The 70,243-nt window shown below is 38.1% G+C and overlaps 1 protein-coding gene across 1 annotated transcript; it reads left to right on the top strand.

The window, feature by feature from the left end:
- The first annotated feature begins 18,874 nt into the window (after window positions 1–18,874).
- Window positions 18,875–46,110, top strand: LOC139115827 (alpha-2,8-sialyltransferase 8E-like). Its single transcript, XM_070678205.1, has 8 exons — window positions 18,875–19,065; window positions 33,252–33,385; window positions 39,267–39,814; window positions 42,752–42,896; window positions 43,278–43,390; window positions 43,550–43,639; window positions 44,006–44,247; window positions 44,867–46,110. The coding sequence occupies exons 2-8, from the start codon at window positions 33,335–33,337 to the stop codon at window positions 45,115–45,117; spliced, it is 1,440 nt and encodes a 479-aa protein (XP_070534306.1). The 5' UTR covers window positions 18,875–19,065; window positions 33,252–33,334; the 3' UTR covers window positions 45,118–46,110.
- The last annotated feature ends 24,133 nt before the right edge of the window (window positions 46,111–70,243 follow it).

Below are 70,243 nucleotides of genomic sequence, written 5' to 3'. Positions count from 1 at the left end.
TTTAAGTCTTTCACTTTCGAGGTGCATATCAATTTAAGCGCGGCAACACTAACGATTTTGACTTTGGCACAGTGAACGTCGTATTGGGTTAAACTGTTGCAAACTTTGTTATGTTCCACTTTTGTAATGAACGCAGGTGGAGTTATTTTTTATCACCAGAACGTTTTTCTGATCACCCAAGCACGTTGTAATTCCAAGCTATTTTGAAATTGACCGTAAATATTGCAAAACTTAATGGTGACTCCAAAAGCGTAGCTGGGACTGGCATGGCATTACATGGCAGCCGCGAAATAGGATATCCTCATACCATGGCAACGGTCTTTGCGTGAAGCACGTATCGGTTCTGACCCCCAAAACAAATACTTGTGTTTCATCGTGAGTTAATTTTTAAATAAAATAAAGCTACTTTATTATTGTGAATAATATTTCTCTTGATAAGATGACCGTCTTAAATCTCCTGAAAACAGATAAGGCTGGTACATTACGTGCTATAATGCATACATGTATACGCCGTCAAAGGTCACTTGTCGAGGCAGAGGCATGCCACTTGCCTTTGAAATGTTAGGTTCCTCCTATCATTCACTTCGTATACAAAAGGAAACTCCCAACTTCAATGTATCTTTTCTTGAATATATCTTTATTTTAACAAACGATATTGTTCTATTAGGGATAATGAAGACTTTGATGGCGAGATATATGACGAGAGATACAAAAAATTACATGTTAACTTACTGGTATGTTCTAAAACTACTAGTATCTGCCTGGGGATATTATAAGAATGTCACACTTTACATTTGTTAATAACATTGTAAGTGTGAAGCATCTGTCATCTGTATTCACTAAAGTCTAACAAGCTTCCAAGGAAAAACAAGACACGAACAAGGAAGACACACCATTCATGAAAAATATGGCTCCAATAATATTTATGCAAAAACATAAAATCACTTTGTACCTCAGAAACTATAGTTATGTCCTACTCGAATGGAAGTTGAAAGTATGCGCATCTTCCCATACGACACGTAGGCGACAGGTACGGGAGGATCATGTAAATACATCGCATCAAATTTTGAATTTTTTGTGGGACAACAGGTTTTTACAAACACACATGTATAATCAGACAGTGATATATCCAGATTTGATCATGAAGTTTAATCATTATATATTTACAAAATATGCCATTAAACTAGTCCAATAATTATTTTCATTCAAGGTAATACATTACCAGGTCCATTGGACATTTGAGATTTACAAATTTAAGTAGAACCATCCCGAACCACTGGTAGTTAGTGGTGGTACCAGGTGTCCGGAACGGGTAAGCGTACTCTGCTAGCATGCTACACCCGTCAGGATTGGTCACAAAATCGTCTAAATATTGTATGAGGGGATACAGTATAAGAATCACTGTTATAAGTCAAAGCCGGGAATGCTGTCGCTAATCATTTGAGTGACCGAGGTGTCATATTTAGCCACAATGTCATCATATCGACCGTAGAACTTTTTGAAAGTCCTCACGAGTCTTTTGGATGTATATCCCTGTCTCACTAGTTTTGATACTTGTAAGCTGTGCCTCATTTGAAAATCCGCGTAGGAATCACGAGCCCTACAATATCTGAGAAGTTGAGACACATACACACCATAAGCGGTTGCAAATGGAATATTACTTAATAAGTCGGGATAATTTATGATTTCAAAATCGAAATCATCCCTTTTGTCATACAGCTTAGTGTGTAGCCCATTAGTACCCACTTGTAGGAACACATCAAGATATGAAGCCGAGTTCTTACTCTCAGTTATTTCTTTGATTTCAAATTCATCAGGGTAGATATAATGTAAGTAATTTTATATGTCTAGATTTTCTAGACTAATCAGATCATCAATTTATCTGTGCGTGTTGTTAAAACGCCTTGCAAGTTTTTAAGACCCTGCTTTGTAGAGAGATTGTAGGAACTCTGCTTCATATGAATAGAGAAATAAGTCAGCAAGAAGTGGTGCGCAATTTGTACCCATTGTCATGCCGATAGATTGTTGAAATGTCCGATCGCCAAACCTAACAAATATGTTGTCGATTAAGAAATTAAGCATGTTGATAATTTCTTCATCTGTGTACATGTGCTTGGCATCCATGCTGTTACTTAAATAATCTGACGAATGTTTGATGGTAACGTATTGGTACCTTCTACTGCCATTTTCATGTAGGAAAGGTTGTTTAACAAGAGGTGACAGCCTTGTTTTAAGTTTATCGTTGGGAATTGTGGTGTTTAGTGTGGAAATTTACAAACTCCCTCCCTGTGATCTGAAAACTCACCAAAAAGGACAACTAGACCACTCCGTAATTCCTCAGTCGATGGAAATGTAAACCGTCTTGTACAACATAACAGAAATGTTGTGTTGAGTTTCCTGTTGCCCTTAATGTCAGTTAGTCGAGAAAACACTCACAAAAAGAACACAAGAGGTCGAATGAGATTTGATCATCAGTCAGTTGTAATATTAGGAAATACGGCTAGTTTTCAATCGGGTTCGAACCCACAAAATACGCATCAGTCGCCTAGTGGAGAGGCCACAGACAGAACCGCTCGGCTAAATCTCCACTCCCAAAAAGAGTGGTTCAATAGCCGGCTAAGTTGTTACATTTTTCTGACTGAGACCGCTCCACACGTTGTAGAGTTCGTGAAGCACTCACGCACGCATGCTCACTATTAGGAAATGTAAACTTTTGAGTTTCCAGTAATGGACCTTGTTGATTGAATAGAATATCAATTTTTTGTCAAGTTGAAAAGTTAGTGAAAAATTCCTTGGACGTCATACAACGTCTTTCTTTGATCATTGTTGTCAACGATTTTGGAGCTGTGTTGTGTAAAAAGCGTTGGTGTTCCCATATTAATATTCACTATCTGTATTTAAAACCGTGATGAGCTAACGTTGAACGTGTAAATTCAACACCGGCCATGAAATTGTAACCCCTATGCCAATTTTAAACTTTCCCTCTGGCCGTTCAGAAAACAGAAAACGGCACACCTACATGATACAAAGCCTGCATATTTATGCCGGAAATTATCATAAATATCAGTACTTAACTTTTCACGCAGCTACATGTATATTGTGAAATCACACTTTTGGGTTTGCTCTAAAAATGTCATTATGCGCCAAATTTTCAAGAACGGATATTTATGACAAATGTCATAAAACAGAGATATAAAATTTTCCTTTCATTCGCAGAAGCTATTCACTGATGACTTTCACATGAAAACCCCGAGCCATATTCTTCTTGGTTTTAGTTATTTAAACTTTTCCCCGCACAGAAAGCGGACAGAATGGATAAATGACATCTCCGTCCCACATATACCTATATCTGTTTTTCATGTCGTCTCGAAGTCTCCGCACCAGGTGTGAAACCAGATAAGAATCGGAGTGAGTCGCTTTTAATGAGCGGTCAGCTGTGTGTGAGAAACTCTACGACAGGTTTATTGCGATAATAAATAGATTGCCGAGCAGGCATTCTTCCAAAAGTCATCAATCTCTGTTGCTGTACAAATAAAGGGACTGTGGGATCACGGAGGTCTTCAATTCATCAGCGTAAACACAGTGCGATGCTTTGTGCGATTCTCGCAATGCACGTTTATTAAAGCCAAATAAGAATGACCATGCATGGTACCATTTTAGTGTGTAGTTTAAATTTTGCATCAGAAAAAGGGTAAAACAAACGAAACAAACAGACTCAAGAATACGAACCCTTCCTATCTCCATGGTTTCTAAAAAAGGGTCTGTTTTCTATAATAGGGTGTGGCAAACTCGTTCCAAGAGCGACATTAAGCGTTGCTTGTGTTCCTTTAGTGTAACACTGAAAAAATATTCCGGCGCCGCACGTTGAGGTCTAAGTGGGAAAGACCGACATCGTGTAGATATACTCGCTCTGATAAAATCAATATGTTACATCAGCGTTACCTTTAACAAGGAATATTCGAAGCCTCGGCTTTGGCAGTGTCTATGGTGTACATCGTCACCACATCGGTACACTAGCCAGCAGTCTGTATCGGTCATGCCAAGATTATTGTCGTTTAAAAAGGGAAAAAAAGAAATCGGCTGCAAAGCAATTTACTGAAGGCGTGAAACTTTGCAATACTTGTGACATGCCACGGTGGTATTGCTGATAAACTTGCCTATCGATTAAAAAAAAACTTAGACGTGTATTTGACCACTCCAATGCACTGTTGTTCGAACACACATTAAAGTTTTGTCACCGTGTTCATAATTCTATGACGATAAAATTTCCAAGTAGTATGCAGCCGTGTGGGTCGACCGGGCGTGTGCATTAGTCGGCACGTCTAAACCGAATCTCTGCAAATTGAAGTTGCACATACGCAACAAGAAATCCACTATACCATACATTCTCTCTACCAGTGTGATCTTATATTATATAACTCTTTTAGACGCAGCCTGAACGACAGATCTGTTTCTTTTAAAAGGGTGTGGCTAACTCGTTCCTAGAGCGATAGGAGTTGCTTTTGCCCCCCCCCCTTTAAGAGTAAACTGAAAACCATTCCGGAGCCGTAAGCTGAGATCTGACTGGGAAAGACTTACATCATGTAGAAATACTCGCTATGATAAAATTAACCTTTTACATCTAAACACAATTGTCAAAACCTAGGCTTAGGCAGTGTCTATAATGCACAATCGTCACCACATCTCTACGCTTCTGGGCTAGCCAGCGGTGGTCATAAATGAGTGTAGCCTTGACCATTTCACCATTTTGTCGTTAAAAGAAAATAACAGACGTTGGCTTTCTGAAAGGAGAAGTAATTAACGCGTGAATTTGGGTAATACTTTAAGCATATCACGGCACTTTTTGCTGGGAAACATGCAATCAAATTCTAAAAGAAAACCACGGTCGATAAAAATGGCTGTTCTACCGCCATAACGCACTGTTCCGTGAACACACATATTTTCTTGTCAAATGCGATTGTGAGTCGGGCGTGTGCGTGAGTGTTCTCTCTGCCTATCCATTAATATACGTGAATGGTCAGGGCGTCGCACCGGCCTTTATTTCTATATTAGCTGGCGAAGAGCTAATCAGGGGTGACTGAAAATAAGGCCTGCGTAATACAGTACTGTTACTTACATATGCAATAATGACTCCAACTTTAATTTCTTTGGAAAAAGAAATCGGCTTCCAAATGAACAGATCAAACATTGTAGATCAGAGACAGTAGCATCGAGCTATGCGTTTTTTGTTTTGTTTTTAGGCAAGTGTAGCAGGTGTACATGTAGTCTAATCATGATCAAGCTTCTCTAATCGGAAAAAAACGTCAAATAAATTACACGAAAGACAGAAAAATCCATCAAAAGAAACACAATACGAATGAAAAACAAATTAGTGTTGTAACTTCAGTTTATTTTGGAGGCTTTAACTAAAATCTGTAAATCGTTAAAATAGACCAAGCCCAAGCCGAACAAAGGATCAGCAGTCCAGTTCATGGATCGAGTAATTTTTGTGTAAAAGTGCATTTCGTGATTATGGTCACGGACGGAGTGCCCTTGATATTTGTGAAATCTGCCAGAGAGGTAATGAGTCATGTATCGATAGGTAGTTTTCAGACGGTTTAAACATACACTTGCCTTTCTCCGGCCCGAATTTGTTTCGCGGTCAAAAGCCCGACATGCAGCGTCAACGTGTCCATCTCACTGCGACAATTGGGGGATTACGTAAAAAGTATAGCATTTATTGCTGCATTGGCGTGGTGTCTAGCATAGATAGATAGTTTGGTATAATGATCAACATTTTACCTACCCTAATCGAGGGTAAGTTGCCTTTCTCTGGCCCAACTTTGTATCTGTGGTCGAAAGCCTGACATGCGGCATCGATGTATCGATCTCATTCGCTCCGAAAATTGGGGACCGACGTATAACCATGGTATTCAATGTTTACCTACAGATATAGGAATGTTCATTGCTTGACCAATGAATAGCAAGAATGTCCATTCTCACATTCCTGGCTGCTGGGAGTGCGGGATCGAGAGTGTGGGATAAATCGATCCCACACTCTCAGAAACCGTCCCACACTCTGCAGTAAATATTACACGACCTCTGATTGGATGATAAGCAGTCTGTTTTGTTCCACGCGCAAAATGTTATCCAATGGCACGACGAGTAACACACGGACGAGAACTACAAAGTAAGCAGGTCAAAGTACAGTGGCAGACGACAGAGTTGTCACGATTTTTGATAAAATTGTACGTGTCCAATATGAATTTAACGCATTTTGTGGTCATGTGAGAAAAAGAATCTCACACACCAAGGACCTGGGATCAGATTTCTCACACTCGTTGGGGATATTTTGTCTCACACTCGCCTGCGGCTCGTGTGAGACAAAATATCCCCAACTCGTGTGAGAAATCTGATCCCAGGTCCTTGGGGGTGTGAGATTCTATTATTCTCACCATTTGCTAGCGAAAATCTTTGGTCTAACAAACCGCTTTTGAAAATCCATTGCCACTTTGAATTCAATGGCTGACGATAACCGTTAGTCTCAGGACGGTCACCAGTGATCTGGTGAGCATTGTCTGTAAAGGGATCGTGTTCCTAATCAGTGACTAGTGAATAATTTCCATATCAATAACGAACAGTGTGAAATCAGTCTGATCGAGAAATAATGATAATTTCCAGTCTCATCGGTGATAACCACTCAATTAATTTTCATAGCAGCCGTTGTAAGTGTTTGGTGACAATATACATGTAATTTCTCTCTTTAAGGTTAAAAGATTGCACGTTCTCATCGTAGATCTTACACATTTCCGTCAGTAAGTAGTATTCATGATAAAAACAGTTTATGACTCCGACGAAACATAAACCTTTAGATATGTTAAAAATATACGGTTACATATATTGGGGTGCTATCAGAGACATTAAACAGCTGCTGCTAAAAATCATCACAAACTTCGAGCGTTTCTCGATATTTCTTGCCACAACAGTGGTATTCGAAAAGAACCTTGACCATACGACATGTAGAGACGTTGCCCGTCACTGTCATATTGCCTACAATCAGTGCATTGGTTTGCTTTGGAAAAGGCTATTGGTTTTTTACTGCCCGCTATTAAAAAAGAGTGAACAATAATTTTGTGCGCGCGCCCGGCAGAGTTACCTCAGTGACATATCCCGTGTCCATAAATTGTTAATGTCGCACAGTGCATTAGGGTCATGTTAAATTGAACGCATGCTGCATACACATATTCGGCATTCCACGTACATGTATTGGGCAATCTTTAAGAAATAGTTAAATGCTTGTATAGTATGCATACCCAATAAATGTAATTTGACTGCACATCATCAAAATATACCTTTAAACTAATTATTTTACTCTTGTCGCCCCAGAGTCTACCTGTCCAAGAACAACAGGATACGACTTGACTCTTATGTATTTAATAGCTTCACATCCTACGGAAAGGAAATCTTGGTGCTGTGAATTCTAAAATATGATCTAAGGCTTTCTTGATGTGCTGGACACAGTTTTAACATATATCCCGTGTGTACTAAAGTTACTACAAAAATGTTCTGAACTTGCCTCCCAGACGGCTGGAGTACTTTTAAATGTATTACACATTGCAAACTTAATGGCGACTCCAACAGCTGAGCTGAGATTGGCATGCATGGTTTTGCATGGCAGCCGCAAAGAGGATATTATTATGCCATACCAGCGGTCTTTGCGTGAAGCACGTATCGGTTCTGACCCCAACATCATGAGTTAATTTTTAAACAAAATAAAGCTCATTTATTATCGTGGTCAATATTTCCCTTGATAAGATAACCGTCCTTAATCTCCTGAAAACATATAAGGCCGGGAACATTACCTGCCATAATGCATACATGTACACACCGTCAAAGGCCACTTGTCGAGGCACATAGGCCTGCTATACTTGCCGTTTTAGTGTAACATCTGTGTAAAATAAACATGCTTTGTAGGCGAAATCATTCACTAGGAACAATGAAAGCATATCGTTCAGAAAAAAATGGCTCCAGCGACATTTATACAAATGCATAAAAATACTTGGTATCCCAGAAATTAACTTCATGTCCTATTTCAATGGAAGTTAAGAGTATGTGCATATTCCAATACGACATGTTGGCTTAAGGAACAGGAGGATCATATAAATTTATCGCATCAAAATTTTGAATTTCTTGGACGTGTATTTGACCCCCACTAATGCACTGTTGTTCGAACACATATTAAAGTTTTGTCATTGTGTCCTTACTTCTATGACGACAAAAGTCCCAAGTCTTATGCAACTTTGAGTAGGGCGTTTGCATTAGTCGGTACGTTTTAAACCTAATCTCTGCAAATTGAAGTTGCACATATGCGACATGTATACTAATATGATTTTATTAGCATCTCTATTAGACGCAGCCCGAACGACATATATGAGCGGGAAGAAGAATCATGATGATCGGTGCTTGTCTATAGCCTTTCATTATGATGTAAACCTATTTATCAAACAACGTTAAATTACGTTGGAGCACAAAATAGTATGGTCGTCAATTTTGATAAGTCGTTTTCTTCTGTAATGTTTCACATGTAGTGATAGCATTGCATCTTTGTTTCTGTCATTGACCAACTCTTAGCCAGGATAGAGCTGGTCTATGACACCATGATATATAGCCTCTCGGAGCTAGACATATTCATTTTATCTTTTTGTCCATCAAGTAGAAATTCCGATTTGTATATATTTGCACCGTATTTATAAAGCAACTTTACTAGACTTCCAGTACTAGTTTATGATCTCTAAAGCAAGGAAAAAATTCTATATATGTACACATAAATCATGCAATTATGATATGATGATTTTGAAGATTTGATTCAACTTTTAGAATGTCTTAAGAGACCACGTCCATTAATGTTCCAGAAGTGCAATTTTATTTAACGCGATTGGAACTAATTTGGGATAATTGGAAATTTATAACTTTTCAAATTTCTCAAAAATGTTAGGTGTCCTTCAGCTGGTTGTTGCAACATTACAAAATTACTCATAAGAACAAGTGTTTAACTGAAAAAGAAAAGCAGAGGAGCTTACATTTGCAGATCAAACAGACATTACTTCACCATCCAATTATCCCAAATTAGTTATAATCGTGTTATTTCAAGGAAACATTTAATTGACAATTGAATGGAGCCTTGTGTTTTCCAAGGTCTGCTTCAGTTTAACATGATTGGCACTGTGGCATATATTTTGAATAAATACAAGTCATAAAACATGATTACTTGGGAAATAATTAAAAGGGAAATGCTCTCAAGTTTCCTTTTTAAGTCGTTTTTTATGCAAAAACTGATTCGATGCTGTTTCGAAGCGTCCAAAGAACAATTAAACACGATTGGAACTAATTTGGGATAATTAAATTTTCATATTTTTCAAATTTCTCAAAAGTGTTAGGTGCCGTATAGCTGAATATTGCAATATTGCAAATTACTCATAAAAACAAGTGCGTAACGTAAAAAGAAAATCAGATGCGATTACATTTGTAGATGAAATCGACATTACTTAACCATCCAATTATCCCTAATTAGTTCCAATCGTATTATTATGAAAGCAGTCAAACAGCTGCCAATCACGAGGGACGCTGAAAAGTGAGACGATCAAACATTTGAAGTGTACATCGGATCGATTACGATATAAACAATGAATAAACGATTCTTACTACTGGGTAAAATACTTAACCAACGGTTACTGTACGTGGGTCTCAGATGATTTAGAGACTGCTTTATGGTTTCAAGCAGATTGCCTCTCGCTGTTTGTTTACGGTGTATCTGCCGGCCAATGATATGTGTTGACCTTCAGGCTTATATTTTACGGCAGTTTTCTTTTGGAAGTATGTTGTGGCCCTGAAAAGGGGCTGTTCTGTACTCGTTGAACACGCATACTTTTTGCCAGTCGTGTCCCAAAAAAAGCCGATTAGGAGGATTGTGGTACAGAGATCGTACCCTTACCAGGACGGAATCGGGAATTATTTCTCTCTCGGCAACTACGACCCCTGCTTGCATGATGCGATTTTTGCGCTCATAGTAGCTGGGATCACCCCAGATATGTCCATTACTTTTTAACTCTCCATTGGCAGCAAACGTATGTGATTGCAAAGTTGTTGGGAATTGTTCAGAAGAAAAAGCATTTTTTTATTTGTAGCCTGCAGCTCTCGATTTTGCAAAATGACCTGATATACATTTCCTACATACTTTAAAACGAAGATTACGGTAATCTTTCTTGTGTTGAACATTTTGTGAACGTCTTTGCACTATGTTCCCGCCATGAGTGTTCTTAAATGGTCCAGTGGCCGTGATAAAACAGACACAGATGCAAAATCATTGTGAGGGAGAAAGTAAGAAATTCGCATTGCAATACTTGCAGTGACAACGGACACATTTAATCTCGAAATAACGGATATTATCTCTTGGCGTTATAAATTTGCAATCGAAGGTAGAAGCTCAAATCAGCAGCTATGGTATACTGGAAATCGTGTTGATAACTGGATGTATAACTACTTTGCTGTCACAGTACGTTATGTACAGATATACTGCCCTTAAAGTTATAGAAGATGTGGTTAATCAGCTGTTGCATTTCCGGTAACAGGTTTGACGTAATCTTGTCTTATTCCGCCCTCTTATTCTTTTGTACTCTTCAGAAATTTCAGTGCCAAAAACTTCGAACCCTGACCTATAACAAAACGATCTTGCACACTGATGATCATTCCACTGTTTCTGTTTACCTTTAATTTTGTTGGTTATCCCCATGGCGCGGTGAGATATTTTCAATACGATTAACAGTTTGAATTTTTTCAAGGTAAGTTTGGTATACCCCAGTTTGTAAAAATCATCAGATAGTTTCATCATTTTATGAGTATTTTATTAATATTCTTTAATTAGATTCGTTCAATTTCATGCGGTCAAGGTTTTACAAATTTTCATTTTTGGGGTAGTTCAGTTTGACGTTATAGTTAATTTGTGATCTTTTTTACAATATTGCAATTTTTTCCCCTGTTGACACCGATTTTCCCAAATTTTGTTAGCTGTAGTTTAGTTTTAGTCTGTTATTTTTTTAAATTTTGTTAGCGATTTGTTGTGAGTTCATTAGAGCAATTTCGCTTTGCATTCGACGTCGACACAAAGAGCAATTTCTGGTAGACCTTCCGAAATATCCCAATCAATCCGTGAACGGAATCACATTCTCCCAGTTAACTATGATGGGTATTAATCATAAATGGTATAAAAAGTCAGATCTTCCGTCGGGTACAATTGTCAAGGCCGAAAGGTTGAGTTGACGCCGATAGAGTAGACGTAGGGCACAGTTGACTGAGATCGGGTTGGTTTGGTTTGCGGGTTTTTTTTGTCCAGAAACCTGCGAAGTCCTGAAGGATCACTATGCGGTATGTGGATGAATAACTCAAATTGGTTTGTTCAACGTAACTCAGTAAGAATATACATCAAGATTCCTTGTGTTGTTTTTGTCACCGTCATACGCGTATACGAACAGTATACGGACGAAATATACCTAGCTTGCATAAATCAACTGCCTGCAAGCCGTCCGGAAAAATAACATAATTGGCTATATACCACATGTTAAATAAGCTATTTCAATTATTTGATAGTCTTACATTACTTATTTGGCAGGGGGAATCATTTTTGAAATATAATGTATTTTGTAGGCTCTTCGTTAATTTTCATAATTCCAATATGGCGGCCAACATTCCTGTACTTCGTATTAAACAAGCTATTTCGGTGTTTAAATATTAACAGTATATTTCTTTTGCATTGACAGATGAATTGATCAGCGTACACATTTTGTTAATTTGCATAATCCAATGTGGCGTTCAACATTCCAACGAAAACATTTTTGGTCATTACCATGTTTTAAACAAGCTATTTCAGTGATTTTAAAGTTTGAATATATTTTTGGTTCATGAAGAAACACTTTTGGTGGTTCATTCTTTTAAAAGGGAGTTTTGAAAATTTACATAAATTAAATATGGCTGCAAAATTAATGCCCCCTTGTTTAATAGCCTCTAAAATTAATTAGGTTCTGGTATAGCTTTTAGCACTAGCAATCTATCAAGAACTGCCTGAACTGCCTTCTTATGGACGAGTACATCTCGAATTGAATCTGGAAAATGACACTTTGATGTATTGTGAGACTTAAAAGATTTTATATTAATTGTGCTTGCTAAGGTCGGTCGGATTGTGAGTTCTGGTGATTTCTAAGTGTATCGTTTTTGTCTCTAATTATTGTGTATGCCATAATCAGTTGCTTGGAAAGAGGTTCTTTAAACACCAGTTTTCAGTTAGGGCTTGTTTGGTTCTCTTAGTTCTGATGTATGGACTTCATTGTTGTGAAAAATATACTCTCTTCCTTTTTTGTTCGATACTTTTTGTTCCACTTGCCTTCTTGCTTTATATACTCTTCCCTGATGTGTTCTTTTCCCCGTTTTTCGTATCGTCGGACGGGTCTTGTCGGTTTTTCACTACAGTACGTCACTTTATATGTAAAATCATTTTTGTTTTTGCATATTCTACTCTTCCCTAACGTTTCACTTTTAATGCGGCTCTTGAATGTTGCCCTAGACATTCCAACTTTTCCCAACACAGAAATTGAACAGGTTTGACCGGACCAGTCACGCCTCTCTTAATCCTACTGTTCTCAATATTTTTCTCGCCAATATATCTATCGCACGCTTTTAGCACCTTTTCCCAGATTCTTGAACCTAATTGGTCAAAATTGGGTGTTCTGGCCATCTTGATCACCCCTTTGACATGGTTGGGTAGGTAACTTGGAAGGCAACATTGTAATTAAAAAAGTCTCATTAGCAGTTTAGCGAAACACAGTAAAGCATGACACATTGCAAGTAAAATATAGGAACGCAGCTGCACACATCTGCTATTAAATTATGTTGGGAGTCTTGTGGTTTAATGTTTTATGGTATGGTCTAATTATGTAATTGTTTAATGACTGGTGTAGTCTATTCATGCTGTGCACTGTGTTGTGTGTCGGCTTTAATTGGGTGTTAAAAATTAGCCATGGCAAAACGAAGCCAGGTCTGAGACACTGTGATCCTTTTGGCTCTTTCGTTTTAGAAGCCGAAGAAGTGCCTTTATCAGTCCCTTGAATTTATTATGTTTATGGGTGTTGTTCGGTTCTTGTTTGATTGCTTTATTCTACTAACAGTGTTGGTAATATATTAATATATATGTATTTTGATTGTCAAAGCTCTTTTTCATGACGCTGTTACCGCGTCATTTCTGGTCGCTTGTTTGTTCAGTCTAATTGCCTTCACTAACGTGGCTTATGTGTTTTTGTTTCATTTGTATACGATTATTATTTGTTTCGGAAAGATTAGTTTCAGCACAGAGGGACTGTGGTTTCAGCTTTTCATTTGACATCTTTGGCCGGATATCTTAGTATGATCTCCTCACTTACGTAGTTTTGTTGAGTGAGTGAGAGGGTGAGTGAGAATTCTCACGCCAGGGTCTATGCCTGATGTACTTCAGAAAAAGTTCAGATTAGGTTACTGTTGGGTTTTTTCAAGTAACCATGAGCTAATGTCAACATAGCTGATACACCATAGATACAATGCTGTGTTGACCTCTGTGTGCTTGATCCTTTCACTACGTTGCTTTCCACCACCATGGAGGGAAACATAATGAAAGAACACAAATCACTGTACACAGACTTAAGTGGCTGCAAATTTTGACAGGACCAAAGTCTACACATATTAAAATCAAAGGAGGACCTCGGTGGCTACACTAGCGTCTGCACGCACGCACGCTAATCCGCTCTGTGCAGTAGGGTTATAATACGGCTACGGCGTACTCATAGCCGATTACTCTTGACTCATACCGACCGTAGGTCTAATAGCTGACCATCTTGCATCGGTTGATACCGTGACAGATAATTGCTTTAAGTAAATACTAGTAGTAACCTCCGTGGTTTTATTACACGGCCACGCGTACGTTAGTCCATAGAGGTAAAACAGTACTCTTCTACCCCGATGGTTAGTGGCTAGCTACTATCATGAGCCAGGAGTGGTGCTAGTACCTTCATGCTATACGTTTCATGAAGGCGTGACATAGGCTTTTTCTTTATTATCGGATAATATCGTCTAAAATTGTCTAAGTTAGGAAGTTCCAGGAATATGAGACCAAACTGATCCAATAGGGTTAATATTATCGACATTATCCGATAAAACAGTGTTTTTAGCATTTTCCGTCCATCTGCTTCTAATATTAAACTCTAATTTAGATTTCGGATATTATCCGATAAAACAGCATGCCGGGCATCAGCCATACCTCACTCGTCTTATATTACACACTTACATTAAAGTTAGAGTCTAATATTAGACGAGTGGGGAAGAGGCAGATGCCCGGCATGCTGTTTTATCGGATAATATCCCATAAAATCGATAATATAGTCTAAAATCTCAGTTTGCGTCTAATATTAGACGAGTGAGGAAGAGGCAGATGCTCGGCAAGCAGTTTTATGGCATCTGCCTCTTACCCACTCGTCTTATACTAGACTCTAACTTAGATTTAAGACGATATTATCGATTTTATTGGACATATCCGATAAAACAGCATGTCGGGCATCTGACCCTTCGGGCATCTGCGCCTTCCCCACTCGTCTATAACTTATTTAAGACGATATTATCGATTTTATCGGATATTATCCGATAAAACAGCATGTCGGGCACCTGGCCCTTCCCCACTCGTCTAGTATTAGACTCTAACTTAGATTTTAGACCATATTATCGATTTATCGGATATTATCTGATAAAACAGCATGTCGGGCATCTGCCCCTTCCCCACTCGTCTAATATTAGACTCTTACTTAGATTTAAGACGATATTATCGATTTTATTGGATATTATCCGATAAAACAGCATGTCGGGCATCTGTCTCTCCCCTACTCGTCTAATATTAGCCTCTTACTTAGATTTTAGACGATATTATCGATTTTATCGGATATTATATGATAAAACAGCATGTCGGGCGTCTGCCTCATGACAGCTTTTTCCCATACAAATTTCTGCGAGAGCTTTTGCCAGCTTAATGATTTGGTGGGTGTGTGTGTGTGTCAATATGTACGCACTGATAACAATGAATTTTAAATTTAACGCCTAAACCAAGCATGCCAGTGATTGGACAGAACGCCGTTCCACTTATCACAAACACCCCCACCAAGTGTAACATTTTGTTTATCGGGTCCTGAATGCTATTTTAGTGCAACTTCAGACGTGAGCTGGGCAAAATCACCTAAGTTTTCCAGACAAAGCATAAAGAAATTTTCACTGGCGCTGACATGTCGCATGACTATGTTTTCTCAAAGAAGCAGGTCTTTAGTCAAGATTTCAAAACTTCAGTACTTGATGCTGACCGAATATGACTAGAAAGTCTATTCATCTGTGCAGTCGTAGCTCTCGTTTTCCCGGACGAATATGGATTGCAACGGGAAAATCCCAAGTCATGCAACGGAAAAAGAGTTTTTCGAAAGAACGATCATCATAATTTGAGTCTTGTTCGTTGAGTTTTACTAGTATGAGAAACTTCATCTCTTGAACGGAGAGATCTGAATTATTGTTTATGAAATCGAAAACTTTAGTGTATACACAGTCCATCATAACAGACTAGTTTGTGACAGTGTAATAGTGTCAGTAAATTGTCTCGGGTTTATTGGAAGAGAATGAAGAAAATTGAGACATGATTCTGAAGTTGACCGACAATGCTAGCAGTGAGTTGAGTTTTCTGTTTGTCTGTGATTTGATATAGTGAATAAGTCAGCATATCAAAATTAGACTACAATATATCGAAATTGGACCATATATATATCTCACATGGCTACACTAGGCTTACATTAGATAAAAGATAAAAACAGTTAACCGCCGGCTAAGTACAAAGCTGGGATCGAGGTACGGGCCCGGGTACGGGCGGAACGAATCCTTGTCCCGGGAACGCTAGCGCTTACAAAAGGCGAAGTTGGTCAGTTTTGTTTTAGTGTTATGTCCCCTTGGCCGAAATGTTCTGCACCTGTGAATGCCAGACCCTTGTCCATAACAGAGCAGAAAACATCAAAACAGTTTTTTTTATATAGTCATTCAAGTCACTTGAACTGGACCATTGGCCATACCGTCGTACCAATCTACACGATCGCAAGCGTAGCACTCTTCGCTGAAGTGTAATGCATACCATTCAATGTCAGCTTAGAGCGTACGGACATACGCGAGCGCGTTCATGTATGGCCGTGGTTTGAGGGACTGTGGGGCTTAAATACTCGAAATTATCGTGTGTCGCAACGCATTTCTTTTCATTTTCGACCAAAAATGGTGACTTTGGTATTTTACAACATAACATGCATTTTTAATAGTTTGCTAGTATCCGTTTCAACTCAATGGACAATGGACACATCGTTTGGTGTCGCCGTTCTCAACTATCGAAAAATCCAATCCTTGTGGACTGACCAGGTGGGAGTGCAGAGAAATACTTAGAAGAGCCAAGTGTAGAATTTGGGACTAAGAGGAGATAATTTGTTTGCGTTCCTGCCAGCCTTATCCGAAGCATTCTTTGTAGTTTTATCGCCCTCGTTCACGCTGAATATTCATAGACGTGGGCACTATCCGGTTCTCGGGGCCTGAACCAGATAGTGCCCACGTCAAAATTTGTATGGCCAAAAGCTGGAATGCTCTTCCCAACTCGTCTTATATTAGACTCTCACTTATATTTTAGACGATACTATCGATTTTATCGGATATTGTTCGATAAAACAGCATGTCTGGTATCTGCCTCTTCCCCATGCGTCTAATATTAGTCTCTTACTTAGATAACTTAGATAATATTATCCGATAATGACTATAGTGCCATGTCGCGGTATCCTTATACGTTTAGTATTGTGGAATATATTGTACATTGCATGCTTAATGTGTTTTCGAATGTCGTCAGTAACTGCTTTATTAGGTCTGCATAGTTTTGCTTGTCTGATGGAAACTATATTTATATTTGAAGGGAAATTTATGAAATTCATGTCAGCTATTTCCGGTGCAGCTGGAGATCCCATACTGCACCGTCCTACATATTCTTTGTCAGAATTCATTGTTAAATTCAAACCTGTTGTTTCTCGAATCTGGCATTGCTGGCATGTATTTTGTTTGTGGTTTTCCGATCATATATGTCCATGTATTCTACGTAAAATGTTACCAAAGTCGCACTATTTGCAATTTTGATTTTCTCAATTTTCCGTTTAAATCTGCTGTGTATGTCATGTATTTTTGTTGTTTTTCGACGATTAGTTTCGAAATGTGAAAAGCTGGAATTGAGCATCCACTTATTTGGCGTCAGTGGGCGTCGTATGAACTTTTGGCCAAGGAATCGAGTTTTTTGTATATTGTTAAGGTGGTATAAAAGTAATGTTTGTATTTACTGTTTAATGGACTAAGATATATTTTATGTTGTATCGCTGCTCTCACAGGCACTGCTGACATTTCCTCATGTTATCATCAGCATCTATAGACCTGCTGTTCCCCTATATTTATCAACTATTTAATTGCTATCTTCTTATTTTCACATAGACTTTTCAATGCCTTGCGTTCTGTAAATACCATGTGATTTTTCTGGTTTTCAAAGAGGATGTTCACAAGGGTCAGTTCCTTAGCTTTCGAATAGTTTTCTAAACGTTGTGTTTTCTATTGTTCTGTGAAGTCCAGTTTGATTTAATTATGAGTTTCATGGTTTGTTTTATAAGTCGCATAATATATCAAAGCGTCATGTTTTGAGATGCACATGTTTGTATCGTGTAATAGTTGGATTTTTTTGGGCTGATTAGGTGTTAGACGATACTAGATTTACTTGCATTATGTCTCAGCTACCAGGTCTGCAAAACCCTACGATAAATATCTCGGCCTGCGGCCTCGACATTTTATCGTTGGGTTGGACTTTATATACCAGAAGAGCCCTCGCACTCGGGCTTTATCCTATACATATTTTACATTATCAGGTTTATTCATGCACGAAATACATTTTTTTTACATTTAACGCATTTTTTTTCATTAAATGTCCACAACGTTCACTCATATTGACAGTACTCCGCAAGCTCCACTCAGTGACCAATCGTCTGCTTCGCCGATGACGTCAAGCACGATCCTTCATGAGCCCTTTCACGCCAATGAGATTCCGAGCTCATTCTCATAAATGTCGTCTACTTCAAAATCTCTTGTCGTCGCGTCGTAGTCGTCGGCGCGTACAAGAATGCTGCAAATTCGAGCTGTATTTATTCAAGGGTTATATCAGAAACGATACATGATGAAATTCGCTTGACTTAGATTTCCAATTAAGGTGTAGGGGTTATTTGATCACTGTGTCAAAACCGCGATATAACACCAACTCTTTACCCTCTCTCTTACCTATTTTGAGAAGGGTAGTGGAGGCGGCTTGATTTGAATGTGAGAATTTCGTTTTTGGATCTAAGAGACAGCCATATCTACTGTGCCGGCAATTTCATTTGTGTCTTTTTATCATGTAAGTACTTGGCCGACCTGATGAACCAATTAATGTAGCGTGTACAGCTAAGAAAACTATCAACACGACGCAAGTTACATACACCAAACTATCATCAAATTATTCGCAAGATTTACAAATTTTCCACATTCTGAAAATGAGCGCTGACACCATGGGCACAAACGATTAAATTACAAGACGTTAGGGTCAAGGAACCTCATGGGAAAGGTCCCTCGATGACATAACCTTTGTTGAATGTACCAATGCGATAAAATGGGCGGGTCTAAGCCTTTTACAGTGGTAACACCATCTTTCGTATGTAAATGAACGGCTCATTTTTTCTCCTCTGGATCGGGTAGTACCAGCAACAGTGTTAGGAATAGTGTTTACTCGACCTTAAGGAGACTACACATGCTCCACCGACCTAAGGGAGTCGAGCGGATCGGACGGTGTAGGGGGTACTTTGATGACGGGCACAAACACAACATTGCGTTCGCCATAGGAAAAGTGTCTTCGGAATGTTTGACCCGCCTCGTCGTCAAAAGAAATTATTAGTGGTAAGTGGTAGTTTGATTTGACAAGGTATGGGGTTCCGTTGGATTTATTTAGGACAGTAAACCTGTATGAAGGACAGGAACATCACCAGGATAGTGGAACAACGTCATACAGCACTGTGCTGATATTAGACAGAAACGTGAAATGTATCAACCATGAGTATTTGTTAATGATTGGTATTCTGCCCGAATTTCATTTACTGTTAGTCATCGGTAGCAGGCAAACGTTCCATGTAAGTAACATTTTAGAGAGACAGCAAGTGATAGTTTTACTTCTAATGTACTCGAATCGGGCTTCGATAACCATTGTCGTTTTCCACGCCCCTTGCATACTTTTCAGGTGAGATTTGTGTAAGGGTATATATGTGGGTCATGGTAGGAGAACTGTGCCTCATTTAGAGCGCAACGGAAATCGTTATATAGTTAGGAAACTTATAGGTTAATGTCCATCCGTCTCCACAAGTGCTGAAGGATACAAAGTATGACAAAATGTAATTGAGAAAACAGTCCCTCGCGGCTGTGCATCTTTTCCCGTCGCCATATACCCATGATTCTTTAGTTTTTGACAGCGTGTTTCGACTCTTTAACCAGGGAGATGATGCTCACGAATCGAATGCGACGTCCTTAGGTCAAATATCGCCAAACATTCTATACAATACTTATAATTCTTGACATGTTTCACCAAAGTTTTGTTAATAATATCAGACTACAATACTGAAATTCGGGTCAAGTTCAAGTAATGATCTAAATATATACTTTTAAGAATATACCCCTCGCACAACTTATATTAAGCAAAATGAAAAAGTATGTGTGTTTCCGTAAACCGTGAACCCGATCCATCCGCCGACCCTAGACATATCTTGCGCATTGTAAAAATGTTTTGTTACCTTATTTTTTGGGTCGCAGCCAACAAAAAATTAAAATATAACCCTAATTTTAAGAGGCATGCTATTGGAAACCAACGTTTTTTTATTTCGTCTTAGCAGTACTTGAGTGCCGTGAGCTGTGTTTTTGTACTTTTTTCGTTGTCCATCGCCTTGAGTTGCTCGGAATGACAACGTAACCTTGTATTAATTCAACGTCATGAACCTGCCTCTGGGAAATTAATCTTTTTTGCAGAAGTTGCGAAATAGTTAAAAATGCGGATATCACGAAATATCTATTAGGTAGATGACTCGGAGATAATTGAGGTGTTGCCACATCCTAACGTTGAGGAAAAACATAACGTATGTGGAATTTCACACTCTAAGTATGATCTGTACTTGTGACGAATCGTTAGAATTAAGGTAGGATGCCGCAGTTCCAATACCGTTTCTTTTTCTACTGCTGTTTCGTGCCCAAATGCCTGTTCAGTGTTCAGCTCATCAAGGCAGGCTCAACGTGTGTGATGTCAAATGTCATTGTCGAAGCTATTACAGTGTTCGTAACTGTGGATATTGATGTTTCAGCTCAGGAAATAACTGAACGAATATTTTTGTGGGTGATCGCGGAAAATAGTTATGAAGCCATATCATTCAGGACTATTTCCATTCAAGGTCAATTATTTTGAAATTTTTATCAATGTATAAATGATTTGATTTCTTCGCCGGACACAGTGTTTTCTTAGACGATAGATTGGAACAGATTCCAAATGAAAAAAAAAATCAGTTTACCAAAATTCATACATGTGAATGCTAATTTTACGTTTGATACACTTTTTATATTTTTTTATGGCGTATAAAAGCATGGATGTACTAGAATTGTTCAATTAACACACATGACAGTATCTAAGTTTGATGCCTGTACAAGTACCTTTAACTCATGACTTTATATAAAGCTTAGCCTGTCGCCAGCAGCCCGTGTCATGCCGGGTCAGCACAGTTACGTTCAGCCGTTTTGTTCGTGCCCAGAAGATAGTAGATAGTATTCTGCCTGTACAGTAACGTTTAGACCTTTAGTAACTTACATCAGTGACTACATTAAAAGAATACACAATTGTAAATGCAGTCTTGTACCGACAGCTTTGGTGTAGATCTGCGAATACAGCCCTGAAATACCACTAAAATAGCCCTGTGACAGAAGCGTTTACTTGTATTTACTTCGAGTCAATCCTGTAATTTACCTATTGTTTTCTGGCCTTGCATAGATTTGTCAGGCCAGAAGCTTTTGTATACTCTGGCCAAGACCAAGTAACGTCACAGCAGCATCGCCATGGCAACCCACCACTCCACCCACCATAAGACAACTATCCCTACATGTAGTTGTTGACTCATCTTGCGTCACGCCTCGCTGCGCTTATTTAAGAAAATGGGGACTGAGAGAGACCTGCCGGTATGTTTGTACAAACCTGAGCGTTTAAGTTTCATATCACCCAGTCGTGTCAGGTCCCTCTATTGGTTCTGTTTGCATTTTCTACTGTTTCACTGTTCTACCATGAAGATTTGATCACCAGAAATTATCTTCATGTCCTTTACTTTTCACTAGTGGCACTAGAACAAGCAAGCAAGCAAGCAAACAAATGAATCATATGAATGGAGAACTGCAGTCGCGGGGGTCACTTGAGGACAACACTCATAGGCACGTAGTACACGTATAGGTATCGCGTATAAAGAATGCGAGTGAAAGAAGTAGTCTTAACACGCTCAAAAGGAAACTGTCGGTCGCGAGACCTGTAAACAATTACCAAAGCTGTTTTCTTGTTGGCAGCACTGTTCCACACGATTTCATTAATTTCTTCGAGTCTACAAAAATTAATGAAAGCAAACAGTTGAACGCCCTTTGAGAAACTGTACTAAAACTGTTATGACATATTTGGCGATAAACCACACCCGACGATGGTACACCGTGCGTTTTTTACCAGCTTACGATATCGCTCGTGCACTATGTAGTGAACTAGTCAAAACCAGATATGAACTGAATATGCTCACGTGTTTTACAACAAGTCCATTAATAGTAGTGCGCTTCACAGAACAATGAGATATATGTTATCACTATATGTAGCAGGTTTTTTTCAACTTCGCACAGTACTCTCAGAGTTATCTAATTACAAAACTTTATTTAATATGCAAATGAGCTGTTAATTAACTTGACACTGCTCAATGCTTTATGGGACAATTAGATATCCATCAGATCAACATTTGTTGCACGTTTTATTTAATTTAATGCTGTAATTTTAGAGTAATGTCACTAATTACAAAGTTCATTAAATATGCAAATAAACCCTAAATTAACTTGACACTGTTCAATGATTCATAGCACAATTAAATATTTATCAAATCAATATCTGTAGCACGTTTCACAAAATTTTGGCGCCGTAATTTCAGAGTTATATACCTAATTACAAAGTTTATTAAATATGCAAATGAACCCTTAATTAACTTTACACTACTAAATGCTTTACAATACGGTTAGATATCTGTCGGATCAGTATGTGCAACAGTTTTTATCACATTTGATGCAGTTATTTCGGAGTTATATGACTAATTATAAGACTTCATGAAATATGTAAATGAGCTAATTATTAACTTGACACTGCTCAAAGCTTCTCAGTACAACTTGATATTTATGAGATCAAAATCTGTAGCAAGTTTCATCAAATTTAACGCTGTAATTTTGGAGTAATATCACTAATTACAAAGTTCATTAAATATTCAAATGAACCCTTAATTAAGTTCACACAACTAAATGCTCTACACCACAATTAGATATCTGTCGGATCAGTATCTGCAGCAGATTTCATCACATTTGGTGCAGTTATTTTGGAGTTATATCACTAATTACAAAACTTCATAAAATATGCAAATGACCTATTTGTTAACTTGACACTACCAAATGCTTCTCAGTAAAATTTGATATTTATCAAAACAATATCTGTACCCAATTTCACTGACTTGGATGCCGTAATTTCAGAGTTATATACCTAATTACAAAGTTCATTAAATATGCAAATGAACCCTTAATTAAGTTCACACAACTAAATGCTCTACACCACAATTAGATATCTGTCGGATCAGTATCTGCAGCAGATTTCATCACATTTGATGCAGTTATTTTGGAGTTATATCACTAATAACAAAACTTCATAAATATGCAAATGACCTATTTGTTAACTTGACACTGCCAAATGCTTCTCAGTACAATTTGATATTTATCAAAACAATATTTGTACCCAATTTCACTGACTTGGATGCCGTAATTTCAGAGTTAAATACCTAATTACAAAGTTCATTAAATATGCAAATGAACCCTTAATTAATTTCACACTACTAAATGGCACAAGATCACTAATTCACGAAGATAGTTCGGAAGAAAAATAGTGCAGACCTTGAAGTTTTTATATCTGCATGGATGCTTGTTTAGTTTGAACTTTAACGTCAAGAATTTTTGTAAAGATATTTTTCTGCCTGAATCAAAATGCAGACTGTTGTGAATAATGGCTGAAGCATTTGGTGGTAATATGAGGAGTTCTAGGGCTAATAGAAATCATAACAATAAGCCTGAAATTTGTCAAAAACACCACTGAGGGCGCTATTTTCATCGCTATCTCAAAATTTCCGTGGACTTGCTCACACGAAAAATTAATCAGTAGTCAAGCTGACATTGATCTAACACCTGTTAAGAGGATTCGTGCCGCTGAATGTTTTAAAATAGGAAAATCGAGCTCAACGCTACTGTGGTGGCCTATGGGAAATGAATTAGTGGTCTTGTGCCATATGCTTTACACTTCAATTAGATATCAGTCGGATCAGTATCTGCAGCAGATTTCATCACATTTGATGCAGTTATATCGGAGTTATATGACTAATTACAAACCTTCATAAAATATGCAAATGAGCTATTTATTAACTTGACACTGCCCAATGCTTCTAAGTATAATTAGATATATATCAGATCAATATTTGTTGCAAGTATAATCAAGTTTAGTGCAGGAATTTCAGAGTTATCTCACTAATAACAAAAGTTCATTAAATATGCAAATGAGAAGATAATTGACATGACACTCACAGTATCATCATAATGTTCTTAGATTGTCATCTGTGAAAAGTTTTATGAAATTTTGTGCAGTATTTCTTGATATATGTCTACGCTGTCATTACCGTCTCCATAGGGAAACCATTGTACGGAAAAAAACGATATTGCATAACTTCATTAATATGCAAGCCACACTAACCAAATCTAATCAGTTTTTGCAAGTAGCATATGGTACCTTTGTACCAAATCTGACTTGAATCCGTTCAGGCGTTTTTGAGTTATCATGTTAACAGACAGACAGAGACAGAGACACAGACAGACACACAGACACACACACAATACACACACACACAGATATATATATATATTTATATATATATATATATATATATATATATATATATATATATATATATATATATATATATATAACGCGTACACACATACAATTGATACATGCTCATACATACATACATACATACATACATACATACATACATACATACATACATACATACATACATACATACATACATACATACATACATACATACTTCTCTTTATTTAGGGTACAAGAACGCCCTCACACGGCCGAGTATTCGACACTGCTTCCGAGCCCTCGAGAGCCTAGTACAATAATTTCTGACGCTAACTCGTCACCTCACTTTACACATCCGCAGGTTCATAAAACCGTCTTTATTACGCATTTTTTACATCTTAATGTCACGTTAAACAAACATTTCTCAATGTGGGAAAAAACTCAACCTCTGGTAATAGCTTGCTTTGACAGTATCTTCGTGGGTAACCGAAGCAGTAGGAATGACAGTGAACTAATCTCCACAAATTTTCCTGCGACATTGAAAGACATATTAGGAGCTAAAACTGATTTCTCACTGATTTTTCATAAATATAGCTCAAGTTCAACCAGCATTGCTCGGGTTAGAAAACGCAGCCCAGGTACTAATTTCTTTACGGATTATCTTCGTAGGAAACCAAAGCACTCCGCACGAGAGTGAACTGTAATGTTTCCCTCGAGATGATTGGAAAATGTTAAGACAGGGCAGAAAAAGAAAAGATAAAAAAAATCGTCTGCACTTTGGATTGACATGGGGGTCACTCAGGGTTATTAACCTTACAAATTCATTTTGGTTCAGGAGTTTTACGCATGCCATTCGTTGCTTTTTTGGACCGGACCGAATAATTTTGGGACATATTGAGCCGATGCTCGATTTCGTATCATTCCTTTATTGACCTCTGAGTCCCAACAAAGCCACATGTAACAACTTCCATAGTCGTAGCAGATAGAATTCGAAATGCTGTTAATCAGACAATATTTAATTTCATCCGTTGGAGACACTGGTAGGTTCCCATGATCTAGGTGTCCTTCTTTGTCGGTAACAGCTAGTACATTTCGAACAACCCTCATTTTTCAAAGTAAGATCAGCGACCCTCCTTCCCTTGCTGGCATTATTCCCGGAGTTCCTTCGAGCTGCTGGCCTTGTTAGAAAATGGTAGCAATACATCCTGGTTTTTAGATGGAGTCTTCGTGAAGAATTTGGCAGGGTACCACAAGGTTTTACCGTGTTTTAGTATGTATAAATGGGTCAAATAAGGCCAGTTGTGGGTTGACCCCGTATCAGCCTAAAATGGACACAATTGGTTTTTGTTGACCTTTTCGTACTCTTTCCTATGTTGGTGGAAACTTTCTGGAGATTTGTTAACTGTCATGCGGAGTGTTTTGGTGAGCCACGAAGATATAGTCTCTAGGGAAAGTACCGGTTCAGTTCGAGTTTTTTTTTCCGACCTGCAGCCATGCTTGCTTAGCTTATACGGCCGAATCTTTCCGTCTTCTTCCTGGAAATTCAAATAAATAAACTTGCTTTCGACGACCAAGCTTACCTACGATAACATTAATACTACTTTCTATTAAATGCAGCCTTTTCGCCGGTCAAAATTTCGCTAAGAACACCATACATTGACAGACTTTAAGGTGGAATGGTTCTTGGGGACAGACATTCGGACTTTTGGATTTTATCTATTCTATTTTGATCTACCTTTCCTGGCTGCTCATTTTAAAGCTCTTCGTGTAGTTTTTCGAATCGACTTATTCTTTACCCGTAGAGTTAACAGTTTGATTGCGGCCATTTTGAATTTCAAGTATCTGAAAATCTGGGTTGATTTGTCTCTCTTGTAGCAAAGTTTGCACGGGTGACCGCTTATTGTAATTTTTGATTTGGTAAAAAAATGATCGCAAGTTCGATTCTAGGTTAGCGAAAGTTTGAGTCCTGCACTGTAAAAATAGCGGACGCTAGACGCGTCTTTACGCGTTCAAAATGTACACGTCGGTGTTCAAATTTGAACGGCTAGTGTTCATATTGTTAACACTAGTGTTCATATTATTAACAATGATGTTCTAAACCTGAACACGTAGTGTTAACAACTATCTCCTTCGAGTGTTCAAAAACTCAGCATTACAGAAATTTTACAATACTGTGAAACAATTAACAATCTTTTGTGTTTTTTACTTTACAATGGCTATATTAACTTTACTACTGCCCTCGCTGTCCGGCATACGTACACGGATTTCGGTGTAACGAATTTCACAATAAGTGGAAATATTTCCTGTCTACAATTGCTGAAAGCATGTTTTTTCTAAAAAAGAAGTATAAAAATAATTTTACACGTTTATTACGGGTTGAAATTTTGAAATTTTGAAAAGAAAATCAAAAACCACCATGAACGTTTTAATTTTAACATCGGCGTGCAAGAGACGTTCTACTTCTTAACACTTGGTGTTCAAGTTTGGTGCCTTTTCTTATCCCATGATGCATCAAAACGGAAGTTGCGACATTTTTCTTGTAAGCGCACGCTGAAGTCGTGATCGTGCGAAAGCAAGACAAGAAAGGGTAAGTTTTCTCTCCAAAATATTAAAAGGTGTTGGATTTTGAAGCATCTGTATTATTATCCTTCGAAATTAATTGTATTGTACTTTGAAAAAGCTTAACTACGTGAAGAAACCTTTATTTCTTTCAGTGGCTGGTGGATCATACACTAGCTGTGAATACGCAGCAGTGTTTTGGGCCATGGGGTATCGATCGCACTCGGGTCAAGGGTCATCACTGGAGCGATGACCCTTGACCCGAGCGCGATCGATATGCCACATTACCGCTGCGTAATCACAGCTAACACATGTCTTTTAGTAACCACATTCGCATGTAAATTTAAAACTTTAGTTAAACATCGAAGAATATTGTTTTAGCATATGAGAGTTGGCTTTGCTTTTACTTTTCATCAGTTGATTACACGAAGAAGCCAATATTTTGTAACATTGACGAAAAGAGGCACTGTATACAAAAGTCAGCCCTTTTCCTTAACCTAATAAGGCCAAGTTGTCTTTCATTTGAAGTCTCATGTCGCCATATTATCTATTGTTGCATTCTTTTTAGGATGTGAAAAGTTGGATGAACGTGAAATCGAAGAGTTATTACAGAAGCTATTGGTACAGAAATTGAAGAATATGAGTGTACAGATAGCTGTCTGAAACAAGCTTGAGGACCTCAGTTCATCTCTGATGTAGATTTGAACTTTCGAGGGTTAGTAACTGAATTGATAAGTTTCTGTATTTGTTCTGAATTTATCTGAGCTATGTCCAGAACGCTATAATTAACTAAATGTTACTGGAGAATAAGCTTTCAAATACTTGTAGTCGCCCTTATCAGATGCAATGGTGGAATGAAGAATTAAAGCAGAAAGCAACAGAAAAATTCACAGTGAAAAATGTACACTTTAAATTTCGGAATTTTCTGAAATTTCCACTCTGAATTTTCTGTCGCTTTCTGCTTCAAATCTTCATTGCCCCCTGGCATCTGATGAAGGAGACTTCACGTCTTTGAAAACTTATGCCAGTAACATTTAGTTGATCATAGCCTGCTACCAAATCTTTGATTATTTTATATTTTAGATCAAGACGTCTTTTGTTCTCGGTTTGTGATTTTAGCTTTTAGCTTTGCTGTTAAGGACGTAGACCTTATATCATAGGTGAATGTGTGGCATCATCCTCAAATGTTTACATCCCAAGCGTTTTCTTCAAAACGGCCAGTACGATTCATTTAATATTTGGAGTATAGGTTTCCGGGGATTTTCCTAATCATATATGTACAAGTTATGATGAAATACACAAAATTGTATTTTTGAGACATTAAAGACATTTCAGACATTTTTAAGACATAAGGAATTATCAAAATGTGATATATTCAAGTAAGCCAAATTTTTAGCTTTTTCAAACAGTATATGGCCACTTTGTAAAGTTTGTCAGAGGAAAACACCAACGGTGTTTATGTGCCCAATTGACACTAAATAATTGTATTTTACTAAAGGAATTTTTCTGTATTTTTAAATAAAATAATTTTACTGAATATAAGTGGTCTGTTTTGTTATTTCCAGGCTTGAACACCCCATGAACGAGCAAAATTAAAGTGTTCAACAAGTGCATATCATGTGTTCTAACCTTTAACACACTTATCGTTGAACGGCGTCCATGCGTTCAAAAAGTGTTACAGCCCTTTGAACGCGTAAATGCGTTCAATTTTTTGAACGCATTTCATGTGCAACGTGTGTTCAGATATGGAACACATGGTGTTCAATATAATGTCTGATGAACACCAAGTGTTCAAAATCTGCACACGTGTGTTAAAAAATTGAACATTGGTTGAACACGTAGTGTTAAATTTCTGAACGTCTAGAGGCGTTCAAAAAGTGTTACAAAAAGGCGTTTAATTGGTGTTCTATCCTTGAACACTTAACTTTACAGTGTGTACTTTGGAGGCGCATGTTGCCATAATCCGATGATAAAAAAATATCAGGGCTGCATTCTTTCCAGAAAAATTATCACCACGAATCAATCGGCCATCAATTCAATATTTTCCAGAAAGAAATCATGTACAAAAACTGCTAGCCGTTATACTGCGTGAAGCTCTACTCTTAGCAAACGTCTATGACGTTGTTGACTCGGGTTGACCCCATGTCAGCCCAATGTGGAGATGGTTCTTTTTTTCGGCCTTTTCGTAGCTTTCTGGAGATTGTTAACTGTGATGCACAGTGCTTTGCTAAGCGATGAAGAAAGTCCGCAAATAAAGGTGTGTTTCAGTTAGAGTTTTTTCCGACCTGCAGCCATGTTTGTTAAGATTGAGCGACCCTATACGGCCGAATATTTCCATCTTCCAGCGGGAAATTCAAAGACATACATTGCTTTGGCGACTGAGATGACATACAGTGATCTGAGTGGCTTAGAGATCTGACAATATATATCAGATGTTAAGATATAATGCATTTTAGGCGTTTTTTGTATTAATTTTCGAGATTTATTGGTTATCATTCCATTTGCCAGACTTCCTATGAAGAAGGTGAGTGTCAAAAGTAGTATTCATGTTCAAGTTGTCAGACCTGCGGTTACTTTACTTAGTTTTGGGTCAAAGCGTCAGGCCGAGTGCGGGTGCTCTACAGCCTGAGACCTGGTCCAATACCGCCGGAGCGCAATTTTGATCGTAAACGGCTGAATCTTTCAGTCTTCTCTTGTGAGCTGCAATGGCCTTTGAATGCACTTAATGTGCACACTATGCGCACTAATCTTCGTAAATCATCTGCAATTAAATGAAATGAATATCACTTGCTCCCTGGCAGAAGCTTATGTAGAAATCGCCATCTTTACATTGTCACAAAATTAAGTGGCCGACAGGGTAAAATTTTCCAAAGAAAACTTCCTCTTTGGACGATTTGGTGTTGGGATGAATTTCAACCCTTTGTCACGTGCATTCATTTATTTTCTTCTGTTGTTAACTTGTGTGATGATTAGATTCTTGATGAGTCTAAGATTCGTGTTGTCATTTATGTTTATGCTATGTTCGGCATTTGTAAGGCGTTTTATTGTGTTTGGGATCTTATGTTGTCTCCTCTTGTACCGTGTTTTTCTGTTTTGTTTGTGTTTGTGGATATAGTTTAGTCTAAATTTGTACATTGTCATTGTGTTACGGTAATTCTTTTTTGATAATTTGACAGCCTTGAAAAGGCCGTTTCATTGGGATTGAAAAGATGGCCTCGATTCCATTCGTTCCTGAGGACTTAACTAAGCCTGAAAGAAACTCTATTTGTCTGATGAGTGGAGATCATTAATAGTCACCGTTGGGATGTCAATAATTGGAGCTTATGTGTCAGTTTTACAATTGGTACAAAGCGTTTTCTGTACATTTCGATGTCTAAACATGTAGTATTTTTAAGCTTCGGTAAATTCACTCTTGAATATCTCAAAGCTGTGACATTTTTGTCACTGACTTGTGACCATCTCAAAGGAATTAAAGGAAGATTTGAACTTGATTCACAGATGAAGTCAGACAGTATTTTTATTCCCATATGAGAAAGGTATAAGCTATAGAGAATGGTATAATATACAGACAAATCATGGCATGCAACTATGATTTGACAAAGCACGAATGCATCAACGACCCAAGAGTGGCTAGTAAGGTGTTGAATACACTGTTCTTTGCTTGTCCTCTAGTCTTGACTTATTATTCTGATGACTCATATTACTTCGCTGGCACTCACTTCATTAATCCCTATACGTCCTCCCCTTCCTTACCGAGACTTCACAATTCATCAGTTTTAATGTTGGTGTACTTTACATGCTGCAGCCAAAGTTACACAATATAAATTTGAGATTTGAATAGGTAACCCTTTGCATTCCAAGGTCATATCTACTTTCATGCAAGGAACCCAGTATTACCAACTACAAATTTGACAGAAACGTTAACTTAAGCGAGTGTTTGAAATGATAATATACATGGAAATCCATCAAATAGTCATAACTTGATTGAGGCGATAGCTGTGCTTGCGGGCAATAAGTCAATTTAAAGCAGCTTAATGGGCAATTACATAGACAATTTTTTCTCACCGACCTCTTATAGTGGCGGGGGGGGGGGGGCTCTCATAAAAGTTGTTTTAAAGTAACATACAATTTTCAAATCTTGATTTTCCAGAAATTAAAAACTTCACTTTTCCCATAGATCTATCACAGCCAAACATTTTGCAAGTGAAATGTCAGTATATGTTAGGTAATTTGGTTGTATAGTTAGAAACTTTGCCAGCTGACCCCTGACCTTCAACTTGCTTGATCGGAGAATGGTTGAAAGTTTTATTGTGAAAAGTTTGAGCAATGTTTAGGGCACCTCAATCATCTAAGGTTAAAGTAATGTGAGCCTGCACATATGAAAACAAATAGACACTGATATCATGAATTTCGGGGAAACATTCATTTGAATCTCCTACATAGTTTGCAAACACAGTAAAAAAGCAGGGATTGTCATCTTTATTTATGATAAAAAACAAGTCAAAGTCAGCATTAGAAAGTTGTTGGCATTGCACAGATTTGTTCTGTCATCACCTCATGTGACTGCATGGACATACCACAGAAACCCTGTCTGATTTACCTTGATAGTGCCTAGCAGTGATATATCGGAGTTAAATTCGTCTTCACGTCACACATCTGGTTTATTTGTCATAAATACTAGCCGGGTGGCTATTTGACAGTCTTTGTTTTTGAAGGACAAAAAAATCACAATTTTTCGTCAGCAATTTGGTTTATGCCTACTCACTGCCACTTTTCTCTACTTCGTGACATTCAACTTCTTGCTCCTAGAAATGGTCAATTATATAGGCGGTATATTATGTCGGGGGTCTATTGGACAAGTCACATATGAGCTTTGGATTTTAAAACTTACTTCTGGGGAACTGATAGTATTTTCCTGGTTCTACAAGACTACTCCTACAAGCTCACACTTTTTCCCTTGAAAAACCTGGGAAAATACAGATAACACGTCTTTTTCAGGGCATGCGTTGCAGCTTCCCTCACTGGTTTGGAAGGAAAACAGTTCAAACACAGCTCTCGTAGTAAACTTGGCGAGGAACAGTAGCTCGCATGTTATGTAATCAGCTAGACTATGGTAAAATATCTCATTATGTTTACTACCCTGCAATGGACCTTAGGACGTATTGAAAACAATGGTGAGGGGGGGGGAGGAATTCAGCGGGATTCGAAAATTTTAGTGGTATTCGAGGGGGGACGAATGTTTTGCTCTGCCTATGGGGGGGGGGGGCTGAAAATATTATGGTTCACAACATTTTGATGTCGTCCGATGATTCTAATATTAGTAATAATTAAACAAAGTCTAGAACCATTTTGTCGCATTTTATGACTTTAATTTCGAAAAACTCTAAAAATGTATGAATGGCAGTAAATTTTCGTAAAAACAACAAGTTGGTCTTGTAATGGTGCAGAAGCTGCAACTATTGATACTTTTTTCAACATTTCTATGCAATGTATCAAACACAGTTTCTTGATGTCTCCCAACAGCATGCTGAAAAGCACAATATTCAGTTTGTCAACTAAGCCCGTTTGTCTAAATATTGGTGATAATTGAATTAGAGTTCAGACTGAAAGTCATTTGTCAATGATACAAATGCACGGTACACGTAGGCTGTGTTGGCAACCTGAATACTGGACAGCTCAACATGCTACAGACGGAATACAAAGTTAATACAGCTACTGCCCTGCTACTGCATACTGGCAGTGGCAGTGATAGCCCTGATGTCTGATGTAGTTTAAGAACAGTTTGGGTCATAGGACACTCAATTGACAGTGAAACTTATGTGTACAGAAGATCCGGCCAAAGCGTAACACATGGAAGACTAGGGAACTAACAGTTACCATGAATTTTTGAATTCTGGCATATGAGAACAATCCAATATTTGAGAAAAATGAAAAGTCACAGTTTTTCTAAAATCACTTCAAATCAATTATATAAAAGCATTCATTTAAAGCACATGCAGTGAATGGAATTTTCACATTTCGAGGTACAATAACACAAAAGTTAAACTTTGAACAGTAAAGACTCTAATTTAAATTAAAAATGTGTGACTAAATGGAATCATTAACGTTTTTCCCAATTTGCCATAATTACACCCAAAATTTCTGAGATGAAAAAAAATTAATTTGATGGAATATTTTAGCCTTCCAGTATTGTAAATTTTGTAAAACATTTATAAGTAACATTTAAGTTGTATATGTCTTTCACTTTTGAAATAAAAAAAATCAGCAAGAGACTGTACTCAGTTTTTCACAATTTGGCAAAATGCGGCCAGGAATACACAATTTTCATACTCTATCATTATTGTCATTTTGTATTTTTCAGCTGGTGCCATTGACCTTGCCAGAGACCTCGCATCACAACTTAACAAATGAAAAAGGAAGTCAAAACTCAAGTGGTAAATTGACATGTGGCTCTGCATGAAACAGTTCCAACACAGCTCTCATAACCTTGACGAGGTACAGTAGCTCGCATTTACTACCTGGTAAAATATTTTGTAATCAGCTAGACCAGCTAGACTATGGTCGGATATTTCAATACGCTTACTACAGTTAAATGCTGTCATGAACCTTATCCCATAGTTAGATCAATCAGATCGGCTTAGATAAATTTCCGACGTTTGGATTTACTGCGTCCTTTGTAATCACATCAGTTCTCTTTATCCTCCCCTGTTTACAGGAAACCGTTCCAATACATCTCTTATGATGGTGGTGGTGATGGTAATTATTTTTATTCATGTAAAGGGTCACCGCCCCTCAAACTGAAAAGATACAGTTGTATGCAAAAGAAAAACGTAATGCTTTGTACAGCTCTCATAGTAACCTTGGCGAGGTACAGTATCTCCCATTCACAACCTGGAAAAGTATTTATTAAGGTAGAGTGCGGCAGGTTCAATCTCAGTGTTTAACCGCCCATATCGCACAGATAATGCATTTATTAGAATGGGGAAACTCACTCTTAGGGAGTCCCGCCCCCAAAGTGTGATTCAGCCATCTGATGTCGTCAAGGTGACGGAAGGGGTGTTATAGTTTAATAAATAAAAGCATTAATTAAAGCTGCAAGCGGCGTTGGCGGGCGCAAGCGGTTGCCATGGCTTCAAGTTCTTGCACTGATGATATTATGTGCGAAATTTGAGATTTTAAAAGTCTTTTGGTTGTTGAATTGAACTATTTCGTACATCATCTCATACAAACTGTAGGTTTTGCTGGTAATCTTAAGTTTTACGAAAAATACAATATGGCGGCTAAACCACATGACCAATCTAAGTGCTTCTTGCAAACTTGAAAGTGCTCACACTAAAGATAATACAGGTAAAATTTCAGTTCAATTCGTGTGTTTGTTCTGGAGATGGAGATATTTTCGGTTTAAATTGCGATTTTCACAAAATCCAACAGCCTAACCACGTGACCAATACAAATGCCCTCCGCAAACTGTAAAGTGTTGGCACTAAGAAAGATATGAGTAAAATTTCAGTTCAATCGGTGTGTTGGTTCTGGAGAAGGAAATTTTTAATAATTAAATTGCATTTACGCAAAATCAGATGTGGCGGCTAAGGTCACGTTACCGCACGCGATGTTATTTGCAAATTCTTAAGACCTTAGGTCATGCTTGCTTTACAAAAAAATTAAAATATACTAGACCCTAGGTTTTCTGGAGAAGTCATTTTTTAGGTTTTTGGAAAATCCAATATGGCCGCCAAATCACGTGACGAATCGAAATTTGTATACCCAGGTGCAAGAACTTTGCGGTAAATGGTGTTTGAGTTCTAGGTCGACAAAAAAGTAGCGGAAGAAGAAGAAGAAGAAGAAGAAGAAGAAGAAGATTTTTCAAACGAACGTTTATTACTAAAATTAATCTCTTGTACAGAAAAGTACATATCAAAACAATTCAAATTTTGAAACGAAAAGCAAAAATGAAATCAAACAAATGCGAAATGGCAAATGATGTTCAAATACTGAAAATACTAGGCAAAGCTGGACTATAAAAAATCAGCAAAAACTTCGAAACGGCTATGACACTGATGCTCGAGCGAGACGGAGAGAAACGGTGAAAAGGCAAACAGGTAGCTATATCACTTACAACATGGGGAAGGAAACCAATTAAATCTGAAAAAAGCACAAATTTGTTAATGACAAAAGGCAAGATGCGAGGTGCATGAAAAATCTCCACTGAATAGGAGAAAGCAAACCAAACAACCGAAACAAGAAAAGTGACAGAAATTTGCAAAGAAATAGGACAGGAACACCTTACAACTTGCAGAAAAAAGCCACCTAACCGCCAATGAGAAGGGATACATTGAGAAAACTTTTCGTTGGCATGTGCCAACGAAGAATCCTCCCAACTGACTACCCCCTCCCATTCCGTGAGGAGTACGGTGCCCAGGACGAGATAGGATTTGGCAAAAGGGAAAGTGTGCTGAGAGGGGAAAGCATATTCTTCACAACAAAATTGAATCAATAGTAATTGCTCCATCAATGTCTACAGAAGCAATGACGTCATTACAACACCAAATGTTTTTGAAAGCACTTATGTTTGAATTGAGCGTCAAGTAATTATATTCTTCTAAAATGCGAGCACAAACTCGCCCTTTAAAAACAGAAACAAGCATATTACTGATTGAGGGATCATGACCATTAATTGCATTTCGTCTTGTCACATGAATTGCAATTTTAGCTGTCGTAACAAGAAAATTTTAAAGCGCAAAAGTATTCTTGTCCATTTATGATTTATCAAAGGGTGGGCCTAAAACAAACCACCATAATAAAATCTTGAATTCCTGACCAAGAAAACGATGACAGAGTTTACGAAGGAGAGTGAACAAGGGAGAAAGACGAGGGCATTCTTAAAATATGTGTAAAAGGTCATCTCTGGCACTACAAAAAATACAAATCAAAGGATGAGCTATACCAAGAACGGAACATAAACGAGCCAGTTGCGTACGCACCGTGGAGAAGACGCCATTGAAGATCTTCTTTTTTAGGAATTGGACTGAGATAACAAGAAGTGAACAAAGGTTTGATATTTTCAGTAAGTGAAAGCAGATCTCTCCAAACTGTATCTTGACGTTTATTGTTCCTATGAAAATTGGACATAATCAAGAATTTATAAATGCTACCCTTTTCAAGTTTATACAAGGGACAATTCAAAATAATATGGTCATCATTGCCTTTACAAATAAGTTCGAAAGAATACGAAGGACGATGACAAGAATGAACGTCATCCAAATCAACTTCCTCTTCAAAATAACTTTGGATCTTGTTTTTCCAATCACAGGGAATAGAGTCGACCAACGTCTTGACAGTATGTTGTTAAAATTCTATCCGAATGAATAGAAACAATGTTTTTAAACTGGCTTGGGGAGCGCCAAGTTTTTTGGAAAGGGTCAAAAAGATCGCCAACTTTTGTAATGCCAGCACTGATAAAGTGATTAACAAGAGTACTATCAAGAGGGTTTGTAAAACTAACACAATCGTTGAAAAAAGGGCTTCATGGAAGATATCTTTGATTGAAAGGGGTCCACCTTTTCTAAGGAAAATACATGACTTCCAAACTCTCAAAAGCTCAAGATAAAAATAAGGAAGATAATCTGGAACAGACTGAAAATTCACTGTAAAAAGTTGAGAGGTGTACTTGAGATTACCAACATTCCGAAAATAAAAATCAGCAAACAAAAATGAAGGATGATCCAGACCTGAATACAAGTATCTTTGAAGATAATTTGGCCTGAAAGCTTTCACACGTGAAGAGAGATCGATAAGATTTTGCCCTCCTAACTTCAATGGAGCAAAAACTGTTCGACTTGGCAACCAATGTTTTCCTTGCCAGAAGAAATCAAGAAATTTGTGCTGAATTTCATCAATGATAACAGCAGGAGGACAGAGGAAAAATTAAACGATGAAAGAGTTTAGTTGCAGCAAGTTGATTAATAACGATAACACGGCCTTGGAAAGACATAGCAGGAGCACATCTATTCCACCAAGATAACTTATTGTCAATCTTGGTAACACACTCACTCCAGTTTTTTGAAAAATACTCATTACTGTTGCCGGAATATGTACCAAGGACTTTGAGACCAATTCTATTCAAAAGAATTTCAAGCGAATGATCAGCACGCCCATGCCATGAGCCGACCCAAAGACCTTGGGACTTACGATAGTTAATTTTTGCATTACTGGCATGCTCATAGACAAAAAACCAATGTTTAAACCTCAAAAAAACAGTATCACAAGTTACAAGAGTATTAACATCATCAGCATAAGCAGAAAGTTTACATTTACGATCACTTGAATTTGTAATCATAACACCTTGAAAACTGTCATCTTTTCTTATTCTGTGTAAAAGAGGTTCAATAACAATTGCATACAGCTGCCATGATAATGAGCAACCTTGCCTTATACCACGTGAAAACTGAACTGGAGCAGTAAGGGAACTGTTAACACGAACAAGACTATCGGTTTGAGTATACAGAAGTTTAATAAAATTGATGAAATTTTCACTAAACCCGAATGCATGCAGAGTTTGAAAAAGATAATGATGACTGACACGATCAAAAGCTTTTTCCTGATCTACAGAAAGAATACCAAGAGGAAGATTCATGTCATTTTGAAAATGAATGCAATCCCTAATTAAATGAATATTGTCAAAAATCTGTCTGCCTGGAACAGTATAACTTTGATCTACATGAATGATATCTTGTAAAACTTGCTTTAAGCGAAACGATAAAGCTTTAGTGAAAATTTTATAGTCAGAGCAAAGCAAACTGATAGGTCTCCGGTTCTTAAGAAGGGAGTTATCACCTTGTTTTGGAAGGAGTGTGATAACAGCTCTACGACAGGACGTTGGAAGAAGGCCATCGAAAATTGACTTTTGACAAACCTGATGAAAATCTTTCCCCAGAAGAGACCAGAATTTTTTATAAAATTCACAAGGTATGCCATCAACACCGGGCGTTTTTCCGTTTGCAATGTTCTTGAGTGCAAAGGTGTACTCATCAAGACTAATGGGTTCATCAAGTTGCGTAACTTTGTCAGCAGGTAATTGAGGGAGATCATGAAGCAAAAGTATTTTGTGCTTCAGGTGAAAAAGGCTCAGCAGTAAAAAGGTTTTGATAAAACTGGCGAGTAAGTTGACGAATTTCTCTCTGATTTTCTGTAATGGTATGATCTTCACGTTGGAGATGAGTAATGGATTTAAGACTTCCTTTGTATTTTTCAAGAGAAAAGAAAAACTGTGAATTAGTATCAGAATCATTGAGCTGTTGAAAACGAGAACGACTAACTGCACCTCATATATCAAGTTTCTGAAAACTGTCTAACAGGTCTTTTTGCTGATGTTATCTTGTTTCCAAAGAAGGCTGAGTATGAATCGATGTTTCCAAAGTATGAATTTACTCAATAAGCTTTTGTTTTGAACGTTTAAAGTGATGAAATCGTTCAACGCTGTACTGCTGACTAAATTCTTTAATCTATTGTTTTCCTATATCCCATCAAGACTGAATAGAAGAAAACCTAGTATCCTTCTCATTATGCCAACCTTCCAAGAATTCCTCAATTAAAGTACGATAATTTTCATCATTAACAAGACTAGTATTGAGACACCAAACTTTTACGTACCTACCTACCTACCTACCTACCTACCTACCTACCTACCCACCGACATACATACATACATACATACATACATACATACATACATACATACATACATACATACATACATACATACATACATACATACATACATACATACATACATACATACATACATACATACATATATGCTATATAAATTTGTTTGAGAAATAGACAATATCGTACACCCTCAATGTAGGCTTAATAATCGACCTGGCAACATTACTCACGAACAGGGGTTAGGAGTATTAAAGATTACATCAAATGAAAAGATTGTTTGACCATCGGATTCTTAAGCGTTGACGATGGAAGTTTGTGCGATTCTTATTTATTTGCCGATATTAAGGTAGTGTGGATGAGTAGATACACGTTGAAAGGTTTTAAACAATTGAAGTTAGATATTTAAGGAAGTGAAAAGTCATGATACGCAAGTTTCAAAGGAATGAAGGCGACGGACAGAAAGAAAGGTAATTTGTAGCCTAATGTAATGTAAGCAAAATGTAAAGTAGTATTGGTTGTGAAAAACCGATAATCTGGTAATTTCTGAAACAGTATATTAACGTGCTGTTTGAAGATGGTAGTCAGTCAATGGAGATATTGTCCTAAACTAACTTCATAATTTGTCTATGACTTTTTTAGCTTGTCCATCACTTGGCCAACACTCACTTTTTAGTATTCGCTAATCAAAATATTGTTATTCTTCTTTCAGGTAGCACTCACAACTGAGAATATGCGTCGCACCATATCGACTAGATCTTTGACCACATTCGTAGTCGTCTTTGTGGGATTTACCAATTGCATTGTTCTTTTTGTGATGGTCGGCATTTATACAGATAATGCAGGATATTATATAGAAGTAAGAAGAACACGTGACAGCGATATGCCTTTGAGAATCGCTGAAACTGGTGGTAGAGAAATGATTAGTGCTAACGCCATCAACATTGAGCGAACTCTAGGTTTACCTGTAGCAGTGAATGTAACGACATCGCCGATAAAGAATGCTAAGGCGGCAATTGATTCTCCGATTAAAGTTGATGTTAACGGCATAGTTAATTCAAATCTTGGGCGAGATGTGAAGAAGCGTAATAATCAAACTTTCAATAGTTCAGATATTTTGATTGGCAGAAATAAAACCCTGTCATTTAATAACGTGGAAACAGCAAAGAACGATAGTAAAAAAGAAGAATGGCTTATGGATATTTTTCAAAACATCCGAAAAAATTGGACTTTCAACGAGAAGGAAGCGTCAAATCTTAGGTAATCTATATTATCTTCACTTATCAATGTTATCATTGTTAGGTTGTTTATGTAGACCACTGCCTGGGTAGGTATGTAATATTTTTAATTCAATGTTTCATATTCCACTGAAAGGTAATAGTGCTTTGTACAGATGTGCCAGTGCATATTTCATTTGGTTAGTATCAGTTATATTTGATTATAAATAATTCATATACCACTGAAAAGTGATAATTTTATGTATTGATGTGCCAGTATATAAATCCTTTAGAGAGGTAATTGAACCATCTTAAGCGAGCAAACATTAAACTCCTACAAATCATCGCTGTAAATTTGGAATTGAAGATGGCCAAAAAACGTCATAAGGCTACAAAGTCCCACTCTGTTACAACTGAAGTTCATCTTACAAAAAAACAAGCCACCTCCTCCTATTCACATAATAACGAAGAGAAGGCGTGTACATGAAGGGGTTACAGCACGCGTATGCCCCAGACGAACGTTGAATGAATGCTCTATGAGCATAACATGAAAGTAATTAATGGTGCGTTGTGATAATAAACAAGTGGTATATTTACAGTTTGTGTTGTTCAAGCTCAGTTAGTGACAGATGCAGAAATGGCAGTTTTGCTCGGTAGACTTTCATGGTCAAAAGAAGATCGGCTTAAGGGATGGCATCTTGATCTCTACCACAGAGTGTTTCTGGTCCTATAATATTTAATACTCTGTAATTCTTTCTTTCCATTGGAGGGCTGGCGATATGTTGCGAGCTGTGCTTTGCAACAGCAAATATACCCTTCTCATTCATTATTTTCAAACCATGAACAGCAGATCAAGCTAAGCTGTTGTCAAATGAGCTTATGACTCTGAGCGTATTTCTTCATAGTCGACCGAAGCATTAATCGTATCATAATATAAACTTTCTAAGTCCTGTCATCAATAAACATACAAAGATCAAAAAAAGTGATAGAATAGCATCGTTGCAGCTCATTACCTTTTGTCCTTCAATGTGGACCAGTCAATTATTTTTTATTATAAATCTAAGCGCTTCATCCATAGCTTCAAATTTATTTAAATTCTAATTGAACTTTAATAAATTAAGAATCTGGCATTTTCCATTGATTCCTCTTCACTTAGCTATAAACTATACGCTGAACTATAACTGATATCAGTTGATATCAGTCAGTGTAATAGTGCATATGGCATGCGTTTCGAACCTAGTTATCATTTTTTTTGTAAAACCTTCCCTAAAGAAACCTTCAAAACTTCTCAAAGCAAAGCAAAAATAAAATCATAGTTCACCAAGAAAATTTTGGTGCCAAATATATACTGATACTAAGAATTGAAAATGGCAACAATTAATCTGTGACAAAATACGATTGCTCTCATTATTTTTAAAAACTAATATGGTGAAAACTTAACTTACTCCAATAGCTTAAACATGAGCTCGAACATGCCGTAGATCAGGGAAGTTTTACAAAAATTTGAGATTCTGATTGGCTGTGTCGAAATGCATTCTACCTTAAATTCAGTATGAAAAGGAAAAGATACTACATACTCTCTTATAATAGCTTTTATTCTTTATTCTTTATTCTTCTGTAATGCACAGCCTGGTTTACTTAGCGTAAGTTTACGTTGTTTGCAGTTTTGTGTGGCGTTTTAATAGTATTCTTATAGCCTATTATTAGAGATTCACCGAGTCTCGCCCTGTGTAAACACATGCAAACAATAGAACAGACCAAAAAGAGGGCCAATAAACTTTGAACCCAAAGTATACCGGGACGATACTTTCGCTTTAAATGGGGAAGAAGTTACATTAGACATAACTTTGTGAAATGACGTACAGTTACCTTCTACGTTAACCAGTTCACAACTTTCTTACTTTGTCCACATTTTGACCGAAACACTGACCTTCATTTTTGACGGGTTTAGACATCTGGTTGATGAGGTGTAATCGGATAAAAATGCAGCAGTACTATGTTGTTTTGGTTTTGTTTCTCTTTTCTACTCGTGCAATAGCAATTGATTTTTCGTCATTATATTCAGAAATTGACGGAGTATGGCCAATTGAACGTGTCTTTTTACAAAGCTCTGCCGTGAACTATCTTTCGTTTCACAACGTCTAGCTACACAATACCTTCAAGTGAGCAGCTGCAGTCGCATTGTAAATTGAATACGGGAGGCAACAACGCTGAAATTCCTACACAGAGGTGGACGTTCATTCTTGAGTGTAGCCAGCTCATGTCGAACACACATTTAATCACATTTACGTTTCATGCTTAAAAATCTATGTATCTTTCTGCAAAGTCAAATGATTTTACATCAACAAAGTCGTTCCTTCGCACATAGCCTTTTGCTAACCAGCACCCGTGTTCGTTTTACAAGTAATCTTGTATGTCGCCCGAGTCTAAATGGTTGTCCATCCCCTCCTTGTGATCGTTTTGCCGTGTATTATTTCAGTGAAACAGTATTCTCCGGTCATAACTGAAAGGAATGTCGAAATGTCTGTTTCAAGAGATGGTCCCTATCCTATAATCGGTATTGGGTAATAATCAGTTGGGGTATGCGTGTTTCTGAAGATCCTACATTTGAACGACAGTGGCACTTTTTAAATTCGTGATTGAATTAGCTGACCGTCTGAGAGAGTACTTTACCAACAAGCAAATACCCAATAGATGTTACACTCATTTACCGTAAAGTCTAATATTAAATAGTTTCGATCAGTTAACACAACTTTGACCTAGATTCATCGTCATCGCAAGTCATCAACACTTTAGATAAGCTTATAGGGTAACCGATTCATTGTTTTCCTTATAGTCAGTCGTATATGGCGACCATCATTCATTTAATTGAGTCAAGTTTTACTATCAGTAATTGTTGTTACTCTTGAATTCCCACTGTACGCTTTATTTCCGCCGTTATAATAATCTTTTATGATGTCTTGTTCTCCAAATAATGCAGATCACTTCTGGAGGAAAAATGTCAAACAAAGGAAATGTTCCTCACAACGCAACAGAATACACCGCTTAACTCAAATCTGACATATGAAGCCGAAAGGAGTACTAAAATTGAAGTGACTGCAGCGGTGTACAAACGGTTTCCAAAAGTATGTTCGTTCGAGACTGTTCTATAATTCATCTAAGGGGAATATTGGTCTTATGTAAAGGGCTGTACAAGCTTTACTTGAACAATCGATAAGTAGAAGAAACTTTTTCAAAAAATTCCACGCGTGTGTATCTATTGATCTATCTCTCTTCATTTCAATATATCTGTCTACACGTTTGTGTGGATTTGCATGCGGGCATACGGTTTCTGTTTGTATTGATCAGTTGAAAGAAAACTAATGACACATAGCTGGCATTTGATATAGGCGGGGTTGTGTTGAAAGGCATTGTACATATCTTCTGTATTCTATAGTGAGACACTTCTGCATACAGATGAATTAATATTCCCTGTTTCCTTAACTTGTACTCTCTGGTTTTCTCAGACAATGCCGTATATCAGTGAATCGTTCAATAAATGCAGCATTGTTGGCAGCAGTGGGATACTTTTGAACTCGACATGCGGCCAGTCAATAGATTCATCAGAGTTTGTGGTGAGGTGAGTCTTTATTCTCAAAAGTTCTTCATCTTAAAAAAAAATACTGAGTTTTAAGACTATTCAAATGAATAGGTTTTCATTCAAGACTGAGTATCAAGAATTTAGACAGCTTTTGTGATTTAGTGAAAATGAAACTCTAATTTGTGCATTTGATTTCAGATTTAATCTTGCTCACGTACAAAAGTTTGCTAAAGACGTCGGCTCTAGGACAGACCTAATTACCTGTAATCCCGGGATGTTGAAATCAATGTAAGTGAGCGTCCTATAGGGCCTGTTTTAAGAGTATATTGTAGGCTAATTGAATTTTATAAAAACATTATTACAGTCACAATATCTGTCCACTTGCATTACTTATACAAGTGAACCATGAAAAGATCAAGAACGTTTAATTGCGTTCATGAGCACACCGTGCAAACAGTAATATAATTCAGGAAAGTAAACACGCTAGTGTTCTTTAAGTTGATCATTTGTAGACAATGCTAGCGCTCTAGCTACAAGTGCATCGAGGTCTCCTATACATTTATTCATTACTAATTAAACCATACCATGCGGCAGCCATCAACGAATCACGCCAATGTTCAAGAATAAATAAATACGTTTAATAATTCCTTGTAGGTATGGTAGTGTATCAAGGAAAGGAAGTAAGAGCTTCACAGCTTTCATGACGAGAGAGTATCCAAACGCAACATTGCTTTTGCCAGCTTTTACGTATCACTTCACCTCGAAACTCTCCTTTAGAGCACAGGACGCGCTGAAAGGCCAACATCTCAACGTCGTCTACTTACATCCCCTTCACCACACGATGGTAAAACGGTTTTGGAAAAGTCAGAAAGTTAATGAAGTACGAGTAAGTACAGGTAAGATTCGCGATTGCAGGACTAAGACGATGACACGCGACATTGTGTCACACGTACGTGCCAGCAGTGCAGGGTGCCGATATTCCCTTGACTTGGTGATATTCCTTTGTCACGTTTCCAGAAACAAAACATGACTATGTTTTTTTCACAATGAATGTTCTTTTGGATTCTCGAACATGAGAGTAGGACATCTCCGATATAATTACCTTTAAATTAACATTTTTGTTTAATTAAGCAATTTAATGCTTTTCCACAGTGGTTTTGAAGTATCGATACTGTCTCCGTTTTACAGAAATTGACAGTTGGTTGCTTGCTTGTTTGCTAAGGGCACACGATTAATTTTAGATTTCTAGAGATTTACACAACAAAATTTTAGTTAAAACTGCCCATCTGTCCGTACCACATACATCACAGTCTGTTGGCACAGTCTGGCCATGGGTTCTTTGCAAGCCGGAGGCCATTCGACATGATATACAGATAGCTCCCGAGTCAAGTATCAAGAATGATGCAAGCGAAATTAAAAACCTGCTAAATGTTTTCCAATATTTTTTCCCAAACAATTATTGTATTTTTGTTGACCACACTTAATTAAAAAAACACTTTCTCGATCTCTTTTTAGGGTTACTACTCTTTACTTCTATGATGAGTTTTTGTAAAGAGGTTCATCTCTATGGTTACTGGCCTTTCGAGGAAGATCCGGACGGCAATCCTCTGCTTTATCATTACTTCGATGAAAAAGCGATCATGTTATCCCCGAGGAAGTTAAAGAGACGAATTCATAATATGCCTGACGAGTTCGATAAATATCTTACTTGGCATAACAAAGGCGCCATACGATTGCATGTGGGACAGTGTACCGCGCCGCCATAAGCATGATCAACAAGCTTCAGTTCCGTCGTTACACTTTTTAGTAGATAAGTTATTATTTGAAAACAAAAAAGGAGACTTTGATGCTCTCATCCACGAATATTCCCTTCTTCTGAACAATTTTGAGGAGGGTCGTTTGTAAAACACCGGTGTGCACAGATTAGTTGCCTTCCACCACGATACACGCAAATGTTTCAATAATAAACATAGGGGTACTATTTACTGCTGAGCGATATATTTTAGCTCATCCTAATGAACACTAATGTTGCGCAAGTGGATCTGCTGACACTTTACTAAACATTTAAGTTTTTAACTTCGTGCAAATGAAATAAATGGCAAGATTTTCTATGATATTTCCTTGCCGTTTAAGGGTGATCGAGTCACTTGCTAGGTCATCTTAGCTGCAAACAATAGAATGCGCACTCTGCGACGCGCGTGCTCACTGTAAAAATTACACCGTGATTTTGATGGACACCTATCTTCATACAACTTAAGCTTACTGTCAGAGCTTTTAGCATGAAAGCGGACGTTGTTAATGATGATTGAATGATCATTGTATTATCTTCGAGTTGTATGTTTTAAATGTTTGAATGCTGATATTTTTACAAAGTATTTAAAAATCCCAACAAAATAATTTGAAAAGGACATATTTCATGTCACATTGTAATCATGCCAGAAAATGCCAAGACGTTTTGACCGGTTGAACTCGCTGTTAATTTTATGCATGAAATTACAATAACAATGCTTGGTCGAATGATGTATTGCCTTGAGGGCGGGATCGCCAGTGGTATAGGGGGGGAGTACCTTTCCCGATGGTGATAAGTGGTGCAGATTACCGTCGCCGAGGTGACGGTCGTATACGCGTGCCAAAAGACACCTATGGTTGATTTCCTGTTGACCAGTCGGATGGCAGAGTTGCAAATACCTGGACTGAACCATTTGGTTTTTTGTTGGTGTCGGTCGTACTTTGACAATAAAAGTAAAGATGCACAGATATTGAGTTTATTGTCTTGTTTATGAGCGGCCAGTATTTCCAACAGCATGAATTACGTGCATTTGCCATAGGAGAAATCGAATGTAACCACCTTCCTTAAGCTCGACGTACACTTATTGCCCCAAAAGAACCATGGAATCACCCGACTTTCGATTGAAGAGATGAGTTTTGCCAAACCGCGTAAACAGAAAAAGTGGCAGATGACTTTATTTTTAGAATCATAGACAGTAGAGCGAGATGTAAAAAATGTGAAAGAGGCTCCCCACCTAACTATTCTAATTTTTTTTGTGTCGAGTTTGTGTTTGATTCATTTCGAAAATGTGTTCCTACATTCTTATCCCATTGTGTGTGTTAATAAAATGTTTGTTTCGCTTTGGATATTTGTAGAGAAGTTTGGATTAGTGTGTACGGTAATGTTTTGTTTGTGTGGGGAAACCTTATGGCGAGACGCAGCCAGACCTATGTTGTTACAAAAGTTGATAGAGTCGCCCTTTGACGCTTGCGTTTCGAAACCCGAGTGTGGTTTCTCATCAGTCGCAGTGTAGATTCTTTCCTTAGTTTGTGTTTGTGAAAATTTATTTTAATGCATTTAGTGGTCTTGCTTTTCGATTAGCGAGGCAAGTATATTAATTTTTGGTCACGTTGTGAGTCCGTTTGGTGGTTCGGATTGTTTTGTTCTAAGTAGTAAGAATTAGTTGTTTTCTGAGACACTTACCTAAAAAAGCTACAGGGAGGGTAGGAAAACCCCTCACAGCTCCTTTCCCCCAGAACTACACGTTGCTCCAAATGTGTCAGTGCGGTAACCCCGGCTTGCCATGATATGGCTAACAGATGGTTATCTAAAATAATCCAGTGTGGTACGTATAGACATGAAAGCTGCTGGTAGGTCCTCTACATGAAGTGAAGGTGACCTCTGCAACAGCTAGCGCTGACGTCACTACCACCACAGATTACTCAGCCTACAGGAAACAGGAAACTGACGTCAGTGTTTTTCCTGGTATTTCAACATCTGTACAGAAAGAAATAGCCACATTTCAATAATGGACGGAGACTCTTCAACACAGACTTCAATTGACTGGCACTTTCAAGCTCTACAGACGGAGTCCAGCAGCTCTGAATGAGCGAATTAGGCGTGTGTGATATAGTTATTGGAACCAACACTGAAAGAACCGGGAGAATTTGAATGGTTTAACAAGAATGGTTGTTATATTTGATGACCAGTGGACCCATCCTCTACAGTGCACATGTAATTTATGCGCAGCTACTTACCCTGCTGGAACCGTAGGGATGTTGCACAATACCTTTTCCAGTATGACTTTCGCAATACCATTCCGGTTGCTTAGCAACTTGTGATGTCATGACTGAGATGTAACATTCTACAGTTTTCATGAAAAATTTCTACAGAGTTTTTCTGAACGATCTCGTTAACTAACTTTCATATCCATTTAATCCATAATGTCGTAGGTATTGTTCCAGCGGCGGACTAAATCCTTCTTGTTTTTGAATTTCTAGTGCCTGCTTGAAAATGTCCGAATGTCTGAATGTCCGAATGTCTGAATAAGTTCTGACCCGTTTTCTGTTGTTGTACCTTTTTCTTGTATTTGTGTAAGCAGCTGTTTATATTGAACGTAATAATGTTTATACTTCTCTCGTCTCTTTGCTACACCCGTTTTTCCTTGTATCACATCAATAATAACACCTGGTATAGGAGTTAAAGCTAAAAGAACTGGAACTGTCGGAATTGCTGCTATGACAGCAGAACTTACAAGAATTCCCTTAGTCACATTAAGAGCCATATCAATTCGACCCATCAATTTGTAACTTCGTCGATATGCGGCGCTAGTTCTTTCGATATAGTCGGCCAATTGTTCAACGCTTTCAACAACTGAGACGTGCATTTTTTTTACTGTATATGTAAGGGATTATAAAAATAATTGTAGTAATATAGAAAGACAATATGGCAGAAGGAGGAGAAGAAAATATACCACTCCAGGATTTCGATGATGCAAATTTGAATGATGATGATGATGCTACTGCTGAAACATACTTTATAGACGATGATAATGCTCTTGCAGAAGCCGATCCTTTCCTGGATAGCCCGCAGGTGGGTCGTTTGGTTGAACTTGGAGTAGAACTTAAAATACATATGGCTGAACAATTCTTAGATGAAAATAATATTACTGATGAAGCAGCACGAATTGAATTGATTACTAATGCTGAGATTAGGGATAGAAGGCTATATTATAAAGATCTCAGGCTATCAAAACTTTCAGGAAGTGGATTTAGATCGCTCAAGACATTAAAAAAAGAAGCGGGAGGATATGAATTTGTAACTAAAGTATACAGTAAGACGGGGGACAGCGCAGAGCCCGAATATGTGAGTCGTACATTGTATTTTGAAGATGTGAAAAATGATAAAATACCGGCTGAGAAGATGACGCCAGAAGACATGGGTGTATACAAAGATGAACTGACATTCTTACGGCAAGATGCTTCTGGTAATGCAGATAAAATACAAGCTTTTGAAAATAAAATCGAACAATGGAACAATCTAAACCCAGAATATAGAGCTATTAATGATGAATTAAGAATTGCGAATATGCGTCTTGGTGAGCTTAACAAACGAAAAAGTTAAAATAAGGCTAGAGAAAAGAGAAGTTGAAAACAGTTAAAGGAAATTCCTGAAGAACACACCCAAGCAAAAGAAAAGCTGAAAAACTAATAGCTGAACTCATAACAAGAGAAGCTAAAATTGACAATCGAATTGAATACGAAAATGGTAAGATTAATGAGGCACATGAAAGTCTTGCTACGACTAGGTCTCTTCGTGATGTAATTTCCGATCCAGATTTGTCACTTAGGTTGAAACTGACAGAGTTATTTAAGCGGAACGGTATTACAATAGCGGCATTACTTACTGCCCTTGGAATGACAATATCAACAATTGCCCTGGCTGTGACTAAAGTAGGAGGGGGAGCGGGAGCAAACACAGGTGGTTCAGGTCCGCCCAAAGGCTCAAGCGATAGCTACACAAAAGCGAAAGAAATTGTAAAGCAATTTGGTGAATGGTTAAAAACATTGGCCGCAAAAAGTGCTGCTGCAATACCAGGTTTAATCGGTTCACTTGTCAGTTTTCTATTAAAAACAGCGGGATCGGTGGTTGGATTTGTTGGAGAACAGCTATGGATATTTTTAACTGGATTAACATTAGTCATTATAAATAAAATTATGTATTGATATATGACCCCGCATGTTTGGTGAAAAGAATATTGCAAAGTTTCTTTCTAAAAATAAAGACCTATTTGGTTTCTCTGTCGAATTGGAATGGTGCAAACTTCGGCGGGTAAATCGACATATACTTCGAGCAAATCCAGGTGTCCGACTCAAAGATGATAATCTATATCATAACATATTAGCTTTCATTAAGGAATGTCAAAAGACTAACTTCTTTAAGCGACTAGAATTCACAACGTCTTTCAGGAGATTGACAATGATGAAATGGAAGTCCAACATTTACAAGAATATTGGGTTCTTCGATTGATTCGCGACACAGGTAATCGATTTATCTTTCAGGCAGACGGAAATATTTATGTGAAGATGTGATTTATTTTTTTCTTTTTAACTGTAATTTTTTCTTCTTCACTACTATATACATTACACGAAAATGGGGTACGATAGAACATTATCACCGACTTTCACCAACCGAATACCGAAGGGAACGAAGTCAGAAAGAACTCATCATGTGATTGCTCATAATCCAAGTGAGGCAGATCCAGGCCAGACACTTATCATACGATGTCCAAAGTTAGAAAGCGGAGTAGTACTAGTTCCAGATACTTTCGACCTGGTTTTTGATCTCGAAGTAATGGGAGATGGAGATACCCGTATAGTACAAAATGTTGCAAAAAATTTGGTGGAGCGTATGGTTCTAAAATTCGAGGGGCAGGAACTTCTCAATTTGAATAAATATAACCTTATTGAATGTTATCGCGATCTCTTCAAACATAAAAAGGAGAGAACGAACATGACACTGTACGGAATTCAGAACGAAAATCTAAGAAATTGAGAAGTGGCGCGAAAGATGCAAATCACGACATCCATGACGATAATTTACTTTTCGACACGTATAAAACAAAATATGCTATTCGTTTGACTCATCCTCCCCCTCATAACAGGCCATGGAGTTGCATATCCAAAAGAGTTAGGGAGTCATATTGAATGGGAAATTACGCTTGCACCCGTCTCCCAATTAATTGTCAATAGCTCTAGTACTGATACACCCAATTATAAATTAAAAAACATTCAAATGGAATACGAAACATTAAGTGATCCCGAACTCGCGAGGTCAACTGCTGGTTATTACAACGGTGGAAAAGTTACCTTTACGAGCATATACATTATTTTAGAACAATCCCATTCAAGAATCGACACGGTTATCAATGAAAATATAAATGTACCACGACGTAGCATTAGAGGTATCGCGATACTCTTCACTAAAAATCAGAATCAGACAGAACTGAACAGTGAACTTTTCTTTAACCCATCCATTGAATCTGTGTCTGTATCAATCGAAGGCATTGCAAATAAATGTACGCTCAGAAGATGATACCAAGACATTTTTGGAAAGAAACACGACGGTATTTTGCTGAAGATAAAGATTGGTGTGAAATTGATATAGATGAAGCCGATTATTTGATGAGTAAATTCTGTCTGTTTATCGATCTGCGTAGTTTTAAAGATATTGAGTTTCATGGAAATGGTCTTAGAGTAATGAACACAAAAGATGGAATACAGCTTGAAATCTTGAAGAAAGACACTTCAGTTGGGGCTGGCGACGACGCTCGCGATGATAATATGTTTGCTCATGTTTATGTTATCAGTGATGCTCATGTCTCCATTAAGAATAGTAGATTAAATTCTATAGAATTTTAGTTAACTCCGAAGGGGAGGTCCGTCCTATCGGCCATGTTTCTGCCAGCCATTCGCCCGTGTCCTGATTATATAACTGCACACGTTTGATATCATTTGGCGCCATCATGATTTTACTACGCTTTTCACTACGGATTTCTCCAGGTTTTTTCCGTACAAACTGTACAAATTGTGCCGGCTCCGGCTTCTTCCCAGTTTCAAACAGATCTTTATAATCTTCAAAGTTCAAATGTTTTCTAACACAAACATCTTTTATCCCTTTATTTTTTTTCGTCTCGGAAGTTGGAGTCCGAAAAGCATACACTTTCGAGCGTATGCCGACAAAATCAAGAATAGGTACTCCATTCAACTCATCTTTAAATTTACCTATCACCTTTTTATTAATCTTTGGAAAATCGGGGCTGCTCATCCCACTAGTATCATATATAGACTCATTACCATTCTTTTCCACATCTTCTCGGACTATATCATTGAAAGTTACGTCTGGGGAAGGAAGAGGCACACTGTAAACAAAACTGTCAGTATCCATGTAGGCTAATCGTATTCCAGGGAACCGCTTTCGAAAGTAATTGTAATGTCTCTCATACATAAGCAGCTTAGAAAGTTCAAGCACCGCCGCACCAATGAAAACTGGCTTTACATATCGATGTTCATCCGTTTCAGTTCCAGTAGGGCACTGTCGCAGGAATCTCCATCCTCTTCGGAGTTATGTGAGTTATATGTTCATCTTTGGATTATACTTCTGAATCTTTTTACGACCACTATCCAGTACCGTTCCGGTCCGAAACAAATTTAAAGTCTCTGTACTTTCGAACATCTTCTATTGTCTTACCGAACATTGCATTATTCATAAGCTTATAGAAATTCTTTTCAAAATCTGTCTTCCCCTTTGTCCTCATTTTAGTGTTAAAGTCAATGTAGTCGGCGAGACACGGCGCCTCTTCGAAGGCAAGCGCCCGATACACCTTTTTCAGTCGCATTCCCATCCGAAGATAGAATTCAAGCAACTTGTAGTGTAAGACGTATCTCTCTCTGTCCATAAGACTTGTAATCAGTCGACTGCCCTGCCTCGGAAATTCATAGTGATGCGGCGCTAATGGTAAATTGTCATGTTCTTCATGTAGTTCGACCGGAAGTCTACTTCTAGAAAACTTGGAGGAAATCTAGCGCCAGGTCCCCAATCCAAGCCTGCTCCGCCATTCTGAGCAGACCATTCTAACAATTCTTCCATCGTCATCCAATGAAGTCCGCCAACCGGCATCGGTTGACTCATCGCCCAGCCATAAAGATTATTAGCATCGAGATATTTTATTTCGGACAACGGCTTCTCCGGATCGTAACTCCCACCAGTGGCGGCCGGATGATTTGTTTGTAAATAATGAATATTACACTGGCTGATACCGCCTCTAATTCCCCTCTGAATGAAATTCATCTGCTCAGCATCTTGAATTAGTTTAAACTTATTACCTGTATAAAGTAACATGGCATCCCATGTCAAGCCGGGCGCTGACATATAGTGGGCTGGATCTAACTTATATGCTTCTAAACATGTGTCACGGAAATTTTCGAATATATTCGCAAGAAGGAGAACGTCTGTCTCACAATAGAATTCCATATAATCACGAATCGTCTTACATCCAACTTCGTCCCATACTCGCAATGCATGTTCGTAATCAGACTCAGAAATCCCCTCTTCTGTCAATTCGCTATAAAATTTGTGTCTGTCCGGGAGCTCCTCCTCTTCTAGTCTGTCAACCGAGTCTAAATATTCGTAGGGAAGAAACCTTTCGCCCGCTGAATGTCCGGGTACGAAAGTGGTACTGCCGTCCATCCATCCTCCGGCACAGTCTTTGCCAACTTCGCGAGCGACCCAGACATCAACTGAGCACTGTCCATAAACTTTATAGAAAAGAAACGTTTCTTTGTCTCCCTCCCCCCATCGACAACAATTGAGGCACTAAAAATAAATGTTTTCATAAGACACATAATTCCACCATTGCCCGTCTTAGCTATGATATTTGGCTCTGGTTCCGAAGGGTCCCCGATTTCATGTATTTTTTGTAAAATAAAAGAACCATCGTATCCCTTGAGGTTGTGAAAGTAGATAGGAATGGTTCTCGACGGGCGGCACTTTTCACAATAAAAAGTCGTTCCGTCCTTCACTATTCGGTATCCAGCTTGCTCTCCACATGCAATACAGTTTGGATCGTTGTAATTAGAAGGATCTTTCATCGGTTTTATTTTCCAATAATACGATTTCGAATAATACTCGGCCTTTTTCTTCATATCGTTGAGAAATTCTGTAACACAGGAGAGGCCCGTGAATGTTCTTTTACCATAAACTTTCGACCCGCCTTCGGAGCCCGGCCACCGTTCAATCATAACATACGAAAGACAAATTGGAATGTGCCGGCCGGTGCCCCGCTCAATAATTGCTTCAGTATCTGCATAGATAACGTAGGGACAGGGCACCTTCTTCTTATGTCCTTCGAATTGACACACTTCCTTAGGAAAAACTGGCTGAGCCGTGTCTGTTCCACAGTATACCTGATGTATTTCTAATTCTTCTGTTGACACAAAACCTCGTTTACAAACCATACAAATACACTTCCGTCTGTGCACATTCTTACGATTATTTTGAGAATTAAGAAGGCGATTTAACGCAGTAATTGGTACGAAGTGGCTCCTTCTGGTCTTCGCCAACTATCAGTAAGATATTTGCTATTTGATTCCTATCCGCTTCGGAACGGCTCCGCCTTCCGTTCCGTCACGGCTCCGCTACAGCTACTATATAACACAGTTATGTCGGACGGGGTGGGATCATTCTCGTAGATCTGAAATACTTGGAGTTTGATGCTTGGATTTTGCTGCTCGAAGCGCTTGAATACAGTCTCATCGGTGGGCGTAGGAAATGGTATTCCATCAAAAGAGTAATCAGCCATAAATGGAGTGTACGTATTCCATTTTTTCCTAGTCTGTCCACATTTCTTTTTACGAAAGTGCGGGTCACCTAACTTTATACTTGCTACGACGGCGTATTGAAAACAATTCTCGCTGCCGAAGGAAGAATAAGATCGCTCACACAATGTTTATTTTTTAACCATCCAGGAAGTTGGACTGCGCCAGCCCCCGGTCCGGCCCCGAGTAAAACTTCTACTAGAATTACTTCAAAATTAAGTATCTCCTCGAGAACGAGACCAGAACCCTCAACATTTTCAATTGTATCAAGCATATGGTCGTAGCGATCTATTAATTGTTGTTTCACATCCGCCCCTCTTACATCTTTTGTGTATGTATCTTTTAATTTAACAGGCAATGTACGAATTTGTATATTACCGTTTTTCGGATCCGATAATTTGACTTCCATTTCTGCATAAACAGAGTACATCTTTCTTTCTTTGGCCATACCTTCAATATCCACCAGCGTTTCAATATCCTCGACTCGCTTGACTTCAGGAAATTCTTTTCGTAAAACTGCTCCCTTGAATGCTGTACGTAATCGACGGGCCATAATAATCTTTATGATATATACTATCCTAAATTTTTTTAAAAAGAGAAAATAATTATTCTATGATAGGTCATCAAAATCTACTATAATATTTTTAGCAGCATTTATTTGTTTATATATCTCACCTAATCTTTCTAAGTCGACTAGTTCTTCCACATCTTGAATTTCTGGTTTATTAGGCGCAGCACAAAATAACCTCTCAACAGTGAAAGAAAGAGCACGCTTATTAAGCGCGGTTTAAATGCTAAGAATTCTATCTTACTACCTTTCCAGATATTACGAGGTACAATAGCAGGATTTTCTCTGGCTGGCAATGGGCTCACTGCTTTAAAACCACAGTCAATTTCTTGAACCATATCAATACATGTAGCGAAATCGTGAGCCCCTCCCCCTCTTTTAAACTGAAATTTAAAATACGCAACTGGCTGCGCCTCGCTCCCTCGCTTCTGATACACTTTAGATGGATTGTAAAATCCGCAGGAATTCGTTCCGATAATATTCTTGGAGTGAGCGGCCAGGCTTGCAGCATAACTTTTAGCAGTGTTTGCATCGAAACTTTCACCTAAGGTACGGAATACTATTAAATCGGTAAACTTTTGAAGACTTTGTTGCCAACGGACACACATTTCATCGCATGTAGCAGGATCGTTGGATCCATATTTAGGCCCGATTGGGAAAACCACTTCTAGCTCACTGTCTACGTATATGAAAGGATCTACCAAAGATTCACCAAATATGAGTTTGTCGTCACTGATTTGAATTTCTCCGGTTTCAAGTATTTTTATTGCATCTGAAATAGAAAGGATTGTCATTGTATTATCGTATATATCTTAATAAAAAATAATTTAAAAAAATTTTTTTTCTATGATATAGTATCCCAAAATGTCATACATATTCATAAATGGACCAACTGGAAGTGGTAAGAGTTACGATGCAGTAAATTTGGCGGAGGGGCCGGAGGTGACTCACGTACCAGAATTTGACACTAGTTTTTCTAGCAACATTGCCGACTTTTATAATGGGAAAGTTTTGATTGCCGATTTTCAGAACCAGTTTATAGAACATACTCTTAGTTTACAATGTCGGGCTGGGAGGGCCTCCCCTTCGGAACGCTACATTATTTGTGACTCTTCCATAATTCAACATCTAACTTTTTCTAGAATCCGGGGCGTTTCCGTGGCAGCAGAAGAAAAAAAGATTGTTTCTAGAGCATTTAACCATTTACATAGTTTCATTATCATATTCAAAGATATGCCTTGGGATTATTGCAGGCGGAATATTCTGACTCGAGCCAGACAATATGAAATAGCCGCCTTAGAAGAACTAGAAGAGATTCACAATAAGTTCAAACAGACTTTCTTAGAAATTTGTAATGACTACAGGCTTCCATGTTTGGTAATTCATCAATCTCTTACGCCTGCCCATCTCAAGAATATACTTAATCCAACGATTGATACCGAGACAGTCGGACCAGTAGAAGAATCTCCACGAGCTTTTGACTTTGGAATTGCATGGAGCGGCGGCAGCCAGGGATTTTTAATAGACGGTTTCGGCAAGGAGGAACTTGAAAAAGCGTACTATCCACCTGGACAAGAACAACTAGAACAACCTCGAGTCACACTCAAGAACCTACACAAACTTCTTAATGCTTGTGAATCTGTGCACGCTTATAATGCTTCTTTTGACTTACGAGCACTTGATATGATGAAAAGCAAGACTTTGAAGTTACTTGTCTATGGCTCATGTCAGTTGTGTACATTATACTTCAGCCAGAACTTATAGATAAAGCTGAACAAGGGGGACTCGAAAGAACGGATAAGGGCAACATGTACAGTCGCTTTGAAGATCTTGCAAACTTAATATGTTCAGGAACCGAGGTACCACCTCATCCACATACTGCCGAAAAAGATGCAGTAAGTGAACATTACTTACGACAGTACATGATAAATACTTGGCCAGGTGGTTGGAAGCGGGGTGGTAAACTGACACTTTCGGCTTTCAAGAAATTAAGACTTCTTCCATGGTACTTATTGAATAACTTTCGTAAATACTTACGTTAGTACTTGCGTTAGTACTTACGTTAGTACTTGACAAGTACCAGCACAGGAACTTACGAAGTTCTAATAACATTTTCCTCCGGCTCCCAACTATTGAAACTTTCTGGATAACCTTTCCATTTTATCAGATAATATTTCTTTCCTCTAATTTTTTTCGTCTTCAAAATTCGTTCTACTCTGTACAGCTCGTGGCCGTTCCAAAGGGCGCTCTGAAGTTCATCAGAATAGAAAGTGCCGAGTATTTCCTCTCCATTCAGATCTTTTATTTTGTAAACTGGTGGCGTTCCTAGTCCAGCTGCATACACCACTTTTGAAACTATAAAAATCTCCTCTGTCCAATTTGGTAAATATCCCTTCTTAAAAGTGGTCTTGTATTTTGTAATTCGGACCCTTTCTCCCGGCTTGAATTCAGGGTTAGCTCCCATGGCTGCCAACTCAGGGTAAAGTGTATAAAATGCCTGCCAATCGTTCTCCTCTGTTACATCGACGGGTTTCATTTTGATACTTCCGTGAACGGTGTTATTGTAATTCTCAAGAAGTTCTGGTAGAATGGGGAGCCAGGAACGTGTCTGTCTGTATGTGAAGTATTTCCACATCATCGTCTTTAACGTACGATTAAAACGTTCAACAACGCTAGCTTTTTTGTCACTGTAGGTGTGAAACCAGTGAATGCCTGACTCCTCCAACCACCCCTGCATTTTTCGGTTCGTAAATTCCCGCCCCTCATCTGTCTGAAGTTTGTCGGGTTGCCTCCCGGATTTCTTAATCACGTCTTGTAGCGCCTTCAGAGTATCATCAGCCGTTTTTGACTGTATCGGCCTGGCCCATGCGTATTTACTGAGCACATCGATTACTGTTAGCATGTATCGAATGTTTTTATTCTCTTTTGCAAATGCTGCAAGGAATTCCACGAGACCGCCTGCCACTGTGAGTATCGATGTTACGAAAATGCGCCGGCCCCTTCGGAACGCGCCACGAGTACGAGGTACCGGTTTATGTAGATTATAAGTTAGCTGAGTTTTTAACCAGTCCTGTACCTCTTTCTTAGTAACTTTCAGTCCGCTGGCCCGTGCTGCGTCATACAATTTTTGTACACCTCCAAAACCAGTTTTCGGGTTGTAATATAATTCTCTAAGAGTACCTTCGGGCGCCTTCCATGATTGTATATTAAACGAAAAATTGAATGTCGTACGGATGCCGTAAATGAAATACTAGTTTACTGAATGGCCTACTTTTCAATTGTCTGACCAGGTCCGTGGCCTCCCGTTCTGACACCTCCATTCCATATTCTTTTATAATAGTCTTGTTGTCTGTCTTGCTCGGTGTGCAAAATAGTACTAACATCTGTATGTTTTCCCTGAATGGTTTACTAATACTAGTATATTGTTGAGTCAGAACCCAGACAGATATCCGTCGTGTCTTGCGCTGAAACCAAGTTTGACTAAAACGTCACTGCGCTTCTTCATATCTTTGGACGAGGCGCAGTCGTCGAGGATTATTAAAGTGTTCGTGCCAGCCCATTCCTTATGTACGAAGGCTAGTGTATCATCCACAGCATCGAGTCCGACCGGAAACACAAAACACGTTGTCATCGGCAAAATGAATCTTTTATTATATGTTTCATTGTTCATGAATGTTGGACAAATGAAAACTATATATTCAAATTTCCTTAAGTACGGACCGGTGAGGAGATCCATTACATATTCTGTTTTGCCAGAATTTGTCGGTCCAGTTATAATCATGTTGAATGGTACAGTTGCATACATCGGATCTATATACTGTACATAAATGTAATGAATATTGCTAAAGATAACAAACCAATTTTACCATATTCGTGAATAGGGTCTGCGCCGGTCACGGCTGCTGCCCGTTCGGGGAGGGAGGGGAGGCCCCCGAGTCGTGTCATTGTGAGGTGACTCTCCGGGCTCGTCCTGCCACTTCACAGGATCCTCTTCCCCTTCCATCTCATGTATAGCACTTTCTCGAACTTCCGTGTTTATATCACCATTCACCCCGAAGACCATAGATTCTGTTGCGTATTGCAATTCATTATTATAACCTGAGATTGCCGGGCCCGAAAGAATAACCATCTCAGACGGCAAGAGAAGTAAATTGGGTGAAACTGCCATATCAAGTTTGACACCAGTATTCATTATTGTGTCTTGATATCGCCTATAACTAATTACTTTGTCAGTATTACGAATTTCATCTTCGAGGAGAACGCCGAATTCTTTTCTTACTTGCTCTGCACTGCCAGTATCGCCTACTATGGTACTGCGAATATTTGCTTGTGCGCCAAGTATGCAATATACGTAGGCTTCAAGGCTTTCATTGAGGCGAGCAGACCGGCCTTTGTTAGTCCCGAGTCTCCCTTCAGAGGAATGAAACTATTATATTGTCCCTCCGATCCATCATTTCGGAAGAAATAATAGTGTGGTCTGTCTTTGTCGGGCAGTACATGTTTTTTCTTTCCAAAAATGGTATGTGTATAGAAAACGCCTCCGTCGTCAGAGAGGAAAAAGTCGTGACCATTGTATACAGCGGCAGGCTGTCGAACGGGGCCACGGTTAGTGTAATATTCATATCCATAACCAAGACCTGAGTTTTGACCTTTTCGATAACGAAAGTCGGACTTCGTTGGACTTATATTTCCAAATTCTGTACATAGAAGTTCATATTGGACGAGATTGTACGGATTGTCGCCCGCTTTGAAGGTGGGGGTATCGTCTGGAAGTGCAACGCCCATTTCATGAAGAATACGACGTATTGTAAAATATACATGGAAACGGCAGAATGATCGTATTTGCGGAGGAAATTTCTTATCGACGAGATGGGCGAATGATATACCACAACCAGTAGTGCTGCACCATACGGCCAAATTTAATTGCTGGTCCCATATTTCATGTGCGGGCCGCCCAGCCATACATTACTTTCTTTAGCTGATTCGATGAGTGATTACATTATCTTTAAATATATCCCGTGGATGAAAAGTAAATTTATCTGTCGGCGTTACATATATTTCTAAGTCCATGAGAATAGGTTTTACTCCCCCATTCGGTTTGGAAGGAATATCAGCATGCTGTACTGTCGGTACGCTCGTCTTATTCAATTGAAAAGCAACTGGGAATAAGTCTGTACTCATTATTCGTGTTTCTATATACAGATAGATTTAAATGGAGGAGAATTTTCCATACTTCGGAATCCCTATCGGAACGGTACTAACATTCCAGACCATGTTAATATTATATTTCGGATTCAGGTTTAAACGAATTTTTTATTTTTTACTAAGAATAGATAACATACTGCAAACAATGGAGAATTTAATAAAGTCATCGGCAGCGGCAAATACGCGTTCCGAAGGGGCACTACCTTCGGCGCCTTCGGACGCTCAATCCATAATAGAGACAAAACGTGAAAAAATACTCTGTGTCATCGCAAGTGGTCAAAGTAAGTTATTTTTTGGTAAGGAGTTTACAGTTAAAGAAGTGGAAACGTGGAAAGATGAATTCATAACACGAGCCTTCAAAATGTACGAAGCGAAATACAGTTCTCTTATAAGTGATACCATCACTCAAAGTTTCATAGATCTAGGAGCCCGTGCAATAAGTCAGGTAGTTCCAATCGATGATCGAGATAACTATGCCACTGATCTTAAAAAGGATTTTATTCTAAACAGTGAAATAAAACGATTATCAGGACGGATAGCCTACACGTGGGGGCCCGTGATTGCTCTAGTTTCCACCGGTTTAATTACAGGTAAACATTTAAATTTTAAAAAATCGGGCTTAATATAATACCTGAAATAAATGGATTCAACTTCGCAAGCACCGACTCAGCAAACGACTCCGTCACCGACTCCGTCACCTCCGACGACACAGCGCAACATAGAGAAAATTACGTTACCGACGAAGCATCCAGGGAGAGTTGCTGCGGGCAAGCGACTAGCGGAATGGAACAGGCAAAACAAGGAGAAGAAACGCCAAGCAATGATTATGCGTTCGAAGGGATAGCGATGCGGTAGCGGCAAACTGTATAAGCCCCTTTCAGGACCGTTCCGATAGGGTACCACCACAACAGTGTGATAGCTGGTATAATAAATGTTATCTTGTTTTAGGAATTGTGGGAGTTTCATTGACTGCATTAGGCTATATTGGGGCGTGCTCGGCATAATTGTCCCTTCCGGAAGATCCTCCCCAGAAAGCGAAAAAAACAGAGCCGTAGCAGCTCCCTCCGAATTCCGCGGGTTCCGTAGGGGAGGGAGCGCAGGTCCAGCTCCTCTACATTGTATGAGATGGATTAACTCCGTAATTTTTTATTTTTCTATTTTATATACTAGTCAGCAATCATGGATACTAAAACAGTTGTAAACACAATGTACGATGGTATTGTAATTGCAGGACTTGCGATGGGATATCTAATGATCTCCAGCAAATTTCTGAAAATAGATATGGGCGATCCAAGTCGACCAAATTTAATTCGATTGGCAAAATTAGGCGGTGCGACTGCTGCCGCGGTTGCGACCAAAGATCTCCTTGAACAGAAAAATATTATTCCTGCAGAACCTTATACTTGTAATGGGCACCTTCGGAATATATATTCATCGAACATTATACTTAGTAATATATACATACAACGTACAACGATGATCATTTGGATTGTAAGCAAAACAGGCGAACCGGTTACTGTTAATTTTAACCCTAGCATTGACATGACACAGTTTACGAAGATAAGACTGCTAGAGTGTGGACTATATAATTCATGGCATAACATAATGGGGACAAATCATAAGGGGACAAATAATGTACTAAAATACCAAGAAGGTGACCAACCGAAGAAGACTAAATCAATACGTCCAGGTAACTACAATATCGATACGTTAAACAAAGCAATCGGGTTGAAGCAAAAAATTAATTTTGAAAAACATCTGCCGACAAACCATGTTTATCTAACTTTGGCTAAAGATATTAAAGTCTATTTCAATGCCACAGGTAGCTTCGCCAACGTCGTCGGCTTTTCAGATAAACCTGAGGACAACCCCGTGACAAAAAGTACTATGAGTCCAGGTCGAGCAGATTTCTTAACAGTTACTAAATACATAGTTCATTCAGATGTCGTTGATGTTACTGGAAATTATGTTTCATTTGGCTCTGGTGAATACATACAGGGAAAATTATCGGACTGTTTACAAATACTTCCCGTCAAGGATACAAAAGAAATAAGTGAAAAGGTCACCTATGATTTTAAAAACGGGGTGCAATTTCCATGCCATTGAGAAAAGGCTCAGATTACATGAGTTCAATTCGTATTTGGATAACAGATCAGGATGGAAACATAGTTAATTTCAATAACTGGCCAACTAGCTTTTGTATTGAATTGATGTAGCTATCGGAAGATAAACCATCCCACGACCAATCCACCAGCAATATAAATCATTTCATATTTCTTTTGCTCAGGACTAGGCTGATAATAATCTGAGAATTGAACTGCTTCGCCTAACGTAGAGTTGGCCACCGCTTCTGCTTCTTCCAGGATTTCTGCATCTGTATCTCTTAACTCAGCTGCAGCATGCGCGTCCTTTGCTTGATTTTCTCTTTCCCAATCAGCTTGAAGTAATCTTTTTTCTGACCAGACGTTGCGATCATGTTCAAATTTTTCTAATGCTTTATCATGTCGAACCTTCTCTTCAATAAGAGCGTCACCATTACCGGAAAGCTTTTGTCCGATAATATTTCCTCCTGTGAATGCCGTTGCATTTAATACAGCACCGAGAACTGTCATTCCTATAGCTGAAGCCATGATGGTTAGTTGTATATTACAAGGTATTATTTAATTTTCACTGTATATAGGTCCCTACGGAGTATGTCTGGTCCAAGTAACTTCGGTCTAGGTGCAATTCATGTACAAAATCTCGAGCTTGAAGATCTGAGTGATGTTAAAGTTAACAATAATACTAAGATAGCAGGTAATCATAATAAGGATTACGTTCTTCGTTATAAGGACCGCGAGAAATTTTTTGTCTTAGCCTCTGCCGCGGTGCAAACCCACGAGCATGCTGTAGAATTTTCCGAACTTAAAGACATTGATGAAACCGTAATTGACGCCACAAAGGCTTCGAATGATCCTACTCCTTTTGCTCTGACATGGGATTCGGCTAGTCAGAAATTCATGCCTTATAATGTACCGCGTAACATCTTAGATATATTGGATAGTGAAATTAGAGGTGGAGTTGCTGAACTGCCAGGAACTCCAAATGTTATTTATTTCGATAGCAATGTTAACAAGTACAAGTTGCTAGATTTTCGTAGTTGGCTTACTCCTAAGAATCCATACATTGCACTTCTTGGTATACCGATTCACCTTAAAATTAGTCCTCTTAATACAATAATGAAGGCAGATAATACACTGCGAAGGTGGATAAACGAGGGGGAGAATTATTGCTCGTATACAGCTAGCGGAGTTCCAGTTAGATTATTTTGGGACACAACTTTAAAGAAACTGGGTCTGAAAAGTGTCGGTGATGAGGCAGCTGAATTAACTTTACAGACAGTAAATCAACAGATGACTGATAATATGAAAATACTTCAACATGGTACAGTTCTCATTAGATGTGTAAAGTTAGCTACAGGAGACGAGTTTGATGATTTGGTTGGATATTACGCTATGAAAACAGATAACAGAACAACTTGTGATATTATCATAAGTATTGATAAAGATCGCAATGAAATGAGTATTGAATGTTTTGTTGGTGGGAATAGAGTAGAGAACGACTTAGGAACTACATTTGTACGTAGAGATAAAAGAGTGAACACTTTAGATATCAGTGTTATTCATCTGAAACGTCTCATTTTATTTGAAGTAATGGTCTTCCGTCACATTTTAAGTTCAGAGGAAATTACTAAAATTTTATCTATCGGGTGAACAAGTTCGCACCGATAGGTAGCCATATCAATGACAAAGCCGGGGTTGCTCCACGGTTACCGCATTGACACATATTGGAGCAACGAGTAGTGTTCTGGGGAAGGGAGCTGTGAGGGTTTTCCTACCCTCCCTGTAGCTTTTTTAGGTAAGTGTCTCAGAAAACAACTAATTTTACCACTGTTCTATGTTTCTTTACTTCGGTAAATTTGTTTTGACTGGTGTGTCTTTTAGATTTTTGCGGATGTTTTTAAATTTTTTGGCAATAAGTACCGCTGCGGGGTACGGATTTTATGTTTAGATACTTACAAGTATCCTGGTTGATGTGCTTGTTCTTGTACATTTTGATTAATAGTTCGTTTACTTTGTTTACTGTTTGTTCTGGCTTGTTGTGTATAATACTGAGTGTTGCATAATTGCCTTTCGCATTCGAGTACGTAATCGTTTGTGTTGACAATGACGAAAACCCGACCCTTGTCGAAGGGTTTTTTTTCCCGAAATTTGTCTATTGTTTGCAAGCTGGTTTATCGCGATTCTTTTAGCGCGCGACATGTTTTGTTTCCTTGTTTGAAAGGGTATCTCTAGAAGTGCGAGTTTAGCAGCTTCAGATAGCTTTCAAGTTTTTGTTTTTTGTTGTTCGTGGAGCCCAATTTGACTTTTCTTTGAATTGGTGTTGTTGCGATTGTTTGTGTCTCACGATGTAGCGTAGTCACATTTTACGACTTTATTTGTTGAAATCCTGAGGTGGTTTTATTCTGTTTGGTTTTGTTGGTGTCCGAATTATTTTTAAGGCTTTGCCTAGTACTATTTTACGGAGTTTCATAGTTTGAGCATGAGCGATGATAGTTGTTGTTGAATTTCATGTTGCTGTCGGCTTTTCTTTGGAAATAGCTTATTTATTTCCACGGCCATTTTTTCTGTTACTTAACGGTGATTGTTTATTTTGTATTTAATGTTGTGTTCCAGTTGTTTGTTATGTGTACGATTTTTGTTATTTCTTTTAAGTGTTTGTGTGTTCTATGTAATTTTATGGGTTTTTTTTGGTAGTTCTCTTTTGGAGTATTTGGTGGCCCTAAAAAGGGCCGCTTGGTATGGATTTTTGTTAGCGCTTGGCGCGTTTGTTTTGGCGATAAGCCTAGCTTTTTATGCTTCTTTTCGCCGATTCGATGTGCTTGGTGAGTAGGTGTTTGCCGCCTTCTTGTCACTGTGTGTGCGTACATGGACGGTCTGCATAGCCCTTGAATGTGGTCTCGATTTTACAATCAAACTTACAATTTTGGAGTATATATCAAAACTGATAAACGATTTATATTTTCACGTTTCGCCCCGGTGTTCATTTTGGCCCAGGAAGTCCATCTACCCACCGGGCCCACCCTTTGCAGAGTAGTAAGCTTATGGGGCAAGTAAATATGGATGCGCCGGTGCGATTCAACGATCAGCCTGTATATCGGATCGAACGTCAACAATTTTACGGCTCGGACTATGATTATATAAGTTTATACACAGTCCCTCGTGATAGAGGGACTGTGGTTTATATAAAAAGTATAAGGCGCGGGGTATTATATATTGACTGATTACTGTAGCTATAGATAGGCTACATTCAGGACGGGCAGCGACGGGCAGTAATTAGTAGGCAAAACAGGTGGTTTTCACAGTGGGCAGAACTCGGTGCAATGATACTGAACATTAATAGTAAGCCTGTCACCTTGCAGGTAATAATGTAGGTGAAACAAGGACTTCAAACGCACGATGATACAAACAACACAACAAGTGAAACGTACACATTGAAATACACGCGTTTCTACGTTGTGCCCACCCGGGCCACGCGATTAAAATGTGACTGATACTGCTGGATAGTGTTAATTGGGTCGGTAAACAGTCAATTAATAGTTGAATTGACTACCTGGGTGATTGGCAGGTCGTGTCCAACGACGCATATGCAAAGCAGGCCAAAAGACAAAAGCCCCTAAAGTTATTGACAGCTGGCCAGGGGTCACCATGAATACGTAATGAAGCTTCACTACGCAGAAACTGCGTAGTCAAGCCCTTCTTAACCGGTCAAATCGTCTTGGCATTTTCCCTCGTGATTTTTTCCATTTCACATATTTGGAGGGGGTAATGTTATGCGATGTAGCATTGTAAATAGGCTTGTGACCACATATTTTTATTTGATGCATATAATATGCAATATCTGAACAATAATTTATGTGAAAATAAACAAAATTGTTGGATTGGAAATCTAAATAATTCTACAAAGTATGGATAAGACGTGGTCATTACTTTGAGCTTTGCAACAGCTTTGACTGTTGGTTTTGGCTCGATCACCCTTAAGTCATTAATTTTATTACAGTTTCCTAACCACCCAAAGGCTATTAAGAGATAATACTCATGTTTATATGGTGCATTTTGTCAACATTAATGTTTATATGACATCACCTTCATTTTCCTTGGTTATTGGTTTGATTTTCGATATTTAAGTGACATACAACTTTTTTTTACATTGTGCAATATTTCCACCAGGGCTAAAATAACTTATGGTAAAATCAACCTGATACATTGTACATTTATGCTCTAGCGTTTCTGAAAGAATGAAGTGTAAGGTCATTATGCTATGAAAAATACTGTCCTAACTACACTACGGCAACCGAGAAGGTTCATAAGTCACTTTTGATAGTTACTCAAATTGTAGCATTGACGAATCTTCATTTCTATTTTAACATTAAATTGCATTTCCATTGCGACTTTATTATCTGTTTAATAAGTAAATTCATTTTTATTTAAACTGCTATTTCGACTTAAGATTTCCTTTACATTTTGAATTTCTTTTTACAGTTAGAATCTTTTTCATTTTTAAAATGAAATTCACTTTCATTTCGAGTTTGATTTTGATTTTTGCTCTCAATTAAAAATTGACTTTAGACTTCCTTTACATTTAGACTTTCTTTTTAAAAGTTAGAATCATTTTAAATCTTTGAAAATGAAATTCATTTTAGTTTGAGTTTGATTTTGTTTTTGATATTTTTCTCTCAAATAAAAATTGACTGTAGATTTCGCTTATATTTTGATTGTTGTTTAAAGTTAGAATAATTTTCACTCTTGAAAATGAAATTCATTTTCATTTCGATTTTGATTTTGATTTCGATGTTTTATCTTGAATGAACATTTACTTCAGATTTCCTTTAAAGTTTATATTTTGATTTTTGTTTTCAAGTTAGAATCATATTCATTCTTGAAAATGAAATTCGTTTTCATTCCAAGTTGAATTTCAATTGTTTTTATTCTTTTCCTTGCAGTTAAATTTCGCGCTTATTTTCATTTTGATTTTCGTTGCGAAATGAAATTTTTTTGTTTCAATTTTTGTGCTAAATTTTAAAGAGTAAAGTTCGTTCTGACTTGCATTTTGATTTGTAATTTGAAAATTAAAATACTTACGAGTTCAAGCATACGATGGCATACAACGGTTTAAGGGTACATCAATGAACTGTTCCATCCAGTCAAAACACGTGTTATCCGAAACTCTCTCAATGCACACCACGTTTCAACTTCAAAACAACAAGGTTTATGTGGTAAATTTGAGCCTTGATGTGACAGCCATTGCTTGGGCAGATCACTCAGAATGTTGGAAACTAGAAATGACCGAAGCTTGGATTTTAGAAATAAGTCCACAACAAAAACGAAGTAGAAATCATAATAAAATCAAATCTACGATCAAAACGAAAATCAAAGCGAATATCAAAACGGAAATGATTTTAGTTTCGAAAGTCAATTTCAAAATGAAATCAAAATCAAAACAATACTGTAAATTGAAATCAAGCTCAAAAATGAAACGAAAGCAAAATTCACAGTACAAAATCAAAAAGAGAATGAATTTCTATTATGAAATGTAAACGAATATCAGAAAGGAAATTATTTCGGAGTCGAAAGTAAAAATCAAATTGAAATAAAAAAATTCAAAACAACAGTGAAAACAAGAATGAAAATTGAAACCATACTTAATAATGAAATAGAAAATGAAAATAAAAAGTTAGAACAGAAGTCAAAATCAAAAAACGATATGACATTAGTGTAGAAAGTAAAAAAATGAAACCCAGAACACAATCTCAATGAAACTAATTTTAAAATGGAAATCATTTTCAAAATCAAAATTAATCTGAAATCGAAAATATAAATCAGAACACAAATCCAAACAAACATAAAAACTTTAACTTTAAAAATAAATGAATTTAGCTTTGAAAACGAAAATCAAAACGGTAAGGAGACCTCATTCCAACTTTTCCCCACACAGAGACTGAACAGGTTGGACTACCCACACATCTCTGAATCCTGCTGTTCTCAATGTTTATCCCGTCAATATATCTATCGCACGCTCTTAGCACCAATCCCCAGATTCTTGAACCTAAATGGTCAAGATTGGCTGTTCTGGCCATCTTGATTACCCCTTTAAAATGGTTGGGTTGTTGACTTGGAAAGCAACATTGTAATTAAAAGTCTCATTAGCAGTTAAGCGAAACACAGGAAAACATGACACATTGCAAGTGAACTAAGCGGACGCAGCTGCACACATCGGCTACTAAATTATATTTGGAGTTGTGTGGTTTAATCACGTTTTGTGGTATGTTCTAATTGTGTAATTGTTTAGTGACTATTTAAGTGTAGTATATTCATGCTGTGCTCTGTGTTGTGTTTGGTGTTAGGAATTAGCCATGGCGAAACGAAGCCGGGTCGGTTATATCTGAGACACTGTGATCCTTTTGACGCCTTCGTTTCGGAACCGAACCCTTTGTAGTTCACTTATCTGTAGCTGGAGTTTATGGGTTTTGTTTGGTTCTTGTTTGATTGCTTGGGTCAACTAACAGTGTTGTTAGAATGTACATGTTTTGATTTTTTAAAGCTTTTTTGAAGACGCCGTTACCACGTCGTTGTTGTTTGCTTGTTTGTTTAGTCTTGCTTTCACTAATGTGTCTTTTACGTTTGGTGTTTCGATTGTATGCGATTATTATTATTATTTGTTGTTGTTTTTTTTTGGGGGGGGAGATTATTTTGAGTATTCCATAGGATATATTAGGCCGGGTATCCTTGTATGAACTCCTCATCCACGAACTTTTATCGGGGGAATGAGTGAGAATATATTTTCTTAAAGGAGATTCTCGCTCAAGGGTCTATGCTGTGGTATACTTCAACTTCACTTCACTTCACTTCAGAAAAAGAAAAACGTTTACGTAAGAAAGTTCAGGTTGGGCTACTCGGGGTCTTTTCAATTAACTATGAGCTATCGTCATCGTAGCTAATGCACCATAGGTAAGATACCCTCCAACGCATGTCAATAAAACAGGAACGTCGGTGGCTACTCTGGCTTCAGTCTGCACGCACGCTAGTCCGCTCATTGCGGTAGGGCTATAATACTTCTACAGCGTAGTCATAGCCGAGCATTCTTGACTCATACCGGCTGTACGGTTATTAGCTTACCACCGTGCATCGGTTGATACCGTGACAGAAAATTGCTTTAAGTAGATACTAATCGTAACCTCCGTGGTTTTTATTTTCGGCCACGTGTACTTGGTCAATTGAGTTCTCTTCTACCTATATGGTTAGTCGCTTGCTACGATCATGGAGCAAGGAGCGGAGCTTGTACCCCCATGCTAAAATGTAAGCCACGGTTTGTCGAGGAACCGTGGGCAAGCATTATAGAATACCTTGCTCATTACATGCTCGCTGTGTTTCGAATGTCGTTACAATTGGCTATGCTAGGTCAGCATAGTTTTCCTTGTTTGATGAATATCAGTGTTGTATTTGAAGGGAAATTTGTGAAAGCAATAAATTTGTCTTGCTTTATTCGAAATCGTAACTGTCTTACTAAGAGTAATCTTAATTTACTGACCACGTGTGGGGGTTGTCAACCTGACGTAATAGCCATGATTGTAATTAAAAGTCTCATTGGCAGTTTAGTGAAGCGCAGGAAAGCATGATCACATTGCAAGTAACATAAGGGAACGCAGCTGCACACATCGGCTATACATTGTGTCCGGAGTCGTATTGGTTTAATATTTTGTGGTATGCCTCATTGCAATGTGTAATTGTTTAGTGACGTTTGAGATGTAGTATATCATTTATCATTTTCTATGAGTGTCTTCATGCTGTACACTGTGTTATGTGTCAACTTTTTGGTGTTAGAAATTAGCCATGACGGAACGAAGCCGGGTCGGTTATGTCTGAGACACTTTGATCCTTTTAACGCTTTCGTTTTGGAACCATGAGTAGTTCCCTTTATCAGTCGCTTGAAGTTATGGGTTTTGTTTGGTTCTAGATCGATTTCTTTGCTCGATTAACAGTTTTGTTAGAATATATTATATGTTTTGATTTGTTAAAATTTTGTTGAAGACGCTGTTACAACGTCGTCGGAGTTCGTTTGTTTGTGTAGTTTTGCCTTAACTAATGTGTCTTTCATGTTTTCGTTTCGTTTGTATGCGATTATCATTTGTTTCGGAAATATTAGTTTTACAGTTGAGGCCATTATTCTTCAATGGGGCAAATTGGTAATTACCTACCAATTTAGCTAGCCATATACCAATATACCAAGGGAACTGCCTAAGCCAAAATCTGTTTTCCTATCAGGAGCGACAAGATGAGCTCTAAACAAACACAGCGGGTAACATATTTTACAGCCACCAATGGTGGGCTGATAACTTTGATGAACCATTTTCATGTAGGCTCGTTAAAAGGGGACTG

This window comes from Ptychodera flava, chromosome 17 (genome assembly GCF_041260155.1).
Source record: "Ptychodera flava strain L36383 chromosome 17, AS_Pfla_20210202, whole genome shotgun sequence".
Classification (NCBI taxonomy): Eukaryota; Metazoa; Hemichordata; class Enteropneusta; family Ptychoderidae; genus Ptychodera; species Ptychodera flava.
Note: the sequence above shows the minus strand (reverse complement) of the source record. Positions and strands in the feature narration are given on the sequence as shown.

Coding starts and splice junctions, on each gene's coding strand:
- LOC139115827 (XM_070678205.1), top strand. CDS start 33,335: ATGTGGCTCTGCATGAAACAGTTCCAACACAGCTCTCATAACCTTGAC. Junction 39,815..42,751: donor AAGGAAGCGTCAAATCTTAG/GTAATCTATATT, acceptor CAAATAATGCAG/ATCACTTCTGGAGGAAAAAT. Junction 43,640..44,005: donor CCCGGGATGTTGAAATCAAT/GTAAGTGAGCGT, acceptor AATTCCTTGTAG/GTATGGTAGTGTATCAAGGA.